This window comes from Poecilia mexicana, unplaced genomic scaffold (genome assembly GCF_051168715.1).
Source record: "Poecilia mexicana isolate PSO_F unplaced genomic scaffold, ASM5116871v1 scaffold_5, whole genome shotgun sequence".
Classification (NCBI taxonomy): domain Eukaryota; kingdom Metazoa; phylum Chordata; class Actinopteri; order Cyprinodontiformes; family Poeciliidae; genus Poecilia; species Poecilia mexicana.
Window position 1 is genome coordinate 16,893,611 of NW_028263374.1, and position 72,089 is coordinate 16,965,699.

Sequence of the window (72,089 nt, forward strand, 5' to 3'; positions counted from 1 at the left end):
AAAAAAAAAAAAAAAAGACACATGAAGCAGTTCTGTTTGCAGGTTACAAAAAAGGAATAAAAAAAATAAGATCAAGAACAAAATAAGATATTTTTCTTTATTTTATTTTATTTTTTACCAAAAAGTTTCCTGTTAGAAAGATAAGACTCCACTGCTAAGATTTGATTTATCCTTTAAAGTGCATGACTAAATTAAAGATAGTAATCAACAGCTAAAGGTTGGCTCACTGTAAATGAGTTAAAGAACTTTCTAAATTAGGGCTTTGTAACATTTTGTGTGTTTGAAAGCAATGCTTTATGAGAAACTGTCACGAGAACACCTTGTGAAAATTTTCTTCTCTAGCACATTTGGCAGTACATTGTGTCTTGTAAAAATGAGATCTGCCTTTCCTGCTTAACTCATCTCTTTTTCTTTAGTGTCAAACTGACATTTGAAAGCACAGTAAAGTCAGACTGTACTGCAGTGTGTTACTTAACAAATTTCTCCCCATGAAGAGCAAAATTGCAAGCTAGAGACACAAAGAGAAAACAAATAAAATAAATATACCCAACTATATAAAACTATATAACTGTCAGAGTTATAACCACAGCTGTTGGCTAAATGTCTTCATTAAATTCAACATGTTTGAGAACACCAACAATTTCCTTTTCTCAAACAGAGTTTTTGCAAACCATAAACTGTTTTAAAGCATCTGATGAATAATCCAGTAAATGTTTAATAAGCTGATATTGTGCCCTTTTTATGCTTTCCTTACATAAGGTAATCCTAAAGCCAAGAAAGCTCCTTTTGATCACAAATCAAAAGTTGTTTTTTTTAAATCTCAATTTTTGTGTAGATTTATGCAACTTACATCTGAGTTTTCTGCAGCTGTCTTATGTATTTCTTTAAATTAGAGATAATAAAGTGTTGGCTGTATTCCTGAAAAATAACAACTTGTCCTTTTACTTCAGCCCAATTTATAAGCCTCAAACCATAAACTTCCACTTTATTAGTTGGCAGTACTCACTGCATGCCATCATTTTCATAGAGTGTGCACACCACAGGGAGGCGCCCATTCCCATAACCCAACAAATTAAGAAGGAATAGAGAACTTGTTCAGCTCAGGTGGCAGCTTTTTGTGCAGCCCTGGGCAGAGAGCCATATCACTTTTACTAACCAAAAAAAAAAAAAAAGTTAAGCTACCTGAACAAATGGTCCGATTTTAACATAATATGGTAAACATGTTGACAAGTGATTGCTGGGTGATTGCTCCAGTTTGCAAGGAGGTGTTATATCCATGATTAACACTAACGGACCTGAGTTGTGGCATAAGGACTTGTAAGTGAGGGCAGTCACATATTGTGTCATCTGGCACCATGTTGTCAAAAATACATCAACAGCCAGCAGGAGAAGTATCCGACAGTTCCCCAGACCAGAGAGCGAAGGTGATCCTGCAGGAAAAGACGTCCTGTTGAGATATTCGATAGGATTACCAGCGCTTGACGGAGACTGATGGTGGTGCCATTTTTGGGAGACGAGAAGCTGGGTGGTCATATTGTGCAATGGTCTGGCAAGCTGAACTTACTCTTTAACATAGTGCAGGGTGACATGCATGGACGCCCCAACTTCATTGGTTCCAATATCAGGCTACCATCACATGTGTGCCCCACATACCGGACGAATCAACAACATGCCCGAGGTGTAAGCAAATTTTCCAACTCTTACAAGTGTGTAGTAATTGCAGTGGGTTTGCCTGAAAGTGGGTCTTCAAATGAAATTGAACTTAAGGTCTTGTTCAACCTCAGGACAGGTGCCTGCCCAGCCACCTGACTTGAAACCCAGTCAGGCTCTGCTTTCTAAAATGTCCTTGGTAAGTATTTGAGTCTTGTGAACTTAGGTCACTGTTTTGACTCACTACGGATTTATTTTAAAGGTCCCGTGTAGCAACTCTCCACTTGTGGTGATAACCTATGCCTTAGAGTATCTAATTTTGGCATAACGCAAATTCCTTGTAAGTCAAATTATATACCCATCGCTGTGTAGGGAAATATAATAACTCAGACTCTCCTTCTTGGTACTTAATTTTTCTCTCCATTGCAGTCTGTTTAAACTGTTTTTATGTTAGACCATTGTTTTCAATGTGAGTGATTTATGCATTTACTGCAATATCCTGCCTCTGTTAGGCATGGTGTGTTTAAGGGCATTAAAATAAATAAAACTGTACAAAACTTAAAGTACTAAACCTTATAAAAACACACATTTAGGTTTGAATATTACATCAAATGAATAAAATATTATTTTTTAGTACAATCTTGGTTTAATTAAAATTATGTACTTCTCTGACAAATGAAATTGAGCAGAATACATATTTTAATATGACTGTGTACATATACTGCATCATAGTTAGGGTAAGGGCATGCACACTCATGCAAGCACTTGTTTGCAGCTTGTTTTTCAGTAGAACAGGCCAGGTAAAAAGAGTTCTGAAAGAATCTACCTTGGTTTTTATTTGTTTTTCCACCACAGAAAATAGTACATTAACAGGGGTGTGTAGGCTTTTTAAATCAATTGGACCTTATAACTATTTGAAATACATGACTATTTTTTACTTGTAGCTGAAAGTCATTTTTTTACAACGTGCTTCTGTCTGTAGTTTAAATACATCAAAGACTTATCAGTAGGAAGGACCGGTTTCTAGATACCACAATCTTAATGGTTTGATCTGTTAATATTGTTAGGCTTTTAAACTCACGGGTTAAACTCCTGACAGTCAAGTTGACCCTAAAATGATATAACACGGAAAACATCTGCCAGGGTTTTAGTGATTACATAAGAACATCGGTAAGTCAACATACTGCGTTATTGCTCAACAGGACAAAACACAACCAACGACCCCTTGGAAGGGTGCAGGTGGGCGGGCAGAAACGGTTTTCACACTTCCTGTTCAAAGGCACATTCATGAAAAAGTGTGACACAGTGGAAGGAGAGAGCAACCGACGTTTTTGCAGATCTGCAGCGTTAGATCTACGGTATCACCTCATTCCTCACATGGAAAAGTAAAACACAAGGCGAAGAAAGATGGGTTCAGCGTCTTCGTGATAGAGGAAACCTGAGTAAAGCTGCTATTTACTCAAAACCAAACGTCTGATGATTTTTCTACTTGATAAATTGGGACAAATCGTTGTTTAAGTTATTTATCAAGCAACTTCCTTCTAACTAAAGTTCTGACACACTGTAAGCTACGTTTTATATTAGCAGCCATAGTGAGAAGATGAGGAAATGACCATAAAGTCTTGTTATTACTCCAAATAAGGAAATGTGTCATGTGTTATGAACTGAGCATGAGGACATACAGTCAGTTTTCAGTTTACACGTCTACAAAGCTATATATAGCTGTATTTCTTGGAGGTTTCCAGTAAATTGTATTAAGCTGACAGACGCTCCTATCAAATAGTCCATAGCATGAACATCTCAGCAGGCTAAATACAGATAGAAATCTTGATATACCCTAACTGTACTGCCGTGTGAAGCTTATACTGCAGCTGCACCATGGATCCTTACAGCACTTAATCAAAAAGTACAGGCAATTTGTGTGACATCAGGAAATGTGAGGCGCTAAAACGGGATCAGGCTGTCCTGGACTCCAAGTAGAACAGCATGTTTTTTTTTTCTTGCTTTCTGATTTTCTAAATGGAGGTTGAAATAAATCATCTCTCTTTATAAAATATCTAGGCATATCCAAACATATCATATGTTTTTTTTTCTAGGCTTTATGTACACACATTCAAATTCATTTATTTGGCAACAAATGAAAGACTTTCCCTCCAATAGGAAAATGTAAAACACCATTTAATGAAGATGACGTATGAAGATCATTTATAAACATTTCTTGCAAAAGTATTCATAGCTTTTTTACACATTTTTTCGTGGTACAACCAGGAGCCCTGGTGCAGTCTTGTGGAGTTTGATGTCACAGGCCTGTCTAAAATAAGAATCCTAAGAGTGGTGTGCATTTTATATTTAAACACCCTGAGTCATCATTTGTGTTGTAAATTACAGATGCAATTATAACTGCAATTATATCTGCAGGTCTTTTGGGTATGTTTCTATCAGCTTTGCACATCTACCTAATTCATTTGCTTGATTTCTCTCTGAATAGCTTCACCGTTCCTGCTGAATAAGACCGTCCCCATAGGATGATGGTGCCACTACCATGTTCCACCATGTAGATAGTGTGTTCAGGTTGATGTGGGGTATGTCAGATAATTAAACTTGTTCTCATTTGTCTGGAGCACCTTTGTTGTATTCCCTAGATGGCTTGTGGCAAACATCAAACTGTACATCGTATGAGTGCCACTCAACAATTGATTGTTCCTGCCACACTCCTGCAAAGTGCATGACTAATAGTTGTCCTATTGACAGATTTGTTTATTCATTACCAAGGGCCTCTAGGCTGCTTCTCTGATTAATGCTCTTCTTGCCCAGCCGTGTCTTTGTAGGTTTGCAGTTCTGCCACCCTCCACTTTTTGGATGATGGATTATAAACGGTGCTGCTGGGTGAGATGTTTAAAGCTCTTTACCCACCTAAGCTGGCGTTAACATCTCCATAACTTTACCTCTCACCTGTCTGCTCCGTTCCTTGGTCTTTAAAACGCGGCACATATTTTGTTCACTAATGTTTTCCAACAAAACTTCTGAGGCCTGCAATTGTTCATGTTGTTTGGTGGTATCAAGATACATGGGGCTGAATACAAAAGGCACACTTTAACTAACTAACTAACTAACTAACTAACTAACTAACTAACTAACTAACTAACTAACTAACTAACTAACTAACTAACTAACTAACTAACTAAATAAATAAATAAATAAATAAATAAATAAATAATTAAATCAACCATATGCATGTTTTCCTTCCATTCCACTTTTACTTGGAAATGTTTGGGTGTATGTCAAACAATCCAAATTAAATAAAGTTTGTTTTTATGATGTGACAAAATGTTAGACAGCTATTAACTGATTTGCAAACTTTTATGAAGCACAGTTTTAAACTCAAATGCTGGGTGTCATCTTCAGGCATTAAATAATTTGAAGAATTTTGCAATTTTCAAAAAGAAATGTTGTTTTATAGAGAAAAATGGTAGAGTATTGCTGTCATAAAAACTAAACCCGTCATAAATCTTAGAATATCTTCTGTTGCAAAGTCTGAGAAAACAGAATGAAAGCAAACCTATAAAAAAACCCCCGGCTATATTAGCTTTAAGTTGAGATGAAAAATTTATCCCCCGCCCCCTTTAATTTGTTTTCAGCATTTTCTCAGTTATCTATTTCGGATTCTTGGAAGACAGCCATAACAAGCTCTCTTTTGTGGGGGCAAAAGTTCAGGGATAAAAGGAATTGCTTGTGAGATTACTCCCATCTACGTAACATGGACGCCTGGAACACAAACAAAGAGCATTATGCTGCTCAGCTTTATTTCAGTCAGAGCGTGCTGCTCCTCAAACATTCTGTCCACCCTTTTTAGCTTTCATATCACCCAAAAAATGAGGAGTTAAGACTCAATTTGTTTTTTTTAGCACAGATCCTCCTGCTGCCATGGGGTCTCCTTGTAGCTGTTTAAATAAAACATCTTTTTTTTTTTTCATGCATCCACTCAGGGCAGTGTTTTTCAATCAGATTAGTACAGCACATTCTGTTCTGTTTCACTTCCTGATGACTGTGCACAGCCTCTATCCCTGAATGAACTTACCCGCGTGCTTCTGGTTACAGCAAGGCACTCATTCAGACACACGTACGCTTGCAAACCGCCTGTTGGATTTCAGGACCTTGTACAATAATTGGGAAATGTGTCAAGCAATTATAATTTCATTAAAGTGACATTGCTTATTTATGAAGATCTGCAAACATATACGCAGAAAAATAGGGTCCAAGAAGCCACAAACAGGGTTTATAGTTGTATGTTGTGTGTAAATAAAAAAAAGACGCTGATTTAATCGGTCATAATTTACTTTGCCTGTGTCCTTCCTTGCTTGTGGTCTTCGCTAGATCAGAAACAAGATCCTCTCAGTGCTCCAGGAAGGAAAAGCAACATCTCAAGCCATGTGTTTCTTTTGAAATCTAACCATGCGTGACAGTTTGACTCAGGTCACAAAAGTTTATTTGACCTCCTCTTAAATAGTAAGACCGAGGGAGGTGCCAACAAAGCTACTGGGGCAGAGCAGGTCAAGAGTTAGGGCAGAACTCATTTGCCTCAGCTCAACACAGCAGTTCACTGTCTTCAGAATTTCGCTTCTAATTAAGCGTGCGTCTATTTTTAATAGCTGCAAAGAGGTGATGATGAGTGGAGAGGTTGTGGTTGTTTTTTTTTTCTAGATCACAGGGCCATGGCAGTTCTGTCTCTGTGCTATTTATTTTCTCTCCTTTTTTTTTGCCTTTTAAATAAAATGTTCTAGAACAAGTGAGTGTGAAAGCTGCTTTCTTCTGTTAACCAGATGGTCAGAGGATTACTCAGCTAGTTGACAACATCCCTGCGGGTTTGCAGAATCAGGTTGACATGCGTTATGTCACCTTTGTAATGAACAGGATCATAATGTTCTTCCCTGTTGTCAGCCGGCCGCGTCGTCAACAGTGACACCTGGCTTCAAGATTCAACAACCGGAAACATGTTCTAAACTGTTCGAAGTTCCCATTTCATATCTTTAATGAGAATTTCTGATTCACTTCTTGACAAAGACATGTTCATAAAAATGAGTCTAACCACACTTTATTATCTTTTGTGAGGCATTTTATTGTAAATAAATAAATAAATAAAGTTAGTATTGACACTCAAACACCAGAATCATTAAAAACACAAAAGCATCACAGCATTTCCAAAAGAAGTTTTAGAAATATTTTTACGCAACTTTATTTAAAATATATGTTTAGTACAAGTTATCAAAAACATTGTTATGAGCATTAAATGTTACAAAATCAAAATTGTTTTTACTGAAACACTCTACGAGGAGAAATAATACAGCTACAGAGTCGCAGTGAAAACAGTGGTTCCTCACATTGATGATAAAAGCATAAAACTCTTGGAAATTAGATATACTTATTCTTTATTCTATTACATTTACAAAATTGCATTACAGCTGTTGCAAGACGTTTGGGCCAAATAAATCCACTTTTATGATTTCTTTCAAACAACTATTTAAATTAATACATATTTGTCTATGCATGCAGTGACAAGATAAAACTAAAGACTAAAGTATTACAATTGACCTACATGAGATCTACATATTAAAATTCAACAATTGCACAACTCATTTCTCACACCACACATTCTGCAAATGTTAAAATTATTCATCAGCACATTTAAGACCACAGTATTAGGACTGGTGCTGAACAACAAGGTGAAACAATAAAAAGAACATGATGACGCATTTATTCAGAAACTTTTTAGGGGGGGGGAATCTACACTATTAGTTTTTACTTGAATAATATAATTAAGTATTGGTACTCTTACTTGAGTAAAATGTCTGAGTACTCTACCCAGTAACTTCACTGAATGACAAAACAAACATGATTTAACCAAAGATACACCAGACTCAAACACACCTACAGGATATGTTGAAGTGAGACTTCTCATTTTTACACCAGCTTTGTTGTTCAAAAGCCATCTGCTGTTGTGCCATTTGAAGGTCAGGAAGACCCAGTAAACACTAGATTTGTCTCTGGAAGTACTTTACTTTACCCTGTCATTACCTACTTACTATAAGTGTTAGTTTCATAAGTTTTATATTGACAAAAACATATTTTGAAAAGGTATTTCTCATGCGTTTATCTTTTTGTAACTATGTTCTGTATTTACATTAATGTTTCCTTCATTTGGGTATGCTATCGACCTCTGGAAACAAGTAAAAAACATATATGGTGAAAATAATTATGAGAAAATGAGACAGCTTGCTATGCAGTAGAAACATTTGTACTTATATTTTAGAAGCAAAACACATCAGATTTTCCTGAGAACATCGTCACTTCTTTGAAATGTCATTTGTTACAGAAATGTACACAGACACAGACAAATGACTAATTTTTGATCTGATTGGAGATCAAATACTGAAAGGTCAGACACAAAAAATAACTGCATTCGTAGAAACTCCAAAGAATTTTTCGGTTCTGCAACTAACAGCATGTACTTTGGGGAACTTTATTTGAGCTAATTAAAAATCAGATGAATAAGTATCATTGAGCATGTAGTGCTTTAATTGTTTTATGAAAGAACCTACAGCACATATTTTCTCTTTTATACGACATACTCTTTAGGAAAGAAAAATTGGAATAAGAGGTTCGGAAACCCATAATCTATGTCAAACCCAGAAAAACCTAACCAGTGTACTGGTTAGTGTAACCTACGAAAATGCTGCTAATAAAAGCAGGGAAAACATTGAGACTATCAGTGCGACATAAAACAACTTTATAAGAACACAATGATTCAGTATCTTATCACCGAAATAATGGATTTTGATATCTTGACCCTTTCTCTTCCATTTAAACTCTGAAAGAAAATAATCTTCATCTAGGAAAAAAAAAGCAGACGCATGATACAAAGGCCCTGTGTCATATATATTTTAGCTCTTTCTATGGTTCAACACAGCTAAATCAAATGATGGTTCAACACCAGGCCTCTGCAAAACTTTGAGGAAGAAGTTAGACCATTTGAATCAGTCGTGTTTTAGTACGGACACATCTAATGCCTAATGGTCAGATTGGTTTAATATGCTACTTTATGGTTCAATTCATGAGGGCATTTCCACCCACCAGTTTGAAATGCTATTTTGTCCATTTCCATGATAAAACCAGTCGATACAACCAATCTTAGATTGGGGACAGATAAAAACATCACTGTTTGACAAGAACAAGCGCGTCAAGTTTGTTGTCACACTGGTATGACTCAACACTGGGCGTTTGGATTTAACCGCGCCTGCACTGAGGGTCCAACTGGTTGAGTACCTCGTCTCCGCGATTGCTTGTCTTTGCGGTTTTTCCAAAGTGTTTAGTATTTATTTTGCGTGAGGTGAAATTTATGTCAAGCTTGGTCTTCTCGGGACTGAATTAAAAAAAAACTAAGCAAATCCAAATATTTGCCTTCAACAAAAAAGGGGCAGGTCGAACCTCTCTCTTTCATTTTTGTGGTTAGCTTTTGGTTATGGCGCTCTCTGCGCACGAGTACGTTCCAAAACCAGCTGCATGGTGATGTTAGGATGTTCCGCATAATTATAGGAGGCCGACAACAAGTGGATTTGTTTCATTTTTAAAAATCGATTTTAGGATATTTTATATCGATTTTGAATCATGGTAGATGAAAACTGAGCTTCTTATGCTAACAGGCACACCCCTAGTGGAAGCTCTCTTCTGAACTCACTGGACCATAAAGTAGTGCACTGAACCACACCAACAAGCGCTGTATCACTCAGTGGAAACGAATGTAAAACTGGCAGGACACTTGAAGACACGAGATGAACACCCATGGCCTAATTGGTGCATTTCAAGAGAACATGAGTAATTTTATCCATTACGATTATTTACACTTCATGTTATTCCTTCATGTTTGTTATTGCTTCAAACAAACAAACAAACAAAAAAAAAACAGAAAAAGAACCCTTTGACTCAGAATGAAAAAAAAAAGTCTGAATCAGTAACATGGAAAGTACCTTAACCTACAGTCATGTTGAAGCCTTTCTTACTTTTTCTCATGTAAGTGTCAAATAAACCTTTGCATAAACCACCAGTTTTTTTTTTTCGTTTTTTTTCAGTTTTAGGTCATGCTTCTAACACCAAGTATGCATGCATACTCATAAACATTTTGATTATGTTTAATAACCTGCGTTCCCATTAAGAGAGTGCTTCAATTGTCAGTATTTACAGGTGATTCAATGTGCTATGAACATCTCAGCTTAGAATATAAATTAGACTACCAGGAAACTGCAGGAACATTTATGTGTCAGGGGAGATTCCTTAATGTTTGTTTTGGTAACACTTTATTTGAAGGGGGCTGAATAAGACTGTCATGACACTTTCATTAACATGACATAACACCTGTCATGAACATGAATAAGCCTTCATGAATATTTATGACTGTTGTCATAAAGCGTCATTCTGTAAATTATGACACTTTTAATACAAAGTTGACATTATTCAAAATGTCTTTGTTATGACAACTTGACATTAACCAAGAAATCATTACTGATATAAATTTTTTATAAAAGAATTACTGATTGCACTTTAAAAATTAGGTAACTTTATGTTATTAAAGGTAAAGTTTAAACAGTAATGATTTCTTGGTTAATGTCAAGTTGTCATAACAAAGACATTTTGAATAATGTCAACTTTGTATTAAAAGTGTCATAATTTACCGAATGACGCTTTATGACAACAGTCATAAATATTCATGAAGGCTTATTCATGTTCATGACAGGTGTTATGTCATGTTTATGACAGTGTCATGTCAGTCTTATTCACCCCCCTTCAAATAAAGTGTTACCTTTGTTTTTTATTAAGCAACTGTTACACATAATGTCACTACTTGATTTAAAGACATAATTTTAGTCTTAATACTTTAGTGGCCTTGTATATATATACCTGTGTATGTGTGTGTGTGTGTTCAAAGGACATTTATTAAACTGTTACTTATTAATGAAATGGAAATGCAATAAATAAAGTTAACAAAGTTTCATTAAAACGCAAAACCACAATGCTAAATATCATTTATTTTTTATAGCATCACTTGGATAATGTCTAATAACTTAATTTGACTCTGTGTTGTGTTTGATTATAATCAGTATTTATGGGCGCTTTGTTGATATTCACCACTACAGTTATAAAATTTAATGGACATTTACATTTCTTTGTTGTTCAGTCATCTTACCAGACCAAAATGTTGACTTTAGTCCACTAAGTTACACATACAACCATATCCAATAAATTCCGATTAAGCTAATTTTTCCAGATTACAAGTACTTTTTGAAAATTGAAAACATATAAGCGCATACTTGTCATTAAGGCTACATTTCTGTATAGCCATTTCTGTTTTTTGTTTATAATTGGAAAATCATCATAATTAAATGAAATAAAAAAGGTTTGTTTTTTACACAACCATCTGTGTGTAATTAATCTGTAATGTGACTTTTCAATAACATTTTAATTTTTGTTAATTAGTCTGTACTTGCAACTTGGCTGCTTGAGAATGACTTGGAATTTTAAAGTTTTATAACGGGATCTCTTTTGTTGTTCCTACAAAAGTAATTTCACAACAGTGGCATGATTTTCTTAAGAGATTAAAGGTTGACTTGCAAAACAAGGTAATAAAATATTAAACATTAAACTTCTCAACATTATGAAAGGGAAGCCATCGAAACAAGGCTTAAATATGTTTATACTGTTGTCTAATCATAAGGGAAATAAGCTAAAAGCATTAGGAAACTGCACATAAAATAAAAGTACATCCAGATTCATAACTGGGTTCACATGCATGATACATCCTTTTACCTCTATAATAATGAAGATACTAACAAATACAGATTTACTTGATTGCATGAATTGAATGAAAGCGTTCCTCTCAAGACAAATTAAAGTTTAACATTCTTTCATAGTAACCAACAATTTGGTTTGTTCTATTATTAAATATTTGTAGCATTGCATAGCTACAAGTGATGTCAGCAGTCATATAAATATTAATATGTGCCATAAATAAGAAATGCAAACAATATGGGTCAACAGCACAATCTGATAACAGAAACAAAAAGAGCATTTGAGAAACTTAAATATAGCATAAGTAAGTAAAGATATTAGATAAAAATGAGATATTAACTTTAAAGTAGAGTAAAAGTGGAAGGGTTATCCTTCGATTGTTATTATCATAAAATATTCTTGCATGTTTCTATCTATTTGAAGCTGGAAAGAAAGATAAGGAAACGTCTTTGCATTTGTCTCCTCTCCAGAAGAATTAAAATTAGTTTTTTATCCATTCTGACCCATAGTTTAGTATTTTAATATATCACGTTTGCAAATAAAAAAGTGATGTCAGCTATTATATGACTGTTAGAATGTGCTATGATCCTAAACATGGGATGATGATACAATCTTCTAAGGTGAACCTGAGCTGCTTTCAGTCAGGGTTATCATTTGATCAATTTCATAAGTAATGCATTCATTTTTTTTCATGTTTTAAAGCCGTAGAAAGTAATGGTTGAGATAGAAGTTTAACTGATTTCCAAAATATGTTTATATTATTGGATATTAAAGTACTTTTGAATAGACACAATGTTTTGTTTCTAGTAGGAATTATAAAAGGTGCTTTAGATTAGACATATTAATTATATGTAATTATAGGCTATATCAACTTTACAGGGTTACAATATCTTACCAGATACATTATCTTGGGCACATGTCTTCTGCACACCAATAAACTTAAACTAAACATTAAACATTTTTAACAGCAGTGCCTAAAGAGCCATGCTTAAATGTTACAAAAAGGTCTGACTACATCAAATTAGAACATGGATGTATGGATAAATAATGAAGGTGCTGTTTTTGGAAAGGAGATGAATAGATGAATATCTTAGACCAGTTTAGTTAGAAAAAGGACTTTATATTGGACATATAATGGAACATAGTGGAATGTTCTATTGCTCCAATTTCCATGTAAAACTGCTGTCTCAGGTATAGGACCGGTAATTATTAGAAATGTTTTAAGCATATATATATATATATATATATGTGTGTGTGTGTGTGTGTGTGTGTGTCTGTAATGTTATGTACTGTTATTGTTTTTAGATATTTTTTCTTCTGTGATGTGTGATTCATGGGAAGAACTGAACAAATATATTTTATTTACACTTTATCTGCAACATTTCATAAAAATTTTGGTCTGAACTTGGCGTTCTGATCTTGCGCCCCGGTGTGCCTTTGTGTTCACGCCCCTGGTAAATGAGGACATTTACTTTGCAGCTCTGGGTCCAGCCTTTTGCCAGGGAATGTCTGTCACTGTATTTTGGGAACTTAATAGGAACGTAAGTTTTTGCGTCAAGTTGCTGATTTAATGCGATTGCTTTACTCTCTTTAATCTCAATGCATTAACCCCTGTAGATCTTAAATAATCAATTAAGGCAGTTTTTCAATTTTTTTTTCTTATTTGCATTTGTTGTCTAGCTGATATTTCCCACCCTTAGTTTTCTACTTCCCCCTCCCCGCTGCTTGTTTCTCCGCTGCAGCCTGAAGGCACCAACGTATTACTGATGTATTTTCTTAAAAAAAAAATAAAAAAAATACACATACTACTAAAACAAACGATGGCAATGTTGAATAAAAATGGCATTTTTTTTAAAGCATTTCCTGGCGGAAACACGGCAGCTAGTACTTCAAAAGCAAGTAGAAAACACGTTGGAAGACAAGACAGAAAGGCGGGGTTTTTACCGTCCCTCTCAGACACAGTAATCCGTCAAAGCGCGCGTCTTATCGGGCTCTGAGGTGTACATTTATTTCGGTGCATACACATCCCCGCGTATGAGTGCAGGCAGGGAGTGTTGTTGATATGTGTTGTCAGCTGAGCAGAGCGAGAGAGAGAAAGAGAGAGAGAGAGAAAGAGAGAGAGAGGACAGTCTGCTGCGGAACAGGCTGTTCCCGGCCTGGCACGGAACGGGTTACAGGTCAGGGTGTCTATTGGAACACAGTGTTCTCATCAGCAGCGGCAGCGGTACAGCTACAGTACAGCCGGAACATTGTGTTACTTTGTGGCTGCTTTCCAAGACCTGCCCGTAATTTTACACTAAACACCCTCCCACAACTCTACACGTTTCTGCCCCCCCCCCTCCCTCTCCCTCCTCCCCCGCCACACACTTTTTTTTTCTACCCCCCCTCCACCCCCCAAACCTCCTCTGTCTCTCTCTCTCTGTCAATTTCGGACTCCGTGCGTCTCTATGTGTCTATAGTGTCTCCACAGTGTCATTTTGAAGTCAGACAGAGCTGCATGTGGGGACTACACCGGCACAGCCAGTCATCATCAAGTGAGGACAGGAAAAAGAAAGAAAGAAAGAGAGGAGAGTGGGGCAAAAAGAGAGAAAAGAGCGCTACCTAAAAACCACATGGGCAGAACACTTAGTACCCAGCTGGATTTAAGATAAGAAGAAGCGCAGACTTGAATTAATAGAGGGAGAAGACGCGTTCAACTGCAGCGACCGGGAACATTTTTATACGTGTTATATACAACAACAACAAAAAAAAAAGGCGGATCGCGAGATAATGTAAGTGTATTTTTTTTAATATATTTATTAACTCTGTTGCAGGGAAAACTTGGATCAAGAAGTTGATTTCAAGCCTACCGGCTTTTCCCTCCTACCAGTCCGATTTCACGACTGGCAGTGAATGGACACTTGTTATGCGCAATGATTTCATTTCGGAAACACGCAAATTAAAAAAAAAAAAGTGAGACAAATTTAGTTAATTTTTGGGTTGATGCTAGATTGTTTATTTTATTTTATTTTTTTTTTGCATGCGTCTACGTTTGTGTGGGTCCCAGAGGAGGAGGAGGAGGATGAGAACATCCAGAATCCCGGGAAGGCTTAGATGTCTTTCTCATAAATTACAGGTTTCATGGCTACTTCTTAGAATTATAACATTAACTCCGGTACATTGTGTGCTTCGTTTTTAAAGCCACGATGCTTATTACAGGGCACATTGCAAGTTCACTGAGTAACTCTAAATTTATGGCTGTATTAGATTCAAACCAGGTGAAGAGGATAAAAGTATAGAGGCACAGTTTTTTTTGTACTATTTCTGTCTTTGAAAATAGGTTTATAGTTAATTGAAGTAATACAGATATATAATTATACAGTGTTTATGTCATTTTATTGGCTAAAACTTTAAAAAATAAACTGAGAGGCACACTTAGTCATTAAAAACAAAAATCTTTCCACTGTTGCAACATTTCCCCCCCCAAAAAAGTGACCTCTGTGAACTTGACTTTGCAAAGCTTTCATGCTAAATTGTAACAGGTTGGAGCGAGGAAGGGAAACCAGACTCAGACCGTGCTTTGGGATGTGTACAGGTTTATCACACACACAGTGTCTCCACTTGTTTAGGTATGAATCAGCAGCTGAGTACGGATGTGAGACAGAATGTACAGATACACTGTGTGCGTCTCTGGATGTGCTCTTTGGCTCATTGTGTTCTCTTCCCGCATTCCTCCGCAGGGTATCTTAGTTTTTTTTGGTACACAAAGCCCATACTTGCCATCTTATCTGTATCGTAACCATATTCACACCCTGTTTATTTTAGTGTCTCACACTTGATAATGCAGCAGATGGAAACCACAGCAGACGAACAGATCAAAATGGGTGAAATTGGAAACTTTTACTCATGCTGTGGAAAATGTCAGTTATTTAGAGTTGTTGTAGTTGTTTTGTGGTTCAGATTATGCACCGGGATAGCCAGAATGTGAACGCACATCCTCAGTTTGACAATTTGACATGGGATGTTTTTGCAACCCCCCCGCAGAAAAAGATTTGAAGCTGGATCGTACGTGAGGGGGTCTTCGATTGGCAAACGCTGTCAGGCTTTGCCAGCGGGAACTGTGAATAGAAGGAACATTGTGTTCAGACACAAACACACACACAAAGACCGACACATGCTGTTGTTGCACAGCACCCCCCCCCCCCCCTTCTCTCTCTCTACTTCCTCTTCTGAGAGGAGGGAGATGTTGCTCCCAGCTCTCCGTCTAACGGGTGAATTGAGTTTCCTAAATCTGCCGAGATTTACCCTACCCAGAACTGAAGTAAACTCTGTTTAAGCTGGGTGCGAGAAAGACTAGCCTGGTTTCTGACGACCTTCATCCAGATGTCCCACCCTTTTTCACCCTGTGAATTAGCCAGATAGAGTAGCCCGGAATCAGCTAGTTTCACAGAGCACACATGTTAACGGTCGCTCTTTCTCTTATTACAACTTGCACTTGTTATTGAACCAGGTTGGTTTTAGTGACTCGGGCGAGTCCCAAGGGTGTTGTTTTAGTTTTGGCTAAAAGCAACCTATAAAACATTTTCCACCTTCTCCTCCCAGAATCAAACTTCATAGCTATTTTACAACCATCAAAGAACTTTAAGGTGACTCATTAACTGAATGTCCACAACATCTTTTAGATTTTCTTAATGCTAATTATTTTATTAGTAAGGCAATTTTGCAAGGGTCAGTACAGCTTAAATCAGTAGCAGAAATAATCAAATAAGTAAAATCAATAATCTAGCCTATCTTTCCCTAATGCTGACACTGTGAACTAAAAAAGAAAAACTTTGAGAGAGACGGACGGAGTTTGGCATTTTGAACCCCAGAACTGGCCTGATGATGAAAAAGGTGTTGCAGCAGCAGGAGGCTCCCAGTACAGGAAGAGTACTGAGTCAGAGCGGCAGGTCTCGGGCCTCAGGGTGACTTCCTCATGCTCGTAGCGGCCCTCTCCTTCTTGTCTTGCAGCTCTGTAGCTCCTTTCTCCTCGTCTCACGATCTTTCTGGTCTCTCGAGATGTAGAAGGGCTGATCTCATGGAAGGAACACACCAGTTCTTCCTCTTTGCCTTTGTTCTTTGCCTTTGTCTTTATCTTCATCTTTGCCTTGGTCTTTGTCTTTGGGGTCTCAAACCCAGCTGAGAAAAGTGCAATTTGAAGCCACATGTTGCGGGGCTAACGGGTTGGTCCCCATGTGCAGAACAGTCTTCGGTTCTGTGGCTCCGGCTCTTCTTCAGCTGCAGAGTTCTTTGTCCATCTCGATCTTGGCTCGAAGCTGCCTGAAGGATCCAACCAAAGACTCCTCTTTGCACTCACCTTATATAGGATATACCCACCCTTTTGGTGCATTTGCATTGGCTAGCTTTGTCTCATTGGCTGACTGCTTGGACCGATAATCTCATATTCATCACCATCTTTGGACATGACCTGATGTCTGTTCTAATGTCCCCGAGTTGCTCAACAGTCCTCTTGTGTCTAACCTTCTCTTAGGTAAGTTGAAGTTTAGCAATAAGGCGTTGGACACCTCCGCTCTCCCATCAGTTCCTCTTTCCACCTGACCCTTCACCTACCATCTACCTCTAACACAACATCAGTGACCTTTAGTTACAGTTACACATTTTACACCATTTCCAGTTCAATGTCAAAATCACATTCATACCCTTTTAGTTTCTCTGATTTAGCATTCACTTATAATATTATAATAACCATTACTTATTAGTTACTCTTATAATCATAATGTGAGTTCTTACAGACATTTCTGAAAAGAAACCAATAATAATTCATTATTCTAATCATTTGACACCATGTTACAGTTACTTGTTTCACCTTTAAGTACTTCCATAAGTGTAAGAGTAAGTGTTAAATATTCTTATAATCAAACCAACATCAACCAATATTAATTATTAGCTTAATTATAAGTTATCATTATTAATTCAAGTATTTTACTCTGGGTTTTATCCAATTACTCAAAATGTTTAGATTTTATTCTTTAAACCTTTAATGCCCAAAATGAGCAGTCTGAACTATTTTAATCATTGCAGGCTGGAAACTTCCTCTTTTTCCAGGAAACCTGCTTTTCCTGTTTCATAACTCTCCTTCTGTCAGACTATGATTTTTTTATGATTAAATAGAAAAAAGTAGAATTAAAGCAGGACACAATAACAACACACACAACCAGATTAATTTTATTACCGTCTGACTCTACTGTTGGGTCTTGATGTCACCTGTGTAATCAGTTTTAAAGATAACTTTATTTATTGTTATTATTAAACTAAAATCTCCAGCATGGGGAAGTGGGATGAGCTCGACTTTTCTCGACACCCCCTCCTCGAGGTCGGACCTTTCACATGCTGGGAACCCAACACCCTCCTTCAGGTCTGCGTCGTCATCCCCTGGAAAGAGAAGATGGTCCTCTGGGATGTGAAGATGCAGATCCTCAGTCGTCACAAAGGACTCAGCAGCTTGTGATGTGAAGATGCAGATCCTCAGTCGTCACAAAGGACTCAGCAGCTTGTGATGTGAAGATGCAGAGTCTCAAAACTCCACTGCTCTTTGACACCCCCTCCTTGGAGTTTTGATGCCTCCCAGGAAGTGATGAATGTCGAAGAGAACCCAGGTCGCTCTGATCCTCAGCTGGATGAACTGTCGATTCTTCAGGATGTGGCAATTCCTTATGGACAGGTTGATGAGTTGACGGACTGAGGCAGAAACTTCACAAAAAAAAAAAATCTGGAAGTTCAGCAGAACAACACAAAAAGCATAAGCAGCAGGATGCTTTATCCACAATCGTAATCCTTTTCCGTCGCTGGAGGTCATCAAGGGGTACTGGAGTTGTCGGAGGCATCAGAAGTTGTTCAGGTCCTGGGAGGAAACTGTTGACCCTTCCCCTTCCAGGTGTTCAATGCTTTGTTGCAGGATGATCTTTGTGGTTCTCTATGATGCCACTCCTTCCTCACGACTTCAGTCCCTTTTCCATTTTAATCCATCCGTTTGTGACAGGAGTTCTTCTTTAGCATAATCCAATTTCTTCAGGGCCCTCCCAGTCAAAGCCTTGAAGTTGTTCTTTGAATGGCAATCATCCTGTAATAGTGGAAAATCTAACACGTGATGGCATGTTGCTTGATTCTTGCAATGTTCTGGTTCGCTTTAGCTAAGAACTGGCTTGAGCACTGACCTTGTGGACCCCTTTCCTCATTAATAGTACTGTTTTGCAGTGCAGTACTTGCTTCACAAAATTCTTTCCATTGAATTTGAGCTTGATCACCATTGTTGCAGGCCGATCTTGAGCTTTAATCCAAACTTTCTGCCCTGTTTTCAATGACACTGCAAACCGCAACTTCCCCTTTCCCTCTCTGGGCCAAAAGGAGAAGCGCCTCCGCCCCCTGCTTTCCGTGACGTGAACGGAGTTTCTCTGCAGGGGAAGACCTACTCTTCTACAGCTGTCACTGTTACATCATGTCCATCAGCACCAAGAGGTACTCCTGACCTCTCTTTTCTGTTATCCATGGGGTCTGCTACATCCATGCAGACTAAAGCCCTGGGTAATGTGCTCTTTGATGAACAACCCTTCCATCCGCTGCTCTGAGAGCCCTGCGTATGGACCACATACTCACAGTCTCACAGCTGCATCGGACGGTCTGAAGGGACGTCCAAAGGTCTTGTTCCACCAGCTCCTTACGGGTGGATCGCACGCCTGCATGTCCTAGGGCCCCATGCACGCTCCGCACGACCTCGTCCCCGTACTCTTCTGGGACCTCCCTTCCTCTGGGAGAACTGTCCCACTTCTCGATTCCAGCAAAGACAACCTTCCTTTGATTCACTCGAGTCCATGTCTCAAATCCCTCTCCATACAGAATCACTCTCACTGGGGCTGACTGGAACAGGGATCTAGACAGGGATCAATCTTCATCTTCTCTCCTGCTTGTCTTTGTGTTCGAGTCGCCTTTCCCCCAAAGCCTCTCTTTAGCCTTCGAGCAGGGATGGGTTTAGGCTATTGGCTACTGGCTTCTCGTCTGGACACTCGCGTCTATCCTCAGCAGAAGCTCTCCCTCACCTGCATGCCATACAGTTACTGCGAGGGTTGTGACTGACAGCCGGATCAGTCACCACTAACTCTATTCCTTAAGAGCTAGCCTCCAAGTGAGCTATTCAGATACTCGCCTCTCTGTTTTTACTGACTTGGTTAACGTAGGTCCTTCCTACTCATTTGAAATGGGCCCACCTCTTCTCAAGGGGCGGTGCCCCACGTTGGGCGCCACCTTGTTGTTGCACAGCACCCCCCCCCCCCTTCTCTCTCTCTACTTCCTCTTCTGAGAGGAGGGAGATGTTGCTCCCAGCTCTCCGTCTAACGGGTGAATTGAGTTTCCTAAATCTGCCGAGATTTACCCTACCCAGAACTGAAGTAAACTCTGTTTAAGCTGGGTGCGAGAAAGACTAGCCTGGTTTCTGACGACCTTCATCCAGATGTCCCACCCTTTTTCACCCTGTGAATTAGCCAGATAGAGTAGCCCGGAATCAGCTAGTTTCACAGAGCACACCTGTTAACGGTCGCTCTTTCTCTTATTACAACTTGCACTTGTTATTGAACCAGGTTGGTTTTAGTGACTCGGGCGAGTCCCAAGGGTGTTGTTTTAGTTTTGGCTAAAAGCAACCTATAAAACATTTTCCACCTTCTCCTCCCAGAATCAAACTTCATAGCTATTTTACAACCATCAAAGAACTTTAAGGTGACTCATTAACTGAATGTCCACAACATCTTTTAGATTTTCTTAATGCTAATTATTTTATTAGTAAGGCAATTTTGCAAGGGTCAGTACAGCTTAAATCAGTAGCAGAAATAATCAAATAAGTAAAATCAATAATCTAGCCTATCTTTCCCTAATGCTGACACTGTGAACTAAAAAAGAAAAACTTTGAGAGAGACGGACGGAGTTTGGCATTTTGAACCCCAGAACTGGCCTGATGATGAAAAAGGTGTTGCAGCAGCAGGAGGCTCCCAGTACAGGAAGAGTACTGAGTCAGAGCGGCAGGTCTCGGGCCTCAGGGTGACTTCCTCATGCTCGTAGCGGCCCTCTCCTTCTTGTCTTGCAGCTCTGTAGCTCCTTTCTCCTCGTCTCACGATCTTTCTGGTCTCTCGAGATGTAGAAGGGCTGATCTCATGGAAGGAACACACCAGTTCTTCCTCTTTGCCTTTGTTCTTTGCCTTTGTCTTTATCTTCATCTTTGCCTTGGTCTTTGTCTTTGGGGTCTCGAACCCAGCTGAGAAAAGTGCAATTTGAAGCCACATGTTGCGGGGCTAACGGGTTGGTCCCCATGTGCAGAACAGTCTTCGGTTCTGTGGCTCCGGCTCTTCTTCAGCTGCAGAGTTCTTTGTCCATCTCGATCTTGGCTCGAAGCTGCCTGAAGGATCCAACCAAAGACTCCTCTTTGCACTCACCTTATATAGGATATACCCACCCTTTTGGTGCATTTGCATTGGCTAGCTTTGTCTCATTGGCTGACTGCTTGGACCGATAATCTCATATTCATCACCATCTTTGGACATGACCTGATGTCTGTTCTAATGTCCCCGAGTTGCTCAACAGTCCTCTTGTGTCTAACCTTCTCTTAGGTAAGTTGAAGTTTAGCAATAAGGCGTTGGACACCTCCGCTCTCCCATCAGTTCCTCTTTCCACCTGACCCTTCACCTACCATCTACCTCTAACACAACATCAGTGACCTTTAGTTACAGTTACACATTTTACACCATTTCCAGTTCAATGTCAAAATCACATTCATACCCTTTTAGTTTCTCTGATTTAGCATTCACTTATAATATTATAATAACCATTACTTATTAGTTACTCTTATAATCATAATGTGAGTTCTTACAGACATTTCTGAAAAGAAACCAATAATAATTCATTATTCTAATCATTTGACACCATGTTACAGTTACTTGTTTCACCTTTAAGTACTTCCATAAGTGTAAGAGTAAGTGTTAAATATTCTTATAATCAAACCAACATCAACCAATATTAATTATTAGCTTAATTATAAGTTATCATTATTAATTCAAGTATTTTACTCTGGGTTTTATCCAATTACTCAAAATGTTTAGATTTTATTCTTTAAACCTTTAATGCCCAAAATGAGCAGTCTGAACTATTTTAATCATTGCAGGCTGGAAACTTCCTCTTTTTCCAGGAAACCTGCTTTTCCTGTTTCATAACTCTCCTTCTGTCAGACTATGATTTTTTTATGATTAAATAGAAAAAAGTAGAATTAAAGCAGGACACAATAACAACACACACAACCAGATTAATTTTATTACCGTCTGACTCTACTGTTGGGTCTTGATGTCACCTGTGTAATCAGTTTTAAAGATAACTTTATTTATTGTTATTATTAAACTAAAATCTCCAGCATGGGGAAGTGGGATGAGCTCGACTTTTCTCGACAATGCATAAGTTACATCTAAGATCAAATCTATAAAATTTATAAGTCCATAAAAGGGCTTTGTGGCCGATGGAGGGAACATTTTGTACTCTTCTTGCAGATAAACACTTTATTTCTAAGAGAGGCACAAAAAGTCAAGGAGCAGAGCGACGGGATGCAAGTCGTTCAGGTCTTCATGATTTTGACTCGTGGATTGAAGTGTGCAGAATTTGCAATGGCCAATTTATAAGAATCATTTCAAATTTTGACCCGTGTTCAGAAAGGCAATCTCGTTGCTGGGTCATCCAGCTGAGGTTTTATAGAATAAAATGAATTCAAATTATTCATTATGAAGGCAATCCCTGCAACAAAATGTTTATTTGGAGGAGTTGCAAAGCAAATGAGATTCAGAAAATTGATGCAGCTAATTAAAGCCGCTGTTAAAGTCACCTTGCAAATGTTAGCTGACTGCTGAATTGCAGTCAAAGCGTAGGCCATCCCCTTCCTAATGTTACCACCTGCTGACTTTTTAGCCAAGACTTTCACTTGCTTCGGAAAAACTAGATCTGAATTGTAAATGTTTAATCAGTGGAAGCAGAGAAGCAATTTCCCCTAATCTGTTTTAACTTGAACAAAATTGAAAAAGTCATGATTTTTTTTTTCCCCCAATGAGAAGATATAATCTCTTATCTTGCAATTTGTCTAATGAGCAGAATATTTTGCATTTCTATAGGAGTCGTTTTTTACCTGTTTGAAACAGAAATGCTTCTGTTCTATTCAGAATATCAGGGGGGAAAAAAGGGGTTTTTGTCCAGTTTTACGTCAAATATATGCTTTACGACTTATTCCTCCACACCCTTTATGCTTTCTCATATCAGATAATTGGCCAGAACAGACTCCTGATGTTGCAATCAAAAATCTAAACTAATTACTGTAATGGCAGCAAAGAAAAAAGAAAAAGATGTCACTCCCTAAATAGACTAAAACACTCTTTTTTCTGTAAGATGTAGAGTATCTCATTGTGAAAATAACCTTTTTTTGTTACTTCCTTTTTTTTTTTTTTTCAAAATCCACAAGTGTTAATATCTCAGCTGGTGCCTGTGAAAGCATAATGGCAACCACCCTGATTGGCAACATGCTTTAACATGGCCGTTCCTTTTCCATTGTACTTTCGCCATACCAGGATAATTCCATCAAAGAGGGCTTAGTTGTTGGGATTGATTTTGGGAAAGTGGAACATAATTGCTGATGAGATAAAAGAGTCATCATGCAGCAGCTTCAACAGCAACGTGTCATTACAGCTTTTATGGGCTTGGCAAACTTCTGTTTTCTCTTTTCCCCTCCGCATGGATGTCTGTGATGTTGGCAATGGACCTGTCTGTCAGGCCGCATACTGAACATTTTTTCGCGCAGACCTGTTTCATCATCGACTGTTACGTCACTGCAAGTGTCAAATACTTCTGTAATTTTTTGTTGCCTCTCACTCTTGTGTAACTTTGCAGCTGGAGATGTTCTTGCGATAACGCCGGCGTAAAGGTCAGATTTGTGTAATAAAATTCAAATTGCTCTGAAGTACGAAACCAGTTTACTGAGGGTTCATCAGAACGGAGCATCGGCACTTTTGTAAACTGCTTGTCTATTCATAACCACAGTTTTTGGCAATCAGAAAGAAAATAGCTATTTGAAGCTAATTTAATTCTAAATTTTGTTTTATTACGACTTAGGACGTCTGTTGTGTATCTTTGTAGCTCTTTCGTTAGTTGGTGTTAAAGAGATTTCTTAAAATAATCCAATACCATTTTTATTCATTCTAACACCTTTAGTAAGTACTTTGAAAAGTAGGTTAATAATCTTATTGTACGTAGATAAACTTACAATAACTGAATGGAATACTCATTATCCTCTAATAATAATAATAATAATAATAATAATAATAATAATAATAATAATAATAATAATAATACAAATTTTGTTATAGTGTTGTTACTAAAGTGTGTCTGAAATGTATTCTGGCATGAGCTTTGATAAAATCTTGGAAGTATTCAGATTGATAAACACAAGTAGCAATACTGAGGCAGGACAATAAATTCAAACACTCAAAACAAATTTCCTTCCTGTGTGCAAATTTAGACCCATCGTTATAGGCAATAAATTATAGCAACTTAAAAACACTTCAGCTGCGTTCCCAAAACCGAAAATTCACAGCAGTGGCATCCAGTAAACACTTACAGCATATGACTAATAGCCAGAGGGACTTGAATAATTGTGTCTGTTGTTCACCAAGCAACATCCACAACAAAAATGTTACTGAACACTCCCACCAACACAACTACCTGCCAATACAGTTGCAATGTGGATGTAGCAATAAAACCATCCAAAAGTCTCCCACAACCGGTAAAACTCACTGGATTTTCAAACCACTAGTTTTCTAACTTCTTGTCTTTGCTCGTTGTGCTGCACCACTAACAACATCTGGAACGTAAACAGGAACGGCACATCTTATTCCTGGTATGGCAGCTGACTGGAAACAAAAACCCTGAAAACAGCTGTTGTTATTGTAGATATACAGTTATTTTATTTTAAATAAAATACTTGTTCTTGGTTTTAGTAATATCTATTACAGTTTTAGCAAAGTACGTTTGATATTTCTTGTAGTGTTATTTAGTGTATGAATGCAATTGCCAGTATAAAAGTGGGGAAACAGATCCACACAGGAAATGAACTCAGTGTCTAAGTAAATTTGAAAACATGATGTTCTCCCAACATCTACAGAGGACAGATAATTGAAGTCACTGACACCAATTGAATGAACATGTACAAGACTCGGTTTTGCCAACTTTGAGGCTCTGTTGTTACGTTCAGTAAGTTTTCTACTGGCTCCTTTTCAAAAAAAAAAAAAAGCGAGTCCTTCCCAGCTTCGGTCAGAGCTGCTAACCTTTGGGACCTGACTGCTAATAAATCATGCATGTGTGAAGTTGCCGCTGTCTGAGCCCCCCTACAGCCAGCCAGGATGCACACATAACATCTTGTTTGTGTAGTGGAAAGAAAGTTATTACAAACTAATTTTGGTTCAATCAGATTAATGATGCAGAGTGTGTGCCAAGAAAAGGTAACCGTAATGTTGTACTGTGACCTTTAGTATTTCCTAAGTGAACCGCAAGGCTAAAAGCAAAACTAGAATGTGCAAACTAAACTAAAACTCAAAAATATGTGTAAGAGCTAAAACAAAAGTTCATTTGTGGTTTTACGTAAATGTAGTTTTGCTTTACTAATTTATTGCTACTCTTACAATGTTATTGATTTCTCTGCAGCCCCTCTGTCATGGAGGAAAGTAAGTTTTTGAACACTGTCGTATTATAAAATGATAATTATATTGTACAAACATGGTAATAAATTGTATAAACTTGATAATTATATTGTGTGAATGTGATAATTTCATCCAGATGGTGGATGGCGGTAGTTTGCTTTTATGCTGCATTGAAAGCAAGACTCAACAGTAGGTAGAAGTTTGAACACTAAGTTAATCTGGGATACATGTGGAGAGGAATGAATGAATGAATGACTAAGAAGATGGATGCCCTTTGTTGAGATTCCTACGTAAACCATGACATCTATGCCTCATAAAATTAGGTAGAGGATTTAGATAAAAGTGTCGCATCAGCCACCTACTTTGCCTTCGTTCCACGCTGATAGGGTCCATAAATTTGAACAAATGTCTCATTGTACTCCGAGTCACAACATCTCCATATTGGAAACATTCAAGGTGGTGAAACTGATGCCTCCCATAACTCTCCACCTGGTCAATGAGAAAGGCTGCCATGTCGAGAGGATCGGTCAGATTGTTTCTTCTGTGCAGGCCCATTCTGTTTAGGATCCTTATTGTACTAACAATAACTTCAACAACAACGTGCAGCAGCATCAGTTTCTCTCCATATCTTAGACCAAATAGTAAAACTTGTAGTAAAATTTGACTAACTTGGCCTTTGCACTAGTCTTCATAATAAATTGCAGTAAAAGCATACTGTAGACGCCTTCTAGATAAATGATTATGTTTATGCAAGATAATTATCATGACTGTACGATAGATTATCATGTTTATACAATATAGTTATCATGTTACAATGCAGTAGTGTTAAAAAATATTTTCTTCCGTAAAAGTAACATGCTTCTGCAGCACTCTGTTATACATTTATGGAAATGGTAATTTAAGCATCAACTAATGTCAATCAGTGACTTTTGGGACTAAAAGTTTTATACTGAAAACCAGGGCTGTTAAACTCATTTTCATTTCAGGGCCAATCAAGATTGTATTGAGAAAACACCTTTTCACACTGAAGTAATTTAGCATAATACAAACAACATCTAATTTGATTTGAATGATAAGATAACATCTAAGCATACATATGTTTTTTTGTTTTAACTTCTATGTCTATGGCCTTCTAGAGTCTTGAGGCCCTTTATAGATGCATCAATAGATCACATGGACACAAAAAATATATAAAAACCCTGCGCAGAGTGACACTGAGGGTAAATCTGAAAACTAAAGACTAGAGAACACATTTTTTAGTGTCCTTATAAGACATCTACTTTTTATATTTACTGTTACGTTAAATATAATTTCTGATTTTTATGTGAATTGATTAACAGCTGACTTAAAAAGTGAGAGGTTATTATTAAAGGTACATTTTCTAAGCTGCAGAACAACAATCATCATTAAAGATGCACCAGCATAAAAATTAGGACTAGTATGACAATCTGATATAAGTACTGCTGGGATGGCAGTATTTAACAATACTTAATGATATCACATACATCATATTTCCCTACACTTTCAACACCATTTAAAAACAACCACACCGCCTACGTTGCTTCTCTGCCTCTCCTTCATAAATATCACTGAATAAATGCCACATAGCCAAACCATGTTGGTTTGTGGTAATCTATGTTTAAAAATTGCATAAAAATACCAATGTGGATTGTGTCATTGAAGTGTTTCAGGACTCGGACAAGTGTCCTCGTTTTTTGTAAAATCAAAATATGGTCACCCTCTTTCACATAAACAGTGACAAAGGCAGCTTTGGTTTAATCTCGCTTGTTTTTGTTGCTGTTCTTTTCAATGCCATTGCTAGAACTAACTGTGTTTTTCTTTGCAAATATGACATTGTTTGGTTCTGCTTGTGTAAAGCACTGGGTAAAGAAGCTATGCTCTTTAACCACAATAAGGCAAGCGTGTTAGTGGGTCTCAATAAGCATGGCGCTCCCTTCGCACATGCCCATGCAGACTTTCTTTGCCAATCTTTTTTTTTTTTTTTTTTTTTCCTCCATTTTATTTTTGGCAAATCAGTCAAATGTTCCTTTAAGTTGAAACAGATTCACTTCAATCTATTCAAAATGCATATAAAATATTGTCCTACTCTTTGTTGGTTTTTTGTTTAGCATCTCCATGTGCAAAGAGTGTGAATGCAGTGACGTCCTGGAGGCCTCTTTTTCCCCCGTGCTAATGTTGTTCAATGCTAATAGAAACATTGCTATAAGACCCTGTGGCATAGTTTAGCTGAAGTACTCTAAATCTGTGTAACTGTAGAGCTTGCTATCTTGTGAATAGCTCTGTTGCGTTAACTCACCAAATGTGTGTTCACATTGGCAAAAACAGTCAGGAAGGTAACCGAAAAGATGGCATTTGAACTACAGCACGGGATTTAATTAAGAAAATCAAAACCTCAAATTCTGAAGAGGCATATTATGAGCGTATTGATCCGTCTCAGGGATATCTGAGCTTTGTTTTTCTTTTTGAGACGGCACAGCTTTATGAGCACACAGTGTGAGCGTGTGGCTAAGCCCACGCTTTCCCTGCGTGTTTAAGGCTCTCGGAGAGAAGACGTCACTAATAATGAAGAGGTTTTTAGGAAAAATACGCTGTGCAAACATCTGAATGCCACTCCGCTGTGTTGCAAGCGTAGTTTTGGTGCTTTTGCAATACCCTGACATTATTTAGAGAGAGAGAGTCAAAGAGCACAATGCCAAATAACGTAATTTGTGAGGGAACACGGCTGGGTGAAGAAAGGGACATGCACATGGTTATGTAATGACCTAATCTGTGTGGGGATCAGACAAGGTGTATTACAGTGGTGCTCCTCATACAGCTGCTAATGAGGCATTTTCCAGCAAAGCTATTAATACGAGTCCATCTCAATGCATAGCTTCAGAACACATGTCCTTAAAAGGTTCAGGTTATATAATGTGAAGATGAAAGTTGTTCATTCGGGCTTGATTATGTTTAGCATTTTATTCTTGGTTTTATTTTTTATTCATGGTTCACTGCTGCAAAAAAAAAAAAAAAAGTTACATAATGTTTGATTTTCCTTAAACAAAGCTAAAAAAAAATAAAAAGAATCAGCAGAGATCAGACTGTTAACTTGTTGGCTTGTGTGTTTCTTTGCGTCTTTTGCAGTGTTATTGTGTGATGCCCTTAAAGCAGCAATGACCACAGATCAGTTTTTGCCCATGGACGATAAGTCAGCAACAGCTGTCTTTGCTGCGAACGGTATTGACGTAACACCACGGAAAGATCAGGGAGTTTTCAAGGTGTGCATTATCTCTGCTTACATTTTCTGTACATTGTTTTCAGTTTCCTTTGACTTTTACAGCTGCTGCTCCTTTGGATGTTGTTTAATGGAAAATTCTTTTTCCGTCTATTTTTTTTTTTTTTTTTCCAGGTTGTGAGGCGTCAGGGACTCGATGGGGACCGGCCAATGATCGGGGACAAAGTGACCGTACACTACACTGGAAAACTGCTTACTGGGAAGAAATTTGATTGCAGTTGGGAACGGAAGGAGCCTTTTTGCTTTAATGTAGGAAAAGGTAGCTGCCATCGGTCATTACTGTGAAACTTCCTGCCATATTTTACTTTAAATAGTAATTAGCAGAAATGCAAAAGTACTTAGTTGACAGACCTAATTTTTTAATAGCTGATGGGAATATGTAATTTATTACTTAAACAAATACCAGAGAAGCATTTCCTTGTTTCCAGTCTAGCTTTTATGCAAATAGAATCCAGTACTCTCTGGAAGTAGCGTCATGTTTCACAGCAAATACATTCACAGTGAGGCGCATTTTTAATTCCTTTGTAAAAAATTTTAATGACTTTTCTGAATCTTTATCCTCTCACAGGACAAGTCCTGAAAGCATGGGACATTGGTGTGCTGTCCATGCAGAGAGGAGAGGTGTGCACCCTGCTCTGTAAACCAGATTATGCCTACGGACCGACTGGAAATCCAGACAAAATTCCTCCCAACTCTTCAGTAGTGTTTGAGGTCAGTGCGCCCTGTTGCTGCAGCCTTAGATTAATTATAAATCAGTCTGAGGAACTCTTCTAATGTAGAAGCACGTATTTTGTGTCCAAAGCCTGAGTTGCTAATTATGAAATTCACAAGTTTTTTTTATTTTAATGCCTCACTGACCGAACAGCTGCCTCATCTAAGCTTCACATGTTCTTTAAAGACACACACTGATGTTTTAAGTAACCAAAGGCATTGAAGATTTCAAGGGGAATGTAATTTTGATTAATATTTCCAAACTTCTTATTTTTTGTACTATTCTTCTCAATAACGCACATGTTACGTTACATTTAGAGGAAAATAGGGGAAGAACATCGCCTCGACTGTTAACTATGTGGGGGCGGCAGCGTCACGTTATGTAGGAGTTTTGCAGCAGGATGGATGGCATCGTGAGGATAGAACATTGTATGGAAATATTGAAAGACGGACAATGACTCTAGTGTCTTGGAGATAACGAAATAAATTTACTTTGGAGTGCTAATCACAAAGTCATGATGTAAGTGTCCGGATAAACCGTGTGTGTGTTTTTGAGCAAGGTTGCCTACAAAACTTTCTAAATTCGAGCGGTTCTGTCTGGAAGAAAATGACAAAATCCCATCAAATTAATGTGAGACATTTATGGCAGGAAACTTAAAACATTTAACATAAATAATACAGTTTAAAAGGCAGTTACACTAAAAGCTTGGAAAATATATGTAAACTTTTGATTTTTCAGCAGCTAAAAAGACATTCTCTTATTGTTGTGGTATTTAGGAAATTGAAATTATCCTAACGTAAAATAATTAGCATTATATTGCATCTTTTTATGCAATGTGTGAAAAGATGTTTATGCATATGCACTGAAACAGTCAAAAGATTTGTGTCGCATTAACCTACATCCTAACTGAGCAAACTTGACTCAGTGAGGTGTATAGTGCTGAACAGTGTATTTTGATAGTCTCAATGCTAAAAAAGAATGAATATTACTGGAATGAATATGGAAAAAATTCAAAATCAAAAAGTATCTGGTGGTTTAATAAGCCACAGAGAACTTTAAACAACACTTAAGACCTGATTTGCCAAATTAATGCATAAACCCAACGAAGTGTCAATTTTTTTTTAAATTATGGTAACTTATGGACTAAAAACCAATCATCAAGTTCACAGTCACTGGTTACTGTTATCTTCAGTAACCAGCCATTTACAAATCACACAGGCGCCACCTGTTTACTTTCACAAAGCTAGATAACTTCAGTACTTGTTCAAAGTATTAAAAATAAGATAGCATTGCAAAAAAAGACTTGTGAGAAATGGTGAGAAGAATTTCTTTTTTTTTTTTTTACAACAGATGGAGCTGCTTAACTTTGAAGGAGAGATACTTACAGCTGATGGCGGCATTATGAGGAGAATAAAGGTCAAAGGGGAAGGTTACAGCAATCCTAACGACGGAGCGACCGTCGATGGTAACCTCAAACATTTGTTTTACAGGTCAATGGCATTGTGGTTAAATTATATTGTCGGAGGTTGAGTGTGTGATGTTTCGCGCAGTGCACCTGGAGGGACGCTGTGGGGACCGGCTGTTCGACTGCAGGGACGTTAGCTTCATTGTTGGTCAAGGTGAAGACAAAGGCATTCCTCTGGGGGTGGACCGAGCGATGGACAAGATGCAGAGAGGAGAATGCTGCTTACTTTACCTTAAACCAAAGTAAGTTTCTCACAGATCTTTAAAGCCTGCAAAATGTGCTCCGGCTTCCTCTGTGATTTTCAAACGAGAATGATTCTTGATTTAATTTTTTATTCTCCTGACTGTAAGTTTACAATAACTAACTTCAAAGTTGACCAAAAGTAGCATGTGTCTATGTTCCAAAAAAAAAAATATTATTGAATCAAAACAAATATAGTGGCTTGTTAAATTATTCATACTCCTTGAATATTTTCACTTTTTAATGGGTTACAAACAAAGACTTCAATGTCGTGAAATGAAAGGAATCTTTTTTTGGAGCACACCTGTGTTTGGGTCAAAATTTTGTGGAGTCACAAAACTTTCTTCCATCTTGACCCCTCTGGAAGCAAAACACAGACACAGCATGAGCTGCCACTGCCGTATTTCACTATAGGGACGGTGTGTTTGAGTGTTACTTTTCTGCAACACAAAGAGTTCTGCTTGTAGGCCAAGAAGCTGTCTGAAGTCCTCTAAAAGAACATTTTATTTTGATTTAATGGGGATACATCTGATTTTCAGACTTTTTTATTTTATATATATAAAATATTTAAACAATGTACAAATTTTGTTCCTCTCACTATTATGCCCTGCTTTGCCTTGATGGAAATTGCAATTGGTATGAAAACCAAGGTATTATATCGAGAAACTGACATATCGTATATTTATAGTGTGCATGTAACATTTCCAACCTTCTTCAACAGTTTTTTTTTATTCTTTATAAGTTGCTCTGAGAATGTTGACAGAGATTATGGATATTTTTTGTCACAAAGCAGAGATGATAGGCATTAAATATTCCAATAGCAGGATATCAACTGTGTAGGAAAATGTGCTATGTGACTCTTTAAGGATCGCTAGATTTGTTAGCGAAATTGCTTAAACGGTATACTTCATAAGTCAAAAATTGAATTTTTCCAAATTGTGCGTAATTCATAATTTTTCTAAGAAAACATGAATAAAGAGTACATTACTGCTCTTTCTACGAAACAGACAATGGCTAATGTCACGTCACATTAGCGATCGTTGACGCAAATATAAAACTCTTTCAGAGAATGAAAACAAACTAAAAAAAAAAAAAATCCATTTACTCACAGTGGCCATTTGTCGTACTTTCTGCTAAAGCATGAGAAAGGAGGTATTAGAAATATGTAGCAAAACTGTTTTGCACTCACACAGTAGATAACCTTGAGAGTCAAGGCAGCGCCATAGTTTCAAGAGCAACAAGTACTTCTCAGGCTCAGATCATTAAAGACTGGAAAGTATTGTTCATGCATGAATCAGAGCTGTTCTTTCTGGCTCTTGTCCTTCTTCAGAGGCTCCATCTAAATCTGCAAATTTATTGTGTCGATTTGCAGCAGTCTGTTCCTCATTAGACTTATATATGCATGCATTTTTCCACCCTTTAAGTTGCATAGAAACCTTTTGAAGTTAAGCTTAGTCATTTGGTTTGCAACAAATGAAACAGAGGCTCTGGAATGTGCTTCGTATTGAAATCCTTTGGTTGCCTCAAAATGCAACGATGTTAACTTTTCTTTCACAAAGTCTTGTTATGCTGTGTGCCATCATTATTAACCTTCTGTGGTTAGTTCCTAAACATGATATTTGGTCATGCAGGTTTACTATCAAATTTAATAAAAGGTTGGTTTGATATGTGGCTTTTGCAAGAAAACACTTAATTTTCTGACCCTGACATGTTGCAACGTTATAGCCATAAATGTCTTTTATTGGGATTTTTTTCTACTTTTATGCACACAATTCACACTCCTTTACTCCAATGCACCTAAATAAAATCATGAGCTGATAAGGAATTAAATCTACTTAGGGTGCGTTTACGCTGCAGCCTGAAGTGACTCAATTCCGATTTTTTTGAGTAATGCGACCTGTATCCGATCTTTTCATGGCAGTGTGAACAGCACAGGTCGGATTCTTTTTCGAATGCGACCCATATCCGATACGTATACGATTCAAATGTGACCTAACGTCCAGGTCACATTCATCCGAACTGAACGTCACTGATTCTCAATAAATCTCAGTATTCTGCGTCCTGATACGCGCAAGCGAGAAGAAAAACAACAACCATGACGGAATATATGAGGGTTAAGTCATTAATATGCTGCTCCGGCCGGACAACAACTTCAAATATGTAAGCTAAGCTCCACCGTTAGCCTCCATGTTTACTTCCGCAAACACTGAGCACTTCTTCTTCTTCTTTTTATGGGGGTTGACAGAACACTTAGAACGCTGACACTATTGCGCCCTCTAGTGCGCATGCGGGACACTTTCAGGTCGTTTGCCCATTAACACTGCAGAACGCATACAGGTCGCATTTACTGGCAGCAGTGGCGCAAAAAGTGGGTATGCAGCGCATGCAATGCATAGGGGCGCTGCACCAGAGGGGGTGTCAAAACCCCGTCTGGAGGGGGCAGTGTGCCGATGATGTCTTCGCATACACTTCAGCGAACCCTTACGCTCCTTCACCTCGTGCACATAACGGGGTAAATGTAGCGAGTTTTACCTTTCACGTGTCTTCGTCTCGGGGGAGGAGGGGGACGCCGATTTATGTTTTCGCATCCACCTGAATAATATGTAGTTGCGACACTGACTGGCAGTGTGAACGGCCCTGCAAAAAAAATCGGAATTGCCAAAAAATCGGAATTGGGTCACTTCAGGCTGCAGTGTAAACTCACCCTTAGGTAGTTTGAAAACATTAAATATCTTTAGAAATTGAGTAGTTGAGGTTTAATATGGCAAAATGTGGAAGAAGCCAAGGAGTATCACTAATTCATCACAATTACCATTAATAGGGCCTTTAATAATTATTGTTCTGTGTAATTATTAAATTTGTGTGGTTTTGATACATTTACAGGTATGGGTTTGGTAGTGAAGGCAAACCCGAGTACAAAGTTGGACCAGATAAAGAAATTGTGTATGAAGTTACTCTAAAAAACTTTAAAAGGGTGAGTGACAGTTTTTGCTTTTTGGTAATTTTATGAATAGAATGCAGAAATTTTGCTTTACAGACGATCAGATTAGAAAAACATATATTATCCCAATAATAATAATAATAATAATAATAATAATAATAATAATAATAATAATAATAATAATAATAATAATAATAATAATAATTTATCTCACCAGGCTAAAGAATCCTGGGAAATGGACTTGAATGAAAAGCTGGATCTCGTCTCTGGAGTGAAAACTAAAGGGAATCAGTATTTCAAGGTATAGTTTTCAATGCTGGTTGTTTCCCATTGAAGTGCTGTGGTTACGTATCTGCTCAGAACCGATCCGCATGTTTCACCGTTAGGCGGGACGGCACCACCAGGCAGTCATCCAGTACCAGCGGATCATTTCCTGGCTGGAGTTGGAGTGCGGTACCGGGATGGAGCAGCATAAGAAGATACAAGACTACGTTTTAACAGCTCACCTCAATTTAGCGCTATGCTTCCTTCGGCTAAAAGAGTTCTCTCAAGCAGTGGACAACTGTAATAAGGTGAGCTGTGTTGCCCTGATGGGAAGCGCACGTCTGCACCCCTCCGGCTATGTTTATCTGCTGTTGCATGCTAATGTCTCTCCATGTGCCTGTGTTTGTTTGTGCAAGGTAATTGAGCACGATGAGAGCAACGAGAAGGCTCTGTATCGCCGAGGGGAAGCGCGGCTTCTCCGCAACGAGTACAGCCTGGCCATGGCGGACTTTCAGAAGGTCCTGGAAGTCAACCCCTCGAATCGCGCTGCTCGCGCTCAGCTTTCCAGCTGCCAAAGCAAGATGAAGGAACATCAAGAGCAGGAAAAGAAGATCTACGCCAACATGTTCCAGAAATTTGCGGAGAGGGACTCCAAGGTCTGTACACTGTCCATTCTTGGCTAAATGTAGTTTAGGAATCGTGCTACAACACATTTTTTCCCTTTTATTTCCCCTTCTGAAAAGAAACTGAAAATCAATAAGTTCTTGTAGTTAAGTGGTGCCATAATGTAACTTTAAAATACTTTCATAAACTAATGTACTGAGAAAAGAACTGACTTTTTGATGTTTGTTGACTTTTAAATTATAATTCTTATTTAACTGTTTCTAAAATGAGAGTTAACTGCATCAATACACATATGTTCAGATATGTGCTAGTTTTTTTTTCACAATGCGTGTATTTTCTCAAAAATGACATAAATAATCCTACCTTATTTTACATATTCTTTAGCGTAAAGTTTGTTAAACAGGAAAATAGAAATAATTTCAAAACATTTATAAAAATGTGTTCAATTTTAAAGTGTAAGAGATTCTCCATTTTCTATCCTGAGATCAATCCTAAACATCTGTTTCAACCTGAAATGTTTATCTGTTTAGTTCCTTCTGATGCATCCTGCCTGTACTTCTTCAGTGTTATACTGACCTCTAGTGGTGAAACATCTCATGGCGACTCATGGCTTTGTAGAAAAAGACACGAATAAATGGCACAAAATGTTCGAAAGACGTTCGATAAACACCGGAAACTTTAAAGTGCTATGTACAGTTTTCTTGTTACGTTGTCATTTTTATGTGGAATCAGTGTTTCAAGTATCTCTGGCAGTGGTTTCTTCTACGCGCTCACGTTAAATCCCATTTCCTCCAAACAGACTGGGAGAATGAAGAGGAGAAAGGACGAGAGCACGCGGGGCGGCATGAACGGCGATGTGGGCATTAAACGAAGGCGACGAAGTCAGGACTGCCCATCATAGCAGGAACATTTTGAAAAAGGGAGAGGAGACAGCCTCCTATCTCCAGGGAGCAGAGGCGGCGACAAAGCTGAATAAAAGCCTCTAATCCGCACCTCTTCAACCCAAAATCCAGCGGGACCATTCCTGCATATAAAGCAGAGAGTGAGCTGAACAGCATTTATTTGTCACGCGTACTGTTGGGCAGCCTGAACGTTCCTCCCCGGGGGGACAGTACTACAAACAAAAAATCACAGAGTGAATATTGATATGAACACTTCTTTTTTGTCCAGTCTGTTATTAGAAAAAAGTACTTTCATTTCCTCAAAAAAAAACAACCCCAAATGAATCCACCCCTTTTTTAAGAGTCATTTGGCCACTGTGCTGACATGTGCCTCCATAGTTTGTTCCCAAGACCAGTGTTGCTGGTTTTCAGGCTTCTGACTTGGTATTAGACCTTTTTTAGGGCAGCTGCATGTGTGTATCATGTTTGGGATTCAGACTTGAAACGTTGCAAAATTTTAAAAATGTGCAATATGAACTTTGGATGAAAAAAAAGGCAGAACCTTTTATCTCAGTAGTGTTTAAAAAAAAAAAAACACGATAAATTATGTTTCACCCAACGACCTAGCTTAAGCTTGGGTTAAACATGGATAAGTCATAGGGACAGCTCATTTTTAGACAATAAAGATTTTATAAATTACAGATCAAAATACTAATAATTTAAAAAAAAAAAGCACAAATAGATGCCAAAATGGTCCTAAAACAAAGATCTGTATTTTTAAGACGTGGCAATTCCTGATTGACATTTGTCTGTAGATATTTTTTAAAAAATGTGTCAACAGCTGAAAAGGAGTGAAAATTGAGCACTTTGTTTTCCTAAACTTGTTTTGACAATGATAATGCACTAAAATTTATATATCCATGATAATATCTTTTTATTTTTTTAATTTTATATACTTCACAAATCAGACAGTATTAAAGAAAAGCCAAGTCTGGTACTGTGATAAGTTCAACTAAATGACGACAAACATCTGTGTGAGGTTTAATGAAAGGCAATTATTACATTTTAAGCCACTTGCAGCTGCAAAACTGTTAGTCTGATGAAAAATACCAAATACAGGTGTATTCTCCAAAACTTTAGCGTCATTTTAAAGTTTATTTCAGTGATTTAGTTCAGAAATGGAAAGTCAAAGAGACTCATAACACAGAGTGGTGTATTTAAAGTGTTAGTTACTGGATTTAAAGATCAGAATATTAGAATATTATATTAGATCAATGGAAAAATATTTTCCATGCCGAAATATGGGTCTATCAATCAATCAATCAATCAATCAAATTTGTATTCAGACCTCTTTTCATATGGTGAAATGTTTCCTAGTCAGCTCTTTTTGCATGAAGCCATCATGGTACTGAGGTGATCAGCCTGTGGCTCTGAGGTACTGAAGAAGATCGGCTCATGTGTTGTTAGGTGTGTCTCATCTTCTTCTTGACATAACTCCATGTTTTCTGTCCAGCCTAATCAAGCACAGCGATGCCACGGTCAAATAAGTGTCGATCGTTTGGCATGGTGCCGAGTTCGGCTGAAAAAAAATGACATCAGTGTCTCCATAAAGCTTCTCAGTAGAAATAAACATGAAGTTCTTTGACTTTGGACTTGAGAAAAAAAAACAACAAAAAAAACAGTGGACCAAACAAACACCAGCAGAAGACATGACTCCCAAATCCTCTTCACTCAGGACCTTAAGCGACTTGGATTCTGTGCCTCTCTGCTCTTCATCCAGACTCTGGGACGTTGATATCCAAATGACATGCTAAATTTACTTTTATTTAAATATATGACTTTGCACCACTGATGACGAGCCAGTCTTTTTTTTTTTTTTTATCATTACCCCAGATAAGATACTTCTGGCATCTGTGTTTCAGAATGAACGCAGCAGTTACAGCTCCATTTGCTGGATGCCTTCTGGTGGCTTTTAAGGCTTTGACTCCAGCCACTTCATGAACATCCTTGTCTGGGTTTTCCTTGTGCGCCTTTTGGCTGTTGCAGTTTTTCCTTCAGCTCCACTTTCTTTTAATGTGCTTGGATACAGCAGTCTGTGAGCAGCCAGCTTCTTTAGCTGCGATTTTCTGACAAACCGTCCTACTGGAGGGCGTCGATTCTTATCTGATGGAGTTCACAGTTGTTTCATCAGTATTTAGGCCACAACATAACATTTCTCCATTAAAAATGATCTTTGTACTCGCTTTATGTAATATTCTAAGTTTCTTATTAAGTTTTGATCTGCTTTAAGTCTCAGTTAACAGAAATAAGGGCTTTAAATACACCACTCTGTGCTCAGTGATTCTAGACAATATATAATTTCAATTCTCTAGTGAAATTGCTGAGGTAAATAAACTTTTGGATGATGTCATAGGTTTTTGAGATGCACCTGTGTGTTATATGATTAGTGATGCAGTGGTTTAGCACTTAGATCTCGCACAGCAGAAACAGCAGGAAGGTTGATCCTGCAGGACGCCCAAAGCCTTTATATGAGACCTTTATTTCTTTTCATCAGTTTATTCCCACAGTCCAAAGATGTGCACGTTAGGTTAATTGGTAAAAACACAATTTAGTTCTAACTTTGTGTCAGATAGAGTAGCTTGCAGCCCCATCTCCTTCAAACCTAAATTATTGTTTACACTCTGGAGCTTTAAATACATTTAAAGAGTTAAACTGAACCCGTGTCCACTGTAAAAATGGCACAATGCGTTCGAAGGCTTATAGTGACGACAGAACCCGAAACAAAAGGACATCACCCCTGCCTTTGTATTTGGCTTCTTCTTCGTCCGTGTGGGAAACTTTGGAATCATCACAAATTTCTTTAATTTATTTTTCTAGCGATATGAATTATTGTTATTATTTTTTTTGCCTTAGCTCTGAAAATGTTTTTTCTTACTTCATACTCAATCCATTTCTTTTTAAAAATGAAAAAACAAAACATAAAATAAAAGTGTGTTAATGTTTGTGTAAAGGGCAATATTGCACTTTGGTTTCTGTCCAACCAACACTGTCATTCTTGTATGTCATGTCCAAATCTCTCTGGACAATAATATTGAGATGTTTTAGAAACATTTGGCTGGTTCAGAATGAAAACCTTAGCTGTCTTAAAGATTTTGCATAAAAAAAAAAACTAAAAAAAAGTGACAACATTGTGTTTGTGTGTCTGTATATATTATTGTATCTTGACAAGGTTTCTAAACAGCTTGTTGCTAAATGTTTTCAAGTGCTGCTGCCTCTAAATATTCAAATATTTTGTATAGTGAAAATGAGCATGAAGTACTTTTTCCTAGCCGTTTTAATCTGTAGACTAGGATTTACAGGACATTTTACCAACTTGCAACTATAAGTAAAATATTTCAGGCTTCTTTTTGTCACCTCTCGGTTCATTTTAATCAGAGATTCTAGATGTGAAATAGAAACAAACAAAAAAAAAACTGTAGAGAAAAAGCAGCTGGGTAAACTGCAGTGTGTCTGATGTGTGATTGGATTTATCAAAACTGTTGAGGCTTTTCTGTCACAAAATGTGTTTACATGTACTGAAATGATCATTGTCTTGTAAAGAAATGATCCATGTTTTGAATCGGCATTTATGCAAAAGAAATATTTTCAGACTAAATTGTGTGTGTGACTCATGTCGTCTTTGCACATCCACGATCACAAGCGCACACGTGCCAGTAAAATGAACCGGCTCTTTGAGAGAATAATCATCTGGTGGAATCACAGTCGCTCTTAAATATGTATAAGTCTCTGTTCGAATGTCAGGATTTTGCGACGTGAAATAGGAGGCTGATCAGTAATTTTAAAACGTTTTAATGTGGCATTCACTCAAATTCAGTGGGAAAACAAAAGCAGCAAATATCCACACCTACTCAGTTTTAAACACCTGCTGATTCAAAATCAGCTTTCAGCTTCCTGGTGTCCACAAATACCATCATCTATAGTGAATTTGATGAACGTGAAATAATATTTCACTGTCCCAGAAGGATTTTCCTGACATTTGCTTCCATTGGCTACAGTCGTACATCACAGAGAGGCGACAAATGACCAAAGTAAAGTGGCTTTGCAGAATTATCAATGGGCTAGAGAAAAGAAATTTAGAAACAGAGATCTTATGACAAGACCTGATCCCGTCACCTGACTGATTTGGAGAACCTTTACAAAACGGAGTTTGGCAAATATTGTAAACTATGTGTGGGACACCAAAAATACTGAAATTTAATCAGAAGTACTTTAACAAGATATTAAAGATATGCATATTTATGGAACCAGGTTATTCATGTACAGATGTGTTTTCAGTTGGATTGTGGATAAATGTCACGTCACACGTAAGATACTTTTGAAATGATTCATCACCGCCTCATTGTTTTGCATCACTAAATTCTGGTATTTTAGCAGGACTTTACATGCTGTACCGATATACTGTGTGGATCTATTGTGTAGTAAAAGGAAAAAAAAAAACAAACAAACATAAAAATAAATGTCTGCATGTGTTTGATTTAAAATGACTAGATGTAATACAAATAGCATTTTTTGTTGCTCAACAAATATTACATAGTGTTATTGTTAGTTTATATATAAACAGTAGATTGGGATTTAATTTCTCCCCTTTTAGGTACAAGAAAAAAATAATCTGTTTATAAAAAAATATTTTGCAGTGATTTTCTGTCCAGTTGTGACATCCATTAGATACGACATCCATTTTTTCTATCATTATCTTTTACCAATATTAAAGATTCAAACCTGTAATGATAGCAAGTCGGAACAGTTTTCTCTCATTCTCCATTTTGATGATAAACGAAGTGTTTGCTTTATTTAACCACTAGAGGGCAGTAGAACTACTTTTAGAAAGCAATATATGAAGCGTCACTACTTGGATTTAGTGCGTTTCATTTTTCCTTTTTTAATAAATAGCTAATGTTAGCATATCTTTGATTTGATAAAAATACAGTTTTGCGGTTCCAGCAGAAGGTCTGTCTTTTCTTCTTAGAGAAGTGAGTTACTGAAAGTTTGAAATCACTTTTAAACTTGGAAATGAAAAACTGTGATACTGGTGTTATTTTTTTTTTAAAAAGAGAAATTGGGCCACTTTCTATCAGTTAAAGAAATAGTTCCAATTTTTTTGAAGTGTGGTTTTGTTAATCTGCTTTAGTTTAATTTTGTCGTGTATTTTTTTTTAAATTCTGTTTGTTGAAGACGTTCTGTGATTTTCATCTGGAAAGGTGCTACATAAATAAAGTTTTACTTACTTAAGTTTTCACTTGCTTTCAGTATCTTGCCTGCAGCAGATAACTCACTTAACAAAGAAAATTAATTAATTTAAAAAGGAAGAACTCCAAAGACTAATCTACTCATAGTGTCTCACAGAATACTAATTATAAAATATGAACTGTATCTCTAATAGTCTCTGATGAACAACAAACAAAAGAGCTGGGAACTAATGTTAAGCAGTCCTTTGTGTCTTTATTAACATGTTTAAATATCATATTTTGCATCCAAAATGGCAGCTTATATAGAATGATGATTCTATGTCTTGTATCTTCTTTAAGGCAATAAAATTCGGTCACAAATTAGACCAAACATTTGCTTAAATCTGTCCAAACAACATAAAACCTGCCATTTGGGCTAAATAAATAAGGCTGAAACTTTTTTGTCTTTTATAGTTTAATCAGATCTAAACCTCACCACAGTTCAAGGTGAAACTATGTCCTTTGTTTCAGTTTTTTTTTTTAACACAACTAATCATGTGTCACTAGGACTAGGGTTGCCACCTTTCAGAAATAAAAATAAGGGACGCTCCCCACGGCGCCCTACTCTCATGGGGTGGGACGTCTGCTGCAGTGACAGACGTTATTTTATGGCGTTTTTTTGTTGTTGTTTTTAAAAAGTGATCCATAGAGCAATCGTTCATGCATAGAGGTCGGTTAGAGTGCCCCAAAATTGTACTGCAATCCGAGTAGCATACCTTAAACACGTTTAATTAAGCAAGTGTAAAAAGTATTTGGTAAACTACTCAAGTACTGAGTAACTGATCATAACACCTGATTTAATATTCAAAATGTTTCCTCAGAGAGCCAAAAGTATAAAAGTTATATGAAGATTCTGGTATTTTAGTCAAAATATATCAGCATTTAAAAATAAATCATACAGAAAGCATTAACAAACCTTCTAAAGTAGTCTATTTGTATGGTTTGTTCTTTAAATGACCATTAGTATTATTTTGGCTGATATTATTAATAAGCAAACCTTTTTTTTTTGGTTGGTTTGATTTTCCTTCTTTGACTCAAACTTATTGTGTCATGGTAATAATTTTTATTCGTATTTGTATCAAAGGGTTCTGAGTCTGTATAGTGTCATGCTCACTGATATCATTATGAAGTTTTTTATAATGTTTAATGCTTTAATGCTTGTTGTAAATGACCACTGATGATCACTGCCTACCGAAGCCGGTGATCACACACATCACACACATAACACACAAGAGCATCTGCGCAATGGTCGCTCTTGATGCATTTCCCAGTATCATGAAACCATTAGTCACCGATACTGACACAATCTTTAATGATACATGACAAAAATCACACAAAAATAACATAAACAATAACCTCCAAACAAGAATCTCCAAAAACTAGAGTTAAACGTTAGATTATAGGGAAAAAAGATGTCAAAAAATGCATATACCTTCAGCGATCTATAGTGTGAAAGTCAACAGATTTGACCAGTCATCACATTCAACACAAAACTGACGTTAACAGCTCATCCACTCTCCGATCGGAGTGGCAGAGAAACAAAATCATTTAGTTTTTCCTTACATCATCTAAAAAGCAGCATCAGTAACAAATACTAGGTAGTTCATGATTTTACATGCTAAAAAATGTTATGTTTATGTACTTCAATGCCACATTCTTCTTTAAAAATCTGTTACTCACTTTACATCTTATTGTATTTCTGTAGGACTAATCTAAAGGCCACTTTGCAACATTACATTTATGTTTTTAAAAATAGACTCTCTCTATTGTCTCTGATCAGAAATCTCCGATCGTTTTAGGAATATAAAAAAAAAAAGACACAGTCAGTTATGTTTGTAAACACAGAATTTGACTCGGAGACAATTTACGAGGCATTGACAGTTTAGTGCTTTGCTGTCTTGGCTACAAAAAAGACTGAGCATCACTTGCAAGTCCCTATGTGCATTAAACATTCTGTTCAACACAGAATACGTTCTACAAAAAGGGATAAGTAGAAATGAAAAAAAAAAAAGTTTTTGCAAATGGACACAATTTTTGCATTTTCTGATTGCAAACACAACTTTAAGTTGCAGCACATTTAACAACTACTTTGTAGTTAATGACTATAAAAGCATACGAATGATTCGAATAATTCATTTGCACAGATGATGACAAATTTGTTATTTTTAAAGTGTTTGAGTAAAGTCTAGGCTACAGCAACTAAACATTTGTTGTGTTGTCTTTGTGCAGGATGTAGACAAAAAAAAGAGAAATATTGTATTTTTCCAACAGAGATGTTTTCTACACTTCAGAAGTTCTCTCAGGGTTTTGAACCAAAACAGCAGGTTAAAGTGAAAGTAGAGCACATCGCCTCTGGTGTGTTCAGTAAGTCTGCAGCACTCCAGAGATCTTTGCCTCTTAGCATTCAACATTCCACGTTGCGTTGAATAAACAAACGTGTTAATCTGTGTTGGCACAGTGTGGTTGAAAGAGGTTGACTAGACACACAACTCTTTGTTTAAACGCTGTTAACCAAAGGAGCCTGACAAGTGCAGATTTTCTGCATCAGTCAGGCCGTTTGAGCATGAGAAACTGAAATGCTAAAAGACAATTTCACATTTATGCTTCTCCCTTTTTTATACTGACATGAAAAGAAACCAAAGAAATATCGTTTTAAATCTTGGTAAAGAACATGTGGTCAAACTGAAACAGCTTAAACAACTGGATGCATTGAAACAGGGAATATAAGCCAAACACTTTCTTAATGAGAAGACTTTTTTTCCAACAGCTTTTTTTTTTTTAAATCTTATTTTATTATAATTTGTTTGTAGACTGCCCAATAATTGAGCAGGAAGAGTTTTTACCTTGACCTAAAAATCAGAATGACATTTAAGCTCAACATTATTCATACCCCTGGCAGATTTATATGACAAAGACATTGTTTCTGTTTGGAAATAAGACAGATATCCCTTAAAATAATTGCCATGCAGCTTTTTTTTTTTTCTTTTTTACACCTTCCAATGTTATTTTGACAAGTTATCTCTGGTGATGAACTCCAAGTCTTCTTCCCTGGCATCACCCTCTTCTTTGGCTCCTCCCAGAGGTTCTCTATCATTCAAGATGAGATTTTGCCTTTCAAAAATCTTAATATTACTTCAAGCCTGGTCAATATTGTTAGAATCAAGGGGGCAGGATTGTGCAAAATTTACTTTTTCGAAGTTTAAATAATGCTATTATGTTATCCCCTCATCAAAACACATGCCTGGATTGTTGCTTTGACTCTTTAATACTTGTTTGAGAAATCCTTCAATCTACTGTGGCAGCCGTTTGGAGTGCCTAAACTCTTACTCTCACCAAAAGCGCAGCCTTTTCCACGAAGTTCCTCCTTGGAGCTGCAGTCTTCAAGTCGAGCTTCTTCCTTACAGAGAACCCCTCCCACACGACTTCCCCACTCAGATCACCCAGAAATGTCTGGAAATTGATAAGGTTGCTCTGTTCAACGCAGATAAAAACATTGTTGAAAAGATAATAGAGGAGCGCTGTTCTGATGATGTACTGAAAGCAGAGTGTCGGAAAGAGAAGGAGCTTCTTAAAGAGACAGACACCCAATTTCAAGGTAATAAATTGCAAAGTCAAATTTCTTTGAAATCGTGTTTTATATATGTACACATTTTTAACAAATGAAGGTAACATAATTACTTGATTGTGCTATAAAACGATACTATGTGCCTGGAAAATACATAATGCCGCCCCTTCAAATATATACTTTTGGCGTAAATCTGCCAGGAATATGTATAAACTGCAGCTGTGCATTGTGGTGTTGTTTTATGGAAAAAAAAAATAATCTCAAGGAATATACAAGTTCAAGTACAGTTACATTAAAAACTATTCAAAATTAGCAACCAAAGCACCACCTAGATGTACTGATTTTATGCCTGTAGCAAAATGTTGTAGTTATTCAGTATTAGGGTATTTTCTGATTGGAATAACAAGCTCATGCAACAGCTTGTCTGTGCTGACAGGGTCATAATAAGAGGGTTTGATTTAATGTAACAGGATTTATAAAATGCCAATTTGGTTAGGTTTTTTTTTTCAAAGACTTAAACATTTTGTGCTTTTTTTTTTTTACAAATAGAATTGTTTTTTTTTAAATAGCCTTTTAAACTCCGAGATGCTCATCAAAGTACAAAGTAACACATCTGAAGTTCATTGGTTGTTATAGTGATATCTTACGAGAGCCTAACATTAAAAGAAAGCTAGAAAGACATTGTTTGGAAATTGATAAGGTTTTTGTGCATTTCAGTTTCTATGAACAACCTTGTTCGAATAAAAACAAGGTTGCCTACTAGCATTCAACATTTTGCTGTTTTGGGGTCTAACTCTACGCCAGGTTTGGAATCGGGTTTGTCACTCCTGTTGGGACAGATTCACCTCGTCAGTCCATGCTGCTCTGAGACGGGGGCAAAGTGAGAAGTTCGAGAGCTTTTTTTTCTGATTTGGTCAGAGGAAGGTCTTCAGCTGGAGTGCACAAGATAGAGAATCTCTGCAACAGAAGCAGAGCGTTACTTTTAATTCAAGTTTGTTTGAAACTGTTTTTTTTTTTTTTTTTTTTTATCTTTGGGTGGCGTGACAATAACTTACCTCCCGCAGGGTACCAGGAGTGATGAGCAGATTGTACAGCATCCAGAGGGGAACCATGAGGGTTGAGGAGAGAGTGAACCACCAGCCCAGAGCGTAACCCCACCACGGATACTCTATTGCGTTGTCGAACTTCAGAGGGGTGTACTTAACCAAGGAAAAAACAAAAGTACCCTGAAAATATCAACGAGAAAAAGATAATAGATGATAGTTAAAGTCTTGGCAAATGATTTGATGAATTTGTTATTTCAATATTTTTCTCAAATCCGTACAGTTGCTTTTATTTAATAATATTTCAAATAATCAAACACATGTTCTTACTAGTCAATCTCAAAAAAGCAAGTTTAAGCAACACTTTTCAAACAGATTTTAAAACAGCCTAACTCACACAATCCTCCACAGCAATTTTAAACGCAAAGTCAATATTTAATTTAACAAAAAACCTGGCAAAATGTGCAGCAACCCACCAGGCAAATGACTGGAGTGACGTATTTCAAACAGTACTTAATGAAGGGAAACGGCCGGTATCCAATCATGTCCTCAATGTTGTCGTAAAAGTGCTCAGCACCTGAGAAAGCATGGGAACAAAGACAATTAAGATCCACTGAGAAGAATCTGTGTAAATTTCCCCCTGGTGATGGACTCACCGTACACCCATCCAACACACACAGACTGCAGAATGGCAAACAGAAGCAAAGTCATCCCACTGCAGGCGTAGTAGTCAAACACCTGGAAGATGTACAGTCCTCCCTATGTGCGATATTAGATATTTTTACTGTCATGTTGTTGGAAGTGGGGATTTTACCACGCGAGATTTAATCTTACTTCTGTCACCATGACAAGACCAATGAAAAAGCTGAAGACGCAGACGAACAGGAGCAGAAGTTTACGTCGATGGCCGACAAGGAAGAAGGCAGGATACAGGTCAGATATTGACGTTGTGAGAGCTTCCAGACCTACAAACTGAATCGCAGACATCCGAGTCAAGGTTTCTGCAGCACCAAAGCAGGCTATGCAAAGTACAATCTAAAGTTTTCACAGTTTTCAATAATTCATTTCTTTAACGGAAAGTAACAACCTTGTTTAATGTAACATTTTACAAATAATTTTCTGATTTATTTTGATCACGCAAAAAAGCGAACCAGTGCTCCACCTCACTGTCCAGTCCCAGAAGAATGATCATAACGAAAAAGAATATGGACCAAAGTTGAGGAAAAGGCATCATGGCGACGGCCCGAGGGTAGGCAATAAATGCCAAACCAGGTCCTGCAGAAACACAATGTGAACATTTCCTCAACCAACCAGCATCCATGGCGACTTTTACTGTGGAACTTGCACTTGCATTTTAAAAATAAAATTATTTTTTGTTTTGTTTGTTTCTTTCTTTACAAGCTCACCTGATTCTGCCACTTTTGATATGTCAGTGTTCTGCTCATAGGCCATGAATCCAAGAGCAGAGAAGATGGCAAAACCAGCAACGAAACTGGTTCCACTATTCAGAAGGCACAAATATACACAATCCCTGCAGAAACCAAACAGGTTTCAAGTTATTTTCTTTTATATTTTCTCCTCATTAAGTCTCCGAAACTTTATTGATGTGTTGTATAGCCACCTAAAGCACCAAATATTGTGACCTTGGTTTTCTTTTTTTATTACATAAATAGTGCATTTTGCATTAAAACTCCTGAACTTACTTGTAGCAGTTGTTGTTGTACTTGTTGTAGCTGCCCAATGCAACTAGACAGCCAATGCAAATTGCATAGGAATAAAATATTTGTGTCCCGGCATCCATCCATACCTGCAAGACAAACAGATGGCATATTTTAAAAATCTGCTGTAAAATATTTGCAATAAGCACTGTGTTGTAAATTACTCCTACAGCAAGTATGCAATCATTATGGAGTGTTTTTTTTTTTAAAGAGGCTCTCTGCTTGTGTGGCATGCCGAGACGGAAAGATTTTACAGGAACAGCCAGAAAATTATTCTTGAAGTGGCAAACCAAAACTAAAAGACAAAGACAAGACAGACTGTTTGAAAACTAAAACTGTTAACACTATTAATTATTTCACTTTTACTTCGTCACCATTCTGCTTGTTTGACATGCAACATGTATTTGTGGCTCAAAAAGAAACTTGGCAATACTCCATGTTCATTGAAAAAAAAAAAATGGAGTCAAAAATCTTCTGGAAACAGCAAACTGCGACGCAAAGTAGAGCAAAACCCCCAGGAGACCTCTTCAAGGAGCATTCCCTTTTCTTTCATGTTCTTCTTGGTTGCAATACACCATTAACAATCAGAATAAAGACAAAACTGTTTATTGCTAATCTGGTTTCCTGTTTCTTATGCAGACTCACATAAAGTCTCAATAAAATGCACCAATGTTTGTGTTTGAACACAAATGGCAGAAAAAGTGTTAACACTTCTGGGCATTTCTGTATCTTGCTGTTGTCATGAGGAGCTAAATCCTTGAGTTAGTCACAAAGAGAATGAGAATTTATTTGAAATCTAAATTTTAAAACAATTACTTTTCAATGCAGGAATTGAATCAGTGAATAAACGATTTTGACCTGCGGGTCGGCGAGGCGGGATGCATCTGGGTAAAGGTAGAACTTGATCCCGTTCATGGCTCCTGGCAGCGTGAGTCCACGAACGAGCAGCACAGCGAGCATCAGGTAAGGAAACGTAGCGGTGAAGTAAACGACCTGTGGGGCAAACATGAGGAGATTTCTTTGTGGAGAAACAGTGGACAGTAGCTGTTTTCATGTGTAAAATTCAATTTGAGAGATACATTTCTGAAATCCTTTAATACAATTTTTTGTTTTGTTTTCTATATTGTCAAAAGGCTGTTTTCCATAAGAAAGGAGGAACCCATCGCGATGACAGAGGATCTTAAAATTAGGTTTTCGGAGCACGTTCCTAATTTAGCTTAGCGCAATCCACATGACCCTGACCCCGCTGGTCCAGAAAGACAAAAAAAATATTACGACATAGTAAATTCTGATCTTATCACTTCTGAGGAAGAATCAGCATGAACAATTGAAGGCAGGGTAGATCCAAAATATGTTGATAGGGGTGTGAGCTGCTATGACAGGAATGTATGTTAAGTCTGGAAGGGGAAAATACATGTTATTAGTTGTAAAGGCTGTTTTCTGTGTATGTGCGACATTCAAACTAGTCTACCTTCCCGGTAGACTTCACTCCTTTCCACACACAGAAGTAACAGATGATCCAAGACAACAGCAGACAGAGAGCCAACTCCCATCTAATACTGCCCAACTCATTGATGTTGCCTGTGATATTTAAAACTCGTCTCCTGAAAATCAATCACAGCAGTCATTTCATCAATATCTTCATGAACAAACATTAAACTATGCCCCTTTTTTTTCATACTTACTCCCAAAACTCTCTCACTGGTGAAGTTGCGTTCTCAGGTATCGTCAGGTTGAAATAATCTGATCTTTGATCAAACTCCACACAATTTTCTGCAAAACACAGAAATGTTGAAAAATATGTTCAAGCAAATGTAGAAACCCTGTTAAAGCTGTGGTGAGCATTATGAAGTTCTTTGGACAATTATTAACATGACATTGGTAACTTATTTTTGCAGTACATTCCTATTAAGGTTTGACATGTTCTTAAGTCACCAGGATGTTTGTCACTCTTATCTTGTTTTTGTTTGTGTGATTTATCAGCTTAGGTTTATAGTCTTTAACGCAGGGACATGCAAAACTGTGCAAACTGGTTTGCAGCTGCAGGAACTAGAACACCTTGAGGGTATTTATTCTGCCTACTTACTTGCAAAAAGCAGTTGGAAGATTAATCAACAGAAACTGGATCAGTATTACAAGACAATAAATCATCGTGTTAAAGAGAAAGCAGGTACTTTGCAGAACAGTCCAATAAGGTTGTGCAAAGGATTTTCTGAAAGCTTGATGTGAATCTAAAAGAGAGAAAAAAATAATGTGCCACTTAATGTGCCGAGATGAATGAGAACATTTTGCATTAACTGCATTGCAGCAACTGCACCGGGGCAGCTTATGAAAAGCACGCAGTTGCAGACATTTGGTTTTCTCTTTTAAGTGAGGAAACCTGTTAGAGTTCTGACTGTCACTGCAGATCAGCTGCGAGTCAAAAATCCCCCAAATAAAAGAAATCGCCCAAAAATGAAGTTTCTTGTTTTGTAGTCTGTTTCATACTCCGGGTCGGGACGTCGTGGGCCTACCTGTGTTCCAGCTGTTCCTGCAGGTCGCCCAAGGAAGCTCAGAGCTGAAGGAAGAGAAGAGATACAGGAATGCCCAGGCTAGTATCACTATGTAGTAGATACTGGAGTATAAAACAACCACCTGACTGCCATAGCCCATCCCTGAAAAAGAGAGAAAAACAAGGCGGTATAATCAGTCCGCTGATTTGTTAACTAATAAGTTGTCGAAGCCTTACAACATGAACAGATGTTAAGCTCAAAGCAGACTATTTTCAGATTGCAATTACAACAATGTTCCTTTTTAATTGTGCTTCAGTTTATTTTCATAGTGATCATTTTACCTTCAAATAGTGGACAAATTTTCCTCCAACAGGTGATACATCCCTGCTTGGTGTACTGGCCGAGGGACGTCTCCAGCAAAAACAAGGGAATGCCGCAGGAGAAGAGGAAAAGTATGTAGGGGATGAAGAACACGCCTGAAAAATATTAAATATGTCACTTTATGCCTCTGCACTGAAAAAAAAATATATATATATATATATATATATATATATATATATATATATATATATATATATATATATATGAACCAGTTTAGAAGGAATGAATCTAATTTGTTACAATTAGTTTTGTTATTTTTGTTCAAGCCATAAGTCTGATTTCAGGATTATCCAAATGAGAATTATAGTTTGAGAAAAGAAAATTAGCTAAAATAAATTAGAGCAATTTTTTTAAAATTGCTTCAAAGAAACATGTTTTTCTTTGTGGACATTAATTTAACTGCATCAGTAGCTTCTCTGTTGATCTGCCACTGATGGTAGTTTCTAAATATTGTTGGCTACGTTTAGTCAGAATTGTTTGTGCATTACTCTTTCGCATTTTGAATTGCTAAGCAGTATTATCACTAATTAAGGGGGGTGGGGAGCCTTTTTGTCAATTTTACAAAAACCTACCTCCTCCATTTTTGTAGCACAGGTAAGGAAACCTCCACACATTTCCCAGCCCTATAATTTGCCCCGCCACAGCTAAAAGAAACTCAATTTTGCTTGACCACTGTCCTCTCTGGGTCGTGGGACGATCAGGGCCCTCGTCCAGTCTGAACTTGACGTCTGGACTGTCGGTGTTATCCATTGTGCTATGATGGGAGAAGAACAAACATTTAAGTTGGGAGACTTATGTTTTTCTTTTTTTTTTCAACCAGAAAAATATTTTATGTATTTAAAAAAATATAATTAAATGCACATAGCACAAGTTGATCTGTAACATAACACATGTTGATCTGTAACATAGCACAGGACGTCATGTGGTCTGTTATCAATTTGTGGATAACATAACACAAGTTGAAAAGTGTCTAAAACATGACAGCTTTTCAGCAAAGCGTGTTGATCTCTGCTATCTGCACAGTGTGAGCTGTCTTTCTGCATTAGGTTAACAGAGGGTAATTCTTTTCATCAATGTTGCTTTTGTGTGGCTGCTATAGTTTCACAGTGGGAGCTGCAAGTAGAGTGGAAAATATGTGCCGTCCAACACTGTTAAGAGCTTAAAATCCCGAGATGCTGAAAACAACATTCCTGAAGTCCTTTATTGATCATTTAGGAACGCGACGGAGAAGTGGGACGATTAGGGATGGATTCATGTTGGACAGTTCTGTATAAGAAACTACAATGTTAATATAAGAAAGTAAATAGTCAATTTGTTTTAAAGAAAAAAATTGCATATTGTTATTTTTTCAGTGTAAATAGAACAAGAAAACAAAAAAAGAAGCAGATTTAACATTATTCTCAGTGCTATTAAAACAGAGACATGGTTTCTACTGTTAATGCAAGTTTTAATCATTTTATGTCATGACCAATTATCCTAACAGTGATGTTTTGTGATTATGGGAGGAAGCATGAGAGTCCATGCATGCACAAAGAGAACATGCAAACTTCCTGCAAAACTGCTGGCCAGGATTTGAACTTAGGACCTTATTACTCCAACTCTGCCCCCATGCAGCCTTAATGGTTTACTTTGTGGATTAAAATTGTTTATTTTAGTAGAATCATGCACAACTTCCAAACTCAGTTATCTATAAACTTGGTGGACAGAAAGAAGAAAATAATGCATGCAGTTTTTGATACTGGATATTTTTCAAATTGAAGAAAGAAATATCATTTGGATCAGGGGTGCCCAAGTCCAGTCCTCGAGAGCTACCATCCTGCAACTTTCAGATGCATCCCTGCTTCAACACACCTGAATCAAATGAATGGCTCGTTATCAGGCCTCTATAGAGCTGATCCCGGTCTGTTGGAGTAAGGATACTTCTAAAACTTGCAGGATGGTAGCTCTCGAGGACTGGACTTGGGCACCCCTGATTTGGATCTTTGGTTTTTGGAAATTCAAATATAATGGGAAAATATCTTTCTTGATGGAGATCGCCCAGAATACTTTCTTTAGTTTATTGTATAAACAGTCATAAACTCTTGAGGCATCATTGTCTCAGTTTTTTTGGTCTGACATTTGACCAAATTTTGCAAACGTTGCTTTCACTATGAGGAGTTCACTTCCTGCAAGTTGTGTGCTGAAATAAAGGTTCGTCTGCCAGTTCTTTAGAACTTTGTGTTTTTGTTTATGAGAGGAATTCTTGTCTGTGGTTCTTTGCTTCAAAAGACTATTATACAGACACACAGCATGTAGCTGCCATGTTTAGCATCTGCTCAGTTCATGCCCTACAAAAGGCAACATTGTTGTCCAGGGAAACAACGCAGTGCAAGAACAGAACCGCTCAACACAGGAAGAGTCTTTTCACAGCTGCTGTGGGTCCAGTGCATTGATATTTATCTGAATTATGTCAGCGAAAGACTTCATGAAGCTGCCTCTCCCTTGCTAGGCACTCAATAGCACAAACAACCATGCAGATAAAGACTCATATATTTATAAAGCATATATTATTGCTTATGCTAAACTCATAGCAAAACCAACATTAAACTACAATACGACTAAAATGGTTTTTCACATGGTAAAAATCAACTGTAGGACCAACTGGTGAATAACAGTTTTAAATTGCTACATTTCTCTGCACTGTTCACTCAGTTATATGAAACTAGAAAGATCTTAGCACACATGTGAACCTGATGAACATGGCTACCTATCTCAACTAACAAACTGCCGATTAACATTGTTACAAATAAGCAGCTCATTATAAGTTTGAAGGAGCTGCAGAGCAGAGCTCAGGTGGGAGAATGTGAAACTTTCTATTTGTTATTTAAACCAGACATGCACTCAAATTGAAATGTCTGTCGTCGCGGTGCAACATGTAGTGACAACTATCAATATTTAAAGGAAAAAACGGCAGCAGATAAACAATCAGCAAACAAGCTATGGAATAAAAAGCAAAATTTTCATTTGGCAGATTAATCAAGTGAAGAGATTAACAAGCATCAACTGGTGAAGTCTTGAACTGTTCAAATTTTTAAGATTAAGTGTTCATGAACAAACACTCTTGCAAAAGCCACTAAGCCGGCAAAGTGACAAAAAGTGAGCAATTATTGAAAAAACTTTAATATTCTACTAAAACAAATACAATGGACATGTAGAAAAGGACATGGAGTTAAACTCTTTAACTCCACGTTAAAATTTAACTCAAATTTGAAACATTTGCAAAGTAATGCAACTGTTTATCACCGTTTAAATACCTGTTGGAACATTCCCTCTAGTTTTGCTTTGATTATGACCACTGCGTTTCAGAGGTCATGCCGTCGTTTGATTTGAACATTAACAGGGAATCAGTTCATCCATGAAACCTGACACTGACACAGTATATAATATTAATAGAAAGAGATAGGCAACTGTGTACAGAGAGTTAACACAAACCTAAAAGAAACCTGATATCGGTTGAAAGGTAGCTGACAAACTCACTTAGAGTTTGGCAGCTACTATAAAGAGCTCACTTAGAGCTCTTTATAGTGATATAGTCATATCACTATAAAACTGTGGCTTGGATAGGAAACAACTTTGATTGAGCGGTGCTTTTTTTTATATTTATGCTTAGTCCAGATTCTTTCTTAGTGCAGCCACAGGTTTGATGGGGCAGAAAACAAGTTGCTTTTGAGTGCATTGCAGGTCCTGGATCAACACTCTCCTGGCAGCAGGTGGACAAATTCCTTTAAAATATTTTCCTCTACAGCTTCAGGGCTTGCGCAAAACGGGGATCAGATAGAGTAAACACGGTGGTGTTGGGTTTATGTGGTGATGGGAAGGCTTTTAAAAGAGAGTAAATAAGCTATGGTGCAGAAAACAGATGTATGGTTAAAACCAGAAGTTTACATACACCTCACTGCCTGAAGTTAAATCAGACCAAACTTCTTCTGTTTGTTAGAATCACCCAATTTTTTTAAAAATGTTTTTATTTTTGCTAAATCCCACAGTATTGAGAGAATCTTTTGGATAGTTATTTATTAATATCTTTAAAATCAGAAGTTTACATATAAAATGTCTGACTCGTGTCAGACATTTTGGGTTTCCTTCCACAAGCATCTCAATTGTTTCCGGGAGTTCTGGCCCATCCCCACTGACAGAACTGGTATGACTCAGTCAGGTTCGTAGGCTGCCTCATCTGCACACACCTTTTTCGATCTGCTTACAACTTCTTCATACGACTGAGATCGGGGCTTTGTGATGTGAAAACACTGACTTTGTTGTCTTTAAGGTATTTTTATAATCAGACTGTATGCTTATGGATACTGTCCATCCGGAAGACCCATTTGTGCCTGAGCTTAACATCCTGCCGTTACATGTTTCAATATTCCTCACGATGCCGTTTACTTTACGATATGCACCAGTTGCACCATCATAAGGCCAAACAGTTCCACTTTAGTTTCTTTAGACCACAGCACATGTCTCCAAAAATGAATGTCTTTGTCACTGTGTGCATTTGCAAACTGCAATCTGACATTTTCACATTTCTTTTGGAGTAATGGCTTCCTCCTCTCTGAGTAGCCTTTCATGAGCGTACAGGGCAGGTTTCACTGTGGATAATGACGCCGTCTTACCAGCTCCAACCAACGTCTTCACAAGGTCTTTGGCTTTTGTTCTTTGGTCGATTTGCACATTTCAGACCAAAACACTAGGACATAGAACCTGTCACCTTCCTCAGCGCTGTGATGTTGAACATTCCCTTCATGTTTATACTTGCCATGTAATTGTTTGAGCCGTGGCTGGAGAGCTTCTGACTGGTTTTATTGCTATCCACAGAACAAGCTGAATGTGAAATAAAAGCAAGGTGATCAGGGTGCAGCTATACCCCACCATCTCATAAAAAAATTATTATTATTATTGCAAAATTGTGTTGCAAATCAAGTTTAAAACGGTATTTGGTCCTTTGATTTAAAAGAGTGCTTCTCTATATTCACATGCAGGGCGGTGCAGCTTTTGCTGAGCAAACACATGCAATCTGACCACAGAAAAATGTTTACGTTTGCTTTTCAAAAACATGAAGAAAGGAAAAGGAGGAAGAAAAAGAAAAGCTAAGTAACTTGTACATTTTGTTAACTAACATCAATCTTTGGGCAAAAGTTACACATATTCTAAAAACAAGCACTATCTCGGCTACAACCTCTTTAAAATAAGGCACAAAAGTGGTATCAGTATCATCACTCTACATGGAAACTTCCTTAACCAGCGGCCGATGAATATGAAAAATTAGGCTCATCAAACCCAAAATAGAAATTCAGTCTCATCTCCAATGTTCTTTGGTAGTGATCCTTGTTAGAGAAAATATTTCCACTTGGCTCCTGTAATCTGTTATTCCTGCTATGCAATTTTTAAGAGATTTTTTTCTCTTTTTTTTTTAATTCAGATGATTATGAAAATATCTATTTTTTTATATGGCAAACTTTGATTACCCTACTAATAAAATTATTATTAATAGGCTAATAATAATACTGATACAGTATATGACTTTGCACTATCATACAGTCATATGATACTGTATCATATGACTATTGTGAAAGTTGATAAATTCAGTTTAGAGAATGTATATTAGTGTATGGGCATATTTAATAACCTAAGTAGTAGTTTATAATGACAATTATTAGTTTAATGATAAACTAGTAATTTATTATTATTTGTTTATCATAATAAACTTGTAAACCAATCCTACTTCCTGACAGAAGTAGGATTGGTTGCGTAATTTTTCGTGATCAAAAATAAGAGAACTTTGGTCTGACTTAACTTCCGTGTCAAAAGAGCGTGTGGGTTTTTATTTGGTCTATGTAAACTTCTAGCATCAGCTTCACAAATGACCTGACAACTTTGTACAAGCTATTCTGCAAACTGCACGTCATGTTGTGAGAAATGGCTCATTACATGTTTACAGTGTAAGCTACCTGTATTAACAGAAAAATCAGAAATCCATTAGCAGAGCAGGAGAACTGCCTCAGCAATGTGTACAATCTAAGCCTCAACAGGTCATAGTTGTATCTTTGGAATGCAAGGCATCATTTACCACTATTGCTTTTTGAAACAGGGGCATACCTTTCTTGAAATTATGAGCTCATGAGTCCAAGGAAGTCTGTGGAAACTTTCCATTGAACTTTCAGGTTAGTCCTTTTATGCAAGAGATTCAGACAAGTGTAAAATGTAAAAGCATGTTGACCTGCTGTTAGTTAAATGAAATGCATGTGTTGGTGAGGTAATAAAAACATACATATTTACACATTAGAAAACAAAAGAGCACAACTGGTAATGTAAAACTTATTTTTCTAATTCAGAGGAGATCTTTCCTGTGAAGACAATTCAAATATTTGCTTAAGAAGAATAAATGATTTTGTTTGCATTTTGCTGCCAGTACTAAACAAGAGAAGCAACCGCCTCGCTGCAGCATAACAAGTAACCTTTGGCCTACATATTCACTGTACCGCTGAGCTGCCAGGGTACCGGCTGTGTCTTTGGCTTTACGGAACTGAAATAACAGAAGACTTCACTTGGAAACGTTCTAAACTAAACACATTATGGAAAGCATGCCGAGGCAACAGATGAAAAAGAGAAGAGTACCTTAAAAAGATGATACTTTAGTTTTGAGTTATGCATCCATTCCGAGAGACTTCATTTGGTGCCTTGAGAGCAAAATACAAGTGCAGAAGCCCCAGCCTCACCAGGACATACTTGATGCCCAGAACTGACCATGAGTGAGTCCATGAGGAGGTTTGAGAGAGCTGAGTGGTGTGACAATGAGTCCGAGCCACAGAGTAAGGACAGAGGGAGCAAGGGGTGGGACTGTTTCTGAATGAGGGACTTAAGGCGGGGACTGTTCCAGCAGCCGCATGGTCTCGGTAAAGACGGTCATAGGCTCTCTGTATGTTCACAAAACTTTTTCCAGTTTTAACAACATACTTTCGATTTGCTGTACTAAAATTAGATTTTTTTTTCAGAAGTTTTAATAGCTTTCTTCACTGAATTATCTGCTAATATTTTTAAGATTAAGTAGTTTTGCTGTATGACTTTGAATAAATGTTTTGTGAACCTTTCTACAAGCTTCTCACAATAATTCCTCCTGACAAAACAGCTGGCACCATTTCTATGGGGTTGAGATGTTTTGATTGCCTCTCTGAAACTTTAATTTCATTTTATGGATGAGGTGTGGTGTGTGATCTGGCAGTTGCCTCGTGAGCCAGCTTTCGTTTTATTGTTTGTAGATGGGGAGAAGAAAAAAAAAAGGGGGGGAGTTGGCGCCACCTGGTGTTTGCTGAGAGCAGGGAAAACGTTTTGTGAATTACCTCCTCCAGAATTTAGATGAAAACTTGCTTTACAAACTGGAACCACAAAATGAAAGCATCTGCAGTAAATGACGACTGTGGTTATTTCTAGTTAGGTAGATAAAATAAATGTATATAAATTGCAATCAAAAATATTTCTTATTTATTGTTAGTTTTATTTTTTCCTATTGTTTAATCAATTAGTTTAGATATGTGGTAGTGTAAATGTTTTTGTTTTTCTTATGAAGAATATACCTTTTTTACTTAAAAAAGCTTAGCTGTGGCAAATATTTTAAAAAGTCTAAGACATATGTCATTTTGTTCAAACGCATATTATATTTTATATAAATTGAAAATGTTGGAAAAATAAACACAAAATTGTGCACAATAAGCTTAAACTTTCATTGGTCGTATTAAATATTAAATGGGGAGGTGAGTTGGCTCCCTCTAATGGTTTTTGGGAATATGGAGAGTATTTTACGTACTTTTACCTGGTTTTAATTTAATGTGTTGCATGTTTGAACCCAAATGTTTATTTTCTTTTTGTGTTTACGAAATAGATATGAGCGACTCTGAAGAAGCATTCAAGTCAACCACAGAAAATTGATTTATTCCTTTATAAAACCCTTTGTTATCAGCTATGTTATCAGCAATATGACATTCTTAAAGCCATCCTTGAGCTGGCAGATTAAATAAAGCAAGATAGCATCATGAGATCCCTTTGGCCCACTCAACTTTACACTACATCCATCTTGTAATGTCACAAAAATGACCTACCAGTGTTCCATTTTTACAGGCTTAATGGTTTACTGTTCACTAAACACAGAAAACTGGGTCTCAGACATCAGTATCTGTCAACAGGAATGTATCCTGGCGAGATTTTAACCTGAAAAAAAGCTTCAGGTTAAAAGTCGCAATGGTTAAAGACTTTTAAACTGCTGTTAATCTAGGAGTAAACATTTCTGAGGAAGAACTTCTTGACCTGTTGCAAGTTGAAGCAAGTTGTAAATGGAAACGTAGTCATAAAAAACTATGTTAAAATTCATTCATGCAGATATACGTAAGCTGTTTCGTTTTTTGTTTTTTTTTCTTTTATGGTGCCAAGGAATTTAAAGTAATAAAAAGTTGTAACCTTTGTTACAATTTTGTTGTTACTACAACAAACAACTTTGAAGGACAGAGACTTGCCCTCAAACTGAAAAAAGTGGAAACACAATTTTGAATTAAAAAAAAAAAAAAAAAAAGAGGCCATAGAGACGCAGACCTGAATAGCTGAATAGACAGGCTGAACTTGAATCCTGGAAATGGTTTGACTGAAGATGCTGCTCAATGGGTCCAGAACACAACACAAAAGTGCAAGGCAGAGCAATGTTTCCAGAAACCTAATCTTGATCCAAGTCCTGCAGAGCAAAGGCAAACACATCCTCAAACAAAGGCAGTTTAGCACAGCGAAGTAACCTAATATGCATGTTTCTGGGATTTACCAACCATTACTGCGCATCCCAAATTCAAAATCAGCAATTCAAAATAAGTTATTTCTAAATAAAGACCAAACAACAACTTTATCATGAAATGAAACATCCTGAAAACATATTAGCGGCAGCATAGCAAAATGTTTTGCTGCCGAAATTATCAAAATTATTTTCAAACAAAAAAGAGAGCTTATGTGTGTTGGAGGCTGTACTAAGTTGTACTTTAGAGCCTTAGCAGAAAGCATCTAACATGTAATCAAAGTGTAACTTTACCCTCAGCTTTGAGCTCAGCCCGCCCCACTGTATTACTCTGAAAAATGTAGAAAAGAAAGATGGCTGATAGCATTTACAGGCTTGGCGCTGAAGGGCATAAAGGTGAATCACAACCTTTTATCAACTAAATAGACTGAAGGAGAATCATAGGGCCACTGCACAAAGCGCTGTTTTTAAATAAAAAGCCTTTCACCTTCAAAATATATGGAAGCAGACAGTAAGTAGGTGAAAGACCAACGGAGATGTAGAGCTGTACATATTAGAGCTTCCTGTTAAGGTTCTAGTAGCAATGTCAGATTTAATATAAAGCACAAAAATACCTGAATGTGCACAAAGTATTTTGGTTATAAAATGATGCAGTAATAAGAGAGAGGAGGCTTTATTAGCATCAAAATCACAATTTTTCACCTTACTATTTCTCAATTCTAGTGGAGAGAGGCACTCTGAAATAACTTGTGTTTATTATACTTCTAAAATAAGATAGCACACTGTGTGGAATAAGGTGGAGGACATTGAAAATAACTACCAGCATAACCAGGTGTGAGAAGTTTACCCAAAAAGAGGGACTGCAAAAATGCTAAAGTAAGTCTCTGAAAACCCTAAAATATCAATTTGGGACCTGCACCAGGCGTTTGCTACCGCTGATATGACAGTTGATGTCTGCAGCATCAGAAACAAATCAAAGAGGTTTAATTTTAAAAGAGAGGCATGCAAGGACAAACAATTGCCCTCAAAGAAATCCCTGAAGGTCAGACTGAGGTTTAATAGAACAAATGCAGACAAAAACTGGTACTTCTGCAATAATGTTCTTGAAAAGATGAGCATAAAACTGAATCATTAAATATAAAGCCAAAATAAATAAATAAATAAATAAAAACCCTCCTACTACTATCCTTATTATCACCACAATGAGGCCGAGGCCACAGATTTAGTCACATTGATGTAATAGCTTAAGTTTTCTTGGATAGCAAAAATGGCAGCAAAATAAATAAAGAAAAAAAAAACATGGTTATATTTTTCTGTATGTCCATTCTTTGTGTTGTAGACAGATGGGACTTGTGAACTTCTGCTACATCAGTAACTTAAATTGAATTGAAAGTTTGGATCATAAATCATACTGAGTATAATGAAGAAGACTTCTGTTGTCGACATAAAAACAACAACATGAATATTTACATGTTTTGCTGACATGGAGCTGTCTACGCAGGCGGAAAAAGCTTGACAACACTCTATGACTCATAAAAGTCACAGAGAGACATTTCTTTAACAGCAAGTATGAGAATCAAATGGCCAGTCCACTCACTCATTGCCGTCCTCTGAAGCCTGATGATATCCTGGGAGTATCTCCGTCTTTGTTTCAGCATTTTCCATCTCAAAGCAGCTTTTCTTGCCTCAGGGCCACTGGTGTGATATCTGTTGGTGAATATCTGACTGAAGGGCTTGCAATGATCACAGGTAAACAAGTTGGACAAATCATTACAGGGTTGTAAATGAATTATCTTTGGCAGTGTCTTTCAAAGCTATACCGCACAAAGTTACATAAGTACACGGAAATGCAGCTGTGTGCAGATTTAACAGGACAAGACATTTTTCTCTAGCTATTTTTAATTACACAAGAAATTTTGTGATGGTTTTATGTCGAGATTCTAAAGTACAACAGGTAAAGTACGCTTGTAAACATACCCTTTGAACCTCATCACGTTTTGTCACGTTACAGCAAACTCTAATCTATTTTACTGGTATTTAATATAAAGGATCAATACAAAGTTATTCATAAGTGTTAAATAGAAGGAAAAGGATACGTTTTTAAAAAAAACATGTCTGAAACTGTGGTACACATACATACTTACATATTTAGTCCCCTTTACTCTCATTCCCCTCAATAAAATCTGGAGACATCGAGTCCACCTGTGTAATTTCAATGATGGTTTCTTGGAGAATATTGGTCAAATAAATGCTTTAATGAAGACAGAGCAACACAGCAACAGAATGGGGAGAGAGTTGTGGTGAAGTCTAAAGCAGGGTTAGATTATGAAATCAATTTTCCGAGCTTCGGACATCTCACAGAGAGAAGCAAACCTCAAGCGACGTCGTCCCACCCAAAGTGACAAGCCAGGTAAGGAGAGTGAATTATTCTGAAGGAAGTTATCCAGCTATTAATTGTGCACCCAACCAATCTGTGCTTCCCTCACTAATGATTCCTTGTAAAAATTACAAGAAAAGAAAAAAATTTGTAAGACAACTATGAAAATTCACAAATTTTAAGTTAATTGCAATCCTGTAAGTAGATATGTTTGGAGGCTACAAAAGTCTTCACCTTTCTTCAGGACAGTGAGTCCAAACATCAATCAACCAACCAACCAATCAATTATAGGGAATGACTGCTATGGCATTCATAAATACAACTCATTTTGACTGACATGACAGCAAATGATATATTGATAGTGTTATAAACCAGTAGAGAATTGTATGGAAGCAGAGGATTTGCAATTTGTTGATAGGAATGAGAAACTGTAAGTATGAAAAGCAGCGCTGAGAAGCGCAACTCTGATCAGAGAAATGCAGCAAAGCAGTTGAAAAAAAAAATTCTGTAAATGTCGAAAGTTGTGTTAAGTACTGACCTCTTGTGGTAAATAGAAGAACTAGCCTCTTAAAAGGTCTTAATGAGAGGCTCAATGACAAAAATGCTCCTTAAGAGTTCAGAAGTTGGGGCAAATATTTTTACCTGTAGACATAACTTTTATTATTTAATAACAACATTTAGAATGGTCACTTATAATTGTAATTAAATATATATATATATAAAAAACACCTTTATTTGTAACAATTTTTATGACTTCTGTCTACACTACACCTTTAAAATTGAAATAATTTCTGTGAATATCAGCAACAATGTCACCATTTATAAAATTGTATGATCATTTTAGCTCATTTTGTGTTTTTGATGTTTCTAAAAAAATAAAAAAAATCTTTCTGTGGCTCTTTTTTGGAAACTTTATATCTTATTTTTGATCAGATTGTTTTGTCTGACCATGAATTACCAAGAAACTTAGTATTTCTGAGAATACTTGTTCTGGATATGCAGTGCAATACAAAAGAACAGAGTGAATAGACGAAGCCTCCACATTCAAATGTTTGACATGCGTGTGAAAATAGCGCTGACTTTCCATCATTTTGAGTCAAATGATACAATGTTTGTCTAATAAGTAAAAGCACTATTGTTTGAAAGAGACTAATTTCCTTGTATTAAAAAAAAAAAAAACATTAAGGAGAGTAAGGGAGGGAACAAATGTTCTACATCTGGCCTGTAGCCCTTAAGATAAGTTTGAGCCCCTTCAGAGGGTCTGAGGCGATTATCTGTGTTATCTTTACAAAACAGTCACAGACAACTGTAAATGTACCTCTGGTCTCTGTTGGTTCTGAGAAAATAGGTTGTGTTAGTCTCAATGGCCACTCCTTCAGAAACCACTCTCCACGTCTCATGAAGAACCAGGTATTTTGATCTTCTGACGCGACAGGAAAGAACCTGTTCTGCTCAAGGTAAGATATAAACTTGTTTAACTGCACTAAAAGTTGCTTAAAATTTGACTGTTTGTATGGACATGATGCAAAAGTGTAGTTTCTTATCAGAAAAAAAGTTAATTTGGTTAGTCTGTGTTAATATATATATATGTGAAGGTGTGTGTGTGTGTGTGTATTATACAGATGGATAGATTCGTGAATTTTTGTTTGACAACTATGATATGGAAGTTAATAGAGACACAAGGACAAAAAACATTGATGCACGCATGATGTGTGGGTATGCACCAAGCTGATACGGATTAAGTATCACGTCGACAAGTTCTTCGACAACAAGGGGGAGCCAGTGAGTCAGAACCCAGGGAAGCAGAGACCGGTTTAGGTTTGAATAAATATATTTATTCCCAGCGGGAACACAAAAGAAATAAATCACTTTGCTTTCAAAACTGTACGATAAAATGCCTCCCCAATATCAGTCGAGGAGTCCCAAGTTCAGGATAAGATTGTTCTCTATTTTCAATTACAGGAGTCTTAAAAAGCTGGAATCATGCCAGTCAAATCCAGGAGAAGGAACCTCTTCGTTCCACTCCGAAGCCGTCTCGGTATTGGCTCCGTCGTGTCGCACACCTGCTGTCCTCAACTTGCGCCTCACTCGCCAATGAGCTCCGCCGCACCTTAACCCTGTAAATATAAACAAACGCTGTCTATACGTTTTGATTGTAGAGGCAACCGATATCCTCTGCGACCCTCCCAACGAAACGTAGAGGGAAGACTCACAGATGCGGGCAGAGTTCCGCCTCACCTCTATGAAACTCTTGAGTTGTCGGTTTCAGAGCAGTTAACCCCGATATAAGCGCGAGCATAGAAACTAGCCCTCATCAATCTCATCGAACGCGAATAACGCGATTCACCATGGCAACGGGAGGGGGAAAAAAATAAGCTAGAAGTGTTAATTACTCGCCAACTAAGTGAGGACATAACACATTTAACAAAAATAAATAAATAAATACTGTTGGTGTAAATTAGCGTGGCAGAGAATGCGTGAGTGTTATTTAGAAGAGAATTATTAATATTCTTGACGCTACAAAAGGAAGATAATTTTGTCTGAACAAAATATCAATAACTACTGCATGTTGGACACCCTGAAACATATGAATAGATTTTCCTTTAAGTGTCAAAATATGATATTGACTAGATTGCTTTCACTCAATTCTGGGGGTCAGTACCACACAAAACTGTATAAACAAATAAAATAATAAAATAAAGTTATTAAGAAAAGTGAACAGACAGAAACAAAACTAAATGTGCAAAAACAAATCATAAACAGAGTCTAATGCAGTCCTTTATGTATTCATAGTAAGGAGAGTGTTTTTCATTGACTTGGTACATAAAGAAAGAAAATAAGAAACCGTTATACGATAAAAAAAATATGTACAAGTCCTTCATGACAATACTGATCATAATAAAAATAATACTACTGATAAAGTAAAAAAAAACAAACAAACATAAAAACAATGATAATAATAATAAAGAAATGGTAATATTGACAATGGAAAAGTAACACTGATTGAATTTATGATTTCATGCTTTCTACTTATGCCATACTGAACTTAAATGCTTTGCAGTCTGTAAATGTACGCAGTTTATAAATGTATTTAACTAATAAACACTGTGTCCATTGCATACTTAATGATACTTATCTAATCCTGATCAAGGTTAAAATGGACCCAAAACAAATCTCCCATGTGAAAACAAAACCAAACCCTGGGGACAGACCTTTCAGCATTGAGCCAAATGTGAGGGGCCAGTGGGCCACAAAGATGGAGTTCATCCTGGCGGTGGCTGGACATATTGTGGGTCTTGGAAACGTTTGGAGATTTCCCTACCTTTGCTACAAAAATGGAGGAGGTAAATCTTTGTTGTTGCTGAGAGCTGGACATTCGCTAACTACATCTTGGTGAAAAGTCAGTTGTCAAAAGACTGTGAGATTTGCGTGACTAATGTGAGGACTGAGGCAATGTCAGGAGCTAAAGTTTTGCTAATGTTACACCTCAAAACCAATGTAAAAGGTGGTCACAGAGCAGAGTTGGCAAGTAGCTATGTTAGTATTGTTTTGTAGCATATTTCTTAGTAAATACGAATGATTAAAAATATTCAGCACTGTTGATATTATTAAATGTCAGAAAAAAGGCTAAGGTGTAAGAGTCAACAACAAGTTTGTGTTGATATTTCTGAGATACTAATCACTGACTTGTTTGTTTTTAAGGGGTTTTCTTCATTCCTTATGTTTTATTTCTATTCACCTGTGGCATTCCACTCTTCTTCCTTGAGACATCTTTGGGTCAATTCACCAGCCAGGGTGGAATAACATGTTGGAGGAATATGTGCCCTCTTTTTGAAGGTATGCGCTAAAGCTGTCGCAATGCTGATGCTACCTGGGTAGAATCAAGCAAAAACAAAAAAGGTTTTGATCAAAACTATTCCATTATAGCTGGACTGTTTGTTTTGAGCAATTGTCCTCCTGGAAGGTGAGGTGAGGTTTAAAACAATGTTTAATGGGCAGGCCAGGCATGGAAAATATTGACTTGAGAAACTATTTTTCAAGTCAGCTCATATCTTACTAAAGTCACATATCTTACTAAAGACATACCTGTCTCTCCATAGGCCTGGGTTATGGAAGCCAGGTTGTTGTTTTGTACACCGGGGTGTATTACATCGTCATTCTGGCATGGACCTTTCTCTACCTGTTTTCATCCTTCAGAACTGAGCTTCCATGGGTGAGCTGCAATAACAGCTGGAACACAGGTAAAAAGCAGGTTGTCAGGATCTTTTACATCAAGTCTTGTTTTTTCCCTGCTAATAACATCTCTGCTTCCTTATAAGTTGCGTGTTTTGAACATGGTCACAATGACACGTCCTCTTTCCACCTGTACGCCAACACGACATCTTCAGTTGTTCAGTTTTGGGAGTAGGTATCAAGAAGTGAAACATTATTTCAGATCTTTTGTTTGTGCGCGTTACTGAATAAAGTCCGTCACAGGAGGAGAATATTGGGGCTGTCCGATGGAATTGACAACATCGGAAGTGTTCGTTGGGATCTGGCTCTTTGTCTGCTTCTTGCTTGGGTGTTGTGTTATTTCTGCGTCTGGAATGGAGTTAAATCAACAGGAAAGGTGCAGTACAGAACTAACAGATTTCCTTTCATTTCTGATTTCTTGTCATCTTGTCCTCACAGTCACTGTAATCTTTGTGCATTAGGTGGTGTATTTCACAGCTACATTTCCATACGTGATGCTGGCAGTGCTGCTTGTCCGTGGTCTGACATTACCAGGAGCAAAAGACGGCATTCTTTTCTACCTCTACCCTGACCCGTCCCGCCTCGCCGACCCAGAGGTACCATTTTAAATCTGTAGCTGTTTTTATTTTTAATTCTAAGACTTAAGTCATGAATATTTGGTTTTCTATCTATCTTTTGTAGCAAATGTAATCAATTCTCCACATTTAAAATCCTTATGAATCAAAAGTATTTTGCAAAGGGACCGTAATTCAGAGAATCCTGGCATACCGTGTTACTAATATGCAAATGTTAAGATTATTGTCTTCTAGGATTTTGTGGTAATAAGGGAAAGGCACAAAGTGCAGTTGTACCAATGAAATAGGCATTGAAGGTCGGTGACTCAATAAATGTTCTCACAGGTCATGTCAAAACGTTTATTCTACGTATAAATAAATTCAAGCCATGGCTTGTTTGCATGTTTATCACAAACTTGTTTTCACAGCACTCCTTCTTCTACATAAATGTGACTAAATATTAGTCACACTCAGATTGGGTCATAAGATGAGTATTAAGATATGGAGTTTGAAACTTTCAAAATTGACAAGATGCAGTGCTTTTGCAGTAATATTATTACACTTTGAGATTTTCCAAATTTCATAGCAACATAAGTGAATTTTAAGGGTTGTAATTGGACAGACCAACACAAAGTAGTGCTTGTTTGCGAAATAGTGAAATTATGCATTGTTTTAATTTTTTTTTTTTGTGTGTGGCCTGTATCCAGATCCCTCTCTGCTCACATACCTCTAAATTAATGTCAGTATAAATACAACTATTCTGTGAAGATGGCTGAGTTTTGTTACAGAACCTAAAAAATAAAAAACAAACAAAAAACCACAATGTAAACCAAAGAACTAAGTGACACGATCAGGTTTAAATACTGGACATGTTTAAAGAAGGCAAAGGTGGGGAAAGTTCTGTTTTGGTGGTTTAACTGGGGTGGGTAGACCTTTTTGGTATATCAAATTTAAATTCAATGAGATATGCACACTTAGGTCCTGATAACACAACAAAATGTACATTTTCAGGTATGGATGGATGCAGGCAGCCAAATTTTCTACTCCTATGGAGTTTGCACAGGTGTTCTGACATCTTTGGGAAGTTACAACAAATACAACAACAACTGTTACAGGTACATGTGATTTTTTTTTTCACTCGGCATATATTTATTTCACTATGACATAATTAACACTATTTCTTTACACTTCCACACTTCCTCCAAACAGGGATTGTATTTACCTATGCCTGCTGAACAGTTTAACCAGTTTTGTGGCCGGCTTTGCCATTTTCTCTGTGCTCGGTTTCATGGCAAAAGAGCAGAATGTGGAAATTTCCATGGTGGCTGAATCAGGTACTGGAAGTTGATGATTTATGTTTATCAGAGATCCCAAGTGATAGAGATAAAACATACTGAAGAAACTTTGTGATGCCATCTAACAGGCCCAGGCTTGGCGTTCATTGCTTATCCTCGAGCCGTGGCTTTAATGCCTCTGCCTCAGCTTTGGGCAATATTTTTCTTTGTTATGATCATCTTCTTGGGATTAGATAGTCAGGTAGGAAACATAGCAATTTTTTACTTAAATCTGAAACTCTTTTAAGAAAGTACAGTTGTAATTTCACTGAACAATATCTCTTACCTCAACAGTTTGTATATCAGGAGTCCTTGGTTACAACCATCTCCGACATGTATCCCTCCTTCTTTCAAAAAACCCTTCTACGTAGATTGCTTCTTCTCACAATTTGTGCCGGAGGTTTCCTGGTTGGTCTTGTGATGGTAACTGAGGTGAGTGGTTTGAACAGTTAATCCTTTATCTATAGTATGAACAAATGCAAACGAAGCTGAATTTACTTCAAAATACGACTAAAAACGGGTCAGAATCTTGACAGATGCTCAAGATTATGACATTGAAAATATTAATATATGTACTGTTATGAAAACAAGTCTTCTGTTTTCTTTCTAGTCCAACAAAGTGGTCAGTTCATATGATTTGAATAGTATGAACCACCAAATGTGGTGTCCACACCTCAAGTAGGGCCCTAAATACAAAACTCAACTCTGGCTTGGCATCTTGGGAGTTTTAGTTATTTATAAAATTGAGCAGTTTAAACAAAAATATGTTCTCAACCATTAAAAACTCACAAGCCTCATTCAATGAACTGTAACAAAATGATTGACTTGAGATGATGTGTGTTGAACTGAATTTTGAATGACTAGATTAATAACAATAAAACAAACAAAATAATAGATTGATATTAAGTGACATCTTTGAAAATAAAAGTAACATTGCACATAACATGGCCAATGAATACAGTGGACCCAAGACAGTTTCCTAGAGTAATTTGGAGTTATGTTACGCAGAGGCATCTGTAAAACTCAAATGAGAGTTATTATAATAATAATAATAATAATAATAATAATAATAATGTGTTTCTATAAAGATTTCCTGCAGTTTGTATACAGCTAGAATACTTCGCGTGACAGAGATTGTGTCTTTTTCAGGGAGGCCTTTATGTTTTCCAGCTGTTTGACTACTACGCCTGCAGCGGGATGACACTTCTATTTTTTGCTATTCTTCAGTCTGTCTGTATTGGATGGGTTTATGGTATGTGATCAAACTCTTTTGATTAACTCAAGTTTTCAACGGCTTCCTCTATTGTGCTGCTGCATGTCGGCAAACTAACAGTATCTAATGTTTCAGGTGCAGATCGTCACTATGACAATGTGAAGGACATGATTGGTTATCGTCCGTGGCCTTTTATGAAATACTGCTGGAGGTACATCACCCCAGCTATCTGTACCGTAAGTGTTTATTTTGTGATATTTTGCATTAATCTGTTTTTTGTGCACATCACTTGTCCGAGTTGAGGACGGCTCTGGACAAAACCAGCCACCCCAAACAATGTCTTGATCGTTTCCCTCTAATCCACTTGTTGTAGTTTTTATGTTTTTTTTATTTTGTATTTAATTATGTTTTTAATTATGTATATATCATGTACAGATATGCATGTAAGCAACAGACCACCTCATAATTTCCTCTGGATTAATAAAATACTGCCTAACCAAACCTACAGTGGTGCAGGGTTAAATGCGGACTAGATGCTAGAAATATCCTTGTGCATATTACAGTGAGGATCCAACTCTAGTCCAACAAATTTCAAAATGTAGGAAATACTCTGAAGCCTTAAGGTTGCAGTGCATTAAATAAACTGATGTGCTTTTTTTTGTACCTTCTTCTAGTTCACGTTTCTGTTCTCTGTGATCAAACACAAACCTTTGAAATTCAACAACACCTATGAATATCCATGGTGGGGATACGCCTTGGGACTATTCTTCACTCTCTCTTCGACGTTACTTGTTCCGCTGTGGATGCTGTATGCTGTGAGCATCACTCCAGGAACACTGACACAGGTAAACATACTGAATTTGGAAATTATTCTATTAATTAGGCATCAAGGCTGGGAGGACAACGGAGTGTCTGATGTAAGAAAAAAAAAAAAAAGCTTTAATTTACAACATCAAACTGGCAAACAAAATCGACTTTTGCTTCTGTACAGCGGACTATGATATCTGTGTATGCTGACACTGAAACAGAGAAAACTGAAAATTAAAACAAGGAACATAAATGAAGTGAGGTGCATTGTAGGACATCTTTTTTGCCTTTAATATATTTTTCTACCTTTCCAGTTTGTACATTGCACCTGTTGTCATTTTTTTTGTATTAAATCATCTTAACACAAATAACAAAAGGTCTTTCTTTCCTTCTACACAGCGGTTAAAACATCTCTGCACTCCAGCAAAGAATGTACCAGCTGGCACAATAAAGAAAGCAGCAAACCCTGAAGCATTTCAGTCATTCACAGACTTCTCCACACTGCGTCCAGCCAATCATCCACAGGAAACAGAAAACACGATTCTGAGGTCATCCGTAGTTTAATCAGCCATGTGTCTGTTTGTCTAGCCCAAATTATTCAGGTTCTTGCCAGATTTAGATTTAAAATCTTAAGCAGAGAAGAAGAGTATCAGCCTTGAATAATAGTAATTTATCACTCTTTATTTCTGTTTGATTAAAAGAAGGCATGTTAAAAATATATATACCTTTTTTAATAATCAGTGGAAATTTTCTGGCACTACAGTACCTATTCTTACATTGCTCATCAGTTATAAGCATTCTGGTGATGAGCTTCAAGTATATTACTTAGGAACGCGTCCTTGTGAGCATCCTAATCCGTGGCTGTCCAACTCTAGTCCTTGAGTGCTAAAAAGTTACATTTGAATTGAAAAAGTAGGTCATTAGCATGAACCCAGTAGAACTTGATGGGATGGTGCGGAGATAAATTGGACCTGGACAAATTTAAAAGTCGTAGGACTTTGGCTCTGGAGGAGCGGAGTTTGTCACCTTTGGTGGGATCTTTACCTATCTCCACAGATCCTTCATCATATTCTAGCTCGGATGCTCTAAAATGTCAATATTACTTATGGTCAGAACAAATACACTGATAAAATGTGAATTTTAGTTTAAATCTAAATCTGCCAAATATATGAATCATTTGGGACTAGATCTAGCTACAAATCCGAAGATGAAATGTGACATTATGGTTTTTGCTGCAATAATAGCAAAGTTCAAATTCTTTGTAAACAAGTGGATCAAAGGTTAAAACTAATCCTACCTTCTAGAAAGATAGCAAACCCCTGGAGCTACTTTTTGAAATACTCGTTAGTCAATCACTTGATTGGGTCTGAAAGTTGAAATTGAGAAAGTCAGAGTTATTAATATTTCAAAGCAAGGGAAAGCAAAATAAAAATATATTTTTTTATAAGAGTTAACAGCATGTGTAAAGATTTACTGGAGCGTGCTTACATCAAAAATTCAAAACTATTTTTAATTTTATTAAATCTAAAGATTCAGTTAAAAAAAAGAATAACACTGTACTCTGTTAGGGTACAGAGGTTTTAGGAAGTGCTTCAAGAGTTACTCTGACTTCCTGTAAGGTTGATGTGTCAGGGAAGAAAAAGAAATAATTGGAAGAAAATAAAATCAACTTAAAATATTCTTTTTAACTTAATTTCAATTATATATTATGAAGCAATAAAAGACTTTTCCAAATGTTATGTAAATATAAAAGGACAAATGTTCAACCCAGGTTAAATATCCTCCAGCACTTTATTAAACACCACAAGCTTGCTACAGCAAACCAGCTCTACTCTGACACTTGAAACTGTGGAAAAACTGGCCTGTAGGCAGTTCACAGCTTTAATCACAGACAGATTAGAGGGTAATGTGAAACAAAACTGTTCAGCCAATTTACACTGTCATGCCGTGTTGCACCAGGTGCAGCTGGTGCAACATGAAACCTTTTACGGAGATCCAGACTGAGAACTAGTTACTGAGACAACAAGTTCAGTCCAGATACTAAATACTGTGGGTATGAAATTATTCAGTACTGGTTACCTACACAGCACACTATCTTTATCTGCATTTCATTTATTCCACTGCCAATGTGGTAAAAAAACAAAAAACAGCACAGTTATCAATCCAGAAGAAAAAGAAATATTACATGCAAATATATATATTTTTTACAAAGTTATTTGATGAGCTTTTGTGTGACATACTGAGAGGGAAATTGAGCTAAAAGGACTAAAGTAATATACCTGTTTGGGTAGCCATTCTTATTTAAGTTGTTGTTCTTGGTTACCATACCATAAAAAGATACTTCTCTTGACCATAGCAGATCATATATCTGAAACACAGAAATTTGTCAGTTCAAACGAAATAAAGCAAAACTGCCCTATTTAATATTTGATATTTCTTTAATTACAAACTACTGCTTAGCTCAGTCGGGTTTGTTTCTTCTTTCCATAATTGAGCTACATACCGAGTTGTTCCTCATTTCATTGTTTTAAGTTTATTTTCAGATTGATAATTTTTCATTTTTGTAACTGCAAACTTTTGGTTTCAAGTGAATATTTCAAAAACCTTTTTTTTATTCCTTGTTTGTCTCATTT

The 72,089-nt window shown here is 37.1% G+C and overlaps 3 protein-coding genes across 3 annotated transcripts in view; 2 read left to right on the forward strand and 1 right to left on the reverse strand.

The window, feature by feature from the left end:
- The first annotated feature begins 13,873 nt into the window (after window positions 1-13,873).
- fkbp5 (FKBP prolyl isomerase 5) lies at window positions 13,874-39,306 on the forward strand. Its single transcript, XM_014988127.2, has 11 exons — window positions 13,874-14,258; window positions 28,374-28,507; window positions 28,639-28,783; window positions 29,093-29,235; window positions 30,587-30,701; window positions 30,787-30,943; window positions 33,825-33,915; window positions 34,100-34,183; window positions 34,269-34,454; window positions 34,563-34,802; window positions 35,570-39,306. The coding sequence occupies exons 2-11, from the start codon at window positions 28,403-28,405 to the stop codon at window positions 35,669-35,671; spliced, it is 1,368 nt and encodes a 455-aa protein (XP_014843613.2). The 5' UTR covers window positions 13,874-14,258; window positions 28,374-28,402; the 3' UTR covers window positions 35,672-39,306.
- Window positions 39,307-42,231: 2,925 nt separating this feature from the next.
- LOC106918411 (sodium- and chloride-dependent GABA transporter 2-like) lies at window positions 42,232-56,990 on the reverse strand. Its single transcript, XM_014988126.2, has 15 exons — window positions 56,787-56,990; window positions 50,708-50,889; window positions 50,096-50,230; window positions 49,776-49,916; window positions 48,948-49,035; window positions 48,734-48,866; window positions 48,121-48,255; window positions 47,248-47,351; window positions 46,951-47,075; window positions 46,707-46,819; window positions 46,379-46,516; window positions 46,201-46,303; window positions 46,021-46,121; window positions 45,557-45,727; window positions 42,232-45,458 (listed from the first exon to the last, which is right to left on the reverse strand). Exons 2-15 carry the CDS (start codon window positions 50,883-50,885, stop codon window positions 45,351-45,353), a joined length of 1,773 nt encoding a protein of 590 aa, XP_014843612.2. The 5' UTR covers window positions 50,886-50,889; window positions 56,787-56,990; the 3' UTR covers window positions 42,232-45,350.
- Window positions 56,991-63,445: 6,455 nt separating this feature from the next.
- Window positions 63,446-72,089, forward strand: part of slc6a22.2 (solute carrier family 6 member 22, tandem duplicate 2) — an 8,778-nt gene continuing 134 nt past the window's right edge. The window contains exons 1-14 of the mRNA XM_014988118.2: window positions 63,446-64,659; window positions 65,018-65,152; window positions 65,416-65,556; window positions 65,635-65,719; window positions 65,792-65,924; window positions 66,010-66,144; window positions 67,114-67,217; window positions 67,312-67,436; window positions 67,526-67,638; window positions 67,731-67,868; window positions 68,586-68,688; window positions 68,785-68,885; window positions 69,324-69,494; window positions 69,856-72,089. The exon at window positions 69,856-72,089 is cut by the window's right edge and continues 134 nt beyond it. Of these exons, the coding sequence (XP_014843604.2) occupies window positions 64,401-64,659; window positions 65,018-65,152; window positions 65,416-65,556; window positions 65,635-65,719; window positions 65,792-65,924; window positions 66,010-66,144; window positions 67,114-67,217; window positions 67,312-67,436; window positions 67,526-67,638; window positions 67,731-67,868; window positions 68,586-68,688; window positions 68,785-68,885; window positions 69,324-69,494; window positions 69,856-70,020 (1,908 nt within the window). The 5' untranslated portion in view covers window positions 63,446-64,400 and the 3' untranslated portion in view covers window positions 70,021-72,089. The remainder of the gene's footprint in view (window positions 64,660-65,017; window positions 65,153-65,415; window positions 65,557-65,634; window positions 65,720-65,791; window positions 65,925-66,009; window positions 66,145-67,113; window positions 67,218-67,311; window positions 67,437-67,525; window positions 67,639-67,730; window positions 67,869-68,585; window positions 68,689-68,784; window positions 68,886-69,323; window positions 69,495-69,855) is intronic.

Bases quoted from the DNA above. Each gene is read 5' to 3' on its own strand.
- fkbp5 (XM_014988127.2), top strand. From the start codon at position 28,403: ATGACCACAGATCAGTTTTTGCCCATGGACGATAAGTCAGCAACAGCT. The intron at 29,236-30,586 runs GTCAGTGCGCCC...TTTTTACAACAG, and splicing joins ACTCTTCAGTAGTGTTTGAG to ATGGAGCTGCTTAACTTTGA. The intron at 34,184-34,268 runs GTATAGTTTTCA...TTTCACCGTTAG, and splicing joins AAGGGAATCAGTATTTCAAG to GCGGGACGGCACCACCAGGC.
- LOC106918411 (XM_014988126.2), bottom strand. From the start codon at position 50,885: ATGGATAACACCGACAGTCCAGACGTCAAGTTCAGACTGGACGAGGGC. The intron at 47,352-48,120 runs GTCAAAATCGTT...TTTGTCTTGCAG, and splicing joins CCCGCCTCGCCGACCCGCAG to GTATGGATGGATGCCGGGAC. The intron at 45,728-46,020 runs GTGGGTTGCTGC...TGATATTTTCAG, and splicing joins TCACTCCAGTCATTTGCCTG to GGTACTTTTGTTTTTTCCTT.